The 60,948-nt window shown below is 54.1% G+C and overlaps 1 long non-coding RNA gene, 1 other non-coding gene and 1 pseudogene across 3 annotated transcripts; all 3 read left to right on the forward strand.

Moving 5' to 3' along the window:
* Window positions 1–10,955: 10,955 nt before the first annotated feature.
* On the forward strand, window positions 10,956–54,338 carry LOC140897888 (uncharacterized). Of its 2 annotated transcripts, none has more exons than XR_012154853.1 (3): window positions 10,956–10,976; window positions 12,521–12,670; window positions 54,194–54,338. It is a non-coding gene; the product is annotated as an uncharacterized lncRNA (long non-coding RNA). The 2 variants fall into 2 exon arrangements; XR_012154854.1 differs by lacking the exon at window positions 10,956–10,976 and adding an exon at window positions 10,986–11,178.
* Window positions 12,697–37,594, forward strand: LOC140897979 (C-type lectin domain family 2 member D-like; annotated as a pseudogene).
* On the forward strand, window positions 41,610–41,683 carry TRNAN-GUU (transfer RNA asparagine (anticodon GUU)). Its single transcript has one exon. It is a non-coding gene; the product is annotated as a tRNA-Asn (tRNA).
* Window positions 54,339–60,948: the final 6,610 nt, after the last annotated feature.

Raw genomic sequence — 60,948 nt, forward strand, 5'->3', positions numbered from 1 at the left:
TCAACTCATCTAGATATTGGCCTAGTTTTACAACGGGCTACATAAAAAGCACTAGCGAAGTCAGTGCAAACTAAAATTTCAGACAGACACTGACTTGTTCATACTGTTCTGTACGCCACACACGGACATGTAAGTACAATACTTATTTCCAATGGGTTTATTTTATAATTATTTGGTACAAATGAGTCAGCAATTTTTCAGCAATAGTGGCTGTGGCAACATTTGTATTTTCTTGTCGGATTTTCTAAGCAAGTTCTTTTTAAGTCAGGAGAAACTTGGGGTACGCAAGACAAATCAGACTCCTGAAAGGGGTGCAGTGGTCTGGAAAGGTTGAGAGCCACTGCCCTAACTCACCTCACAGCCTGGGACGTCTTCTCGACTCACGCTCCGCAGGGAAGTTAGAGATGAAGGACAACACCAAAGCCCAGCTTCCCACTATGGGGAGGGGGAAGAAAGACTCACCCCTGGGCCTTTCCTTGTTACAGGGACCCACAGTGACACGGACTCTCTCTCACTCTGCAGCTTCTCAGGCTCTGCTGATGGGAACAGCTGCGGGTTGATAAAAGGCAGCCAGGTTCTGTCTGAGACGTGTGCCGCGGAGCTCAAATGGATCTGCCAGAAAGAAGCGGCCGTGATAGAAACAGTGCAACTGAGGATCCACATTTGTGTAGCTGTAACGTGAAGTACCCCCTGTTTAGTCTCCTGGGTAGAGCCCTACCAAATTCACCCATCCAGTTTGGTAAATGTCATGGTCATGAGATTTTTAAAAGTCCTTTAAATTTCACAGTTTTAGCTATTTCAATCTGAAATATCACCCTGTTGTAACTGTGTGGATCCCATCCCAGAAGAGGGTCAAGGGGGGGGGGGGTCTCAAGGCTATTGGGGGAGGGGTGTCACGGTATTGCGACCCTGACTTCGGCACTGCTCCTGGCAGTGGTGCTACCTTCAGAGCTGGGCTCCCGGCCGGCAGCCACGGTGCTTTCTGCTGCTGGGGGAGGTTCCTGGAGGTGGCTCTGATCTGGCCCTGGGAGCAGTCCATGCAGGGGACGAGGTCCGGTTCCTCCCCAGCCCAGCCCGAACTTGCAGCTAGAGCCTGGCACACGGTAGGAGCCCCTGCCCAGGACGCTCCCAGCCCTGCCCCTCCCCCGTTCCAGGGTCCAGCACTCAGAGGTTAAAAGGGCCTGGAGCTGGCGGGTGGCGGGGTTCTCTCCTGACCACTGCGCTCGGGGCAGTTGCCCACATCACCCACCCGTAAGATCCGCCCTTCCCCTCCACCTCCCCCACCATGCCACCCTCAATTCTGCACTGTTGCTGGCAGCAGCGCTGCCTTCAGAGCTGGGCACCAGACCAGCAGCTGCTGCTCTCTGGCCGCCCAGCTCTGAAGGCAGCGTAGACGTAAGGGGGGCAGTACTGGGACATATCTCTCCCTCCCCCCGCAGCCAGATTTCACGGGGGAGACCAGATTTCACAGGCTGTGATGCATTTTTCATGGTCATGAATTTGGTAAAGCCCTACTCACGGGGCGGGACTGGGGCTTTAGGCAGAGCAGAACTCTGGGCGGTGCTGGGACTCAGGTGCCCCACGCAGTCACAGTTCCTCTCCTCGGTCCTCCTCACTGGGCTGGGGCCTTGGGGTGTAATTTTTAACTGCCCCAAACCTGCAGTAAGTTAATACCCTGCAATTCTTCCCAGGGTACCCAGGGCTGGGAGGCACCTCGCCACCACCTGCCCTTTGCCTGAGGGAGCCTTGTCTGTGCCTGTCAGGGGTCAGCTCCCCAACTCCACTGGCCACACGCACTCGCTGCTGGGCCTGCCGTCACTGCAGGGTAGCAATAGGCCCACTCTGCCCTCAAGCCCTATGAGCATCTGTCTGGAGCGTCCAGTCCCTGGTCCCCTGGCAGGATTCACAGATTCACTATTTCCAAAGGAACAGTAACATCCTCGGCCCCAGCTTACCAGGTCCAGCTCAGATCACTGCTCCACTTAACACACAGCGCTGCCATAGGCTCACAGCGAAATCACACCTCAGTTCAACAAAGCCAAGAGTCAAGTGGAAGTGTTGGAAACAAATGGTTACATATAACAAAGTCATAACATGCGTTCTAGAGCCTAGAGCAAACTAACAAGGTATTCTCCTGTCTAACCAAGTACAGCTCACCCGAAATCCTTGCAGCACTTCATAGCCAGGCAGCCTCGGACCCTTCTTTCTTGAGACATGCGTACTGTCAGTTCGTCTCCGAGGGGACGGATCCAGTAGGTCTCTGCACACCGAGAGAGATCAGGCCGATCCTTTGTCTTTATGCTTAAACACCACAGACAGACACACACACAGCCCCCTGCTGTTAGTTTCTTCCTGTAGATTTCCCTTTTTTGTGGATTTTGCAATCTAATTTTGCACCTGGCTCAGTGCGCAAAGAGACATCCAACATCAGGCACACAATACACAGAGGGCCAGACAGGGAGGTAACTTCAGTTGTCTCCTGTCTGAAAGGAGCATCTGGGGTACATCACCTCCCGTGACCTGCCTTGACTCCAAGACCTTAAGGGCACCATTGTCCGTCTGGAGACACAGCTCCTTACATAGTATCCGTAAAGAGGTCTTGCTCCGATTATGGTGACCATTGGGCTACTGGCCCTTGATACAGACCTCACATGCCCCCTTTGGTGAACTATTCTGTAGACCACTGGTTCTCAACCAGGGGAACATGGGGAACACAAAACCAGGGGAACCAGGGGAACACAAAAAGCATGAGCGAAGTCAGTAGAAACTAAAATTTCAGATTGTGACTTATTTACACTGCTCCTGAAAGAGGTACAGTCATCTGGAAAGGTTTAAAACGACTGATGTAAAGATCACGCCCAGGGGATTCCTGGAAAACCTTCCGTGCTGCCTGCCACTTGGCACCAAGGGGTCCCTGGGTCACATACATCGGTCCCCCAAACTCCATCTCTGGGCAGGCTCAGCTCCTCTCTCCTGCAAGGAGGGAACTGGAGCCAAGGCCGTGCAATAGCACTGTCTGCAGTGTCCTGAGAGAGTGCGCGCCAACCTCAGGGCAGACTGCTGGGAACCAGGGCACAAATCCAAACTGGCTGAGAATTCTAGACCTAGATTTCACCAACCAAACATGCAGGGTTACCTCCCCCGGCATCCTAACAGCCTAGCCATGCAGTCCCCTTGGGTTCTCCGATCTGTCTCGCAACCCAGGTGAGCCTGCCTTTGAGAGACAGATGGTCTCTCACACTCAGAATCACAACAGTATTCAGGTTACTCCCAGTCCCACAGGCCCAGGCACCGCAGGTGAACTGCACCTTAGACATCACACCAAAGACCACGCACGTAGCCAGTCTTATTATAGGACAATTTATTAAAAAGGAAATAAGATTTCTTTACAAGGCTAAAGCGGGTGAACATACATACACAACGAAGCTACAAAGTTTCAAAAGGTAACAGAAGCATCTATAGCAGTGATGCTCTGAGCTCGGTGGTTCAGGAGCGAAATTAGTGATCAGCCTTACCCAAAAGAGCCACAGTAGCAGGAATTCATTGTTTCATTTACTATAGTATTACTCATATTTAAACAGAAGGGCAGGGGAAATATTTAGGTTTTTATATAAATGATCGCAGCAAATAACTTAGTGGCTAATAACATAGTAAAAGCATCCTGACTGGTTAACAATGAAATCACAGTGTTTTAATATCAGGTGCTAAAAAGAGCGACAGGAGACTCATTAAAGAGTCACTTGCAGCTCATGAGCCGCAGTCTGTGTATCACTGGTCCATTATAAACTCTGTCCTTTAGGGCTAACCCAGGCTAAGCAGCTGGGGATCTCTTGCTTATGCCTAGAAAACCCTGCCCCCAGCATCAACAAGCTAGATGCAGTTCCTTCTTGTATCCCACCTCCTCCCCTGTGCTCTGAGCTGCTGGAGATCAGCACTTCACACTCCTGAATGCCTTAATTCACTCTCCTGTCTGCTGATTTACACAGTCACAGAGGCTCCCAAAACAAACGCTCCAATATTACCTCACAAGGTGGGATACAGAGGTCAGAAGAAATGAGATTAATGCTGCAGCAGCTCACAAGCGTTCAATAAAGGCTCAACACACATTCTTATAACGCTAATACCTATCTTAACACACAGATGAGCCAGCCTGATCCCAGCTGTGTATTTCTCAGGGTCCCCTTGAGACATGGGGACTTTAGCATGACCTGGCACCTGGTCTGTCTGTGTCACACTGATCACCTCCCTGCCCTTTTCAAACCCACTGGGCTCCAGGAAGGGAGAGAACAGACATTTCTCCTCTTACGCGTACGTTCCAGGCCCTAGGTGTCACACGAGGAGTGTAACGGGGGGTCTACTCCCTTGGCAGGTGCAGCGCTCTTAAAACTAAAAATGGAAAATTAAAACCAGTTTAAAACATTCATGCTTTTATCCAAAGCAATATCTGGCAACAACAACAAAATAAAGGAACTGGAGGTGTAAACCTGTAAACTTCAAAATCAATTGGGTTTCCAAAAGACCCCAAAAACTGACCCATAAAAAAACTTTGTTAAAAAGTTCCTGGGGGGGGGGGAGGCACGCAGGAATGTAGAACATCCCCCCTCAGCTCTATTCCAGACCACCAAATGGGAATGATGAATATTTTTCAAAGATTCCATAGATAATTTTCTGTAGTGAAAAGCTTCTGTGGGGGAATGTCAGGGCAGTGAAAGCTGAGGCTGGTGCCTTGCCTCAGTTAGGCAGAGCTCCTGGTCCAGCTGAGGGAAGTTGGAAAGGCTGGATTTGAGCCATTCCACTGGCGGAAAAAGAGACGGCACGGGTGGGGGGACAAGATGTGCAAATAGCATCTCTGGTTTTCACCTGAGTCCACACTGCTCTGCCCAGTGATGCGCAGAGCATTCCCCGATATTCTGGGAGTGCCCAGATGTGATCTTGTAAAGAGATCAGTCCAGCTTTTCTGGGACTAATTCCACAGTACTCTCCTTACGAGCCCCCTACCACGGCAGCCTCCTGTGCCTGTGTAAATGCATCGGGTTTGGTGCAGATACAGGGTCTCTCACTGGTGCATCGCAAGCTGCTGTCCCCATGCACATCATTCAGATACACACAGTCTCCTCCTCCTCCTATCGGAAACCTGCAAGACAGAAGCCAGTGAGCTGGTGTCAGGTCGGAGTTGGACATTTCCCTTCAGTCACAGGCAGGGAGAGACGCTCTTGCACAGTGCAGGGAGCTGCTGCACTCACAGCCCCTCACGATTCCCCTTCCTGCACCTGCCACAGGCCCCAACTAGAAAGCGGGCAGTGGGGCAGCAAGGCCAGGAAAGGTTCGAAGATCAACAGATCTCCATAGAGCATTTATGCCGGATGGGTATTAACCCAATTCCTACTCCGTCCCCTCCCACCCCCGCACACCCAGCTGGGTCTGGATGGGCCCCTGCAGGCCCAACCCACCCAAACTGCCCCGGGCGCAGGTTCCAGGTGACTCTCAGCGTGGCAAGGAGCAGCAGTAACGCCACACAGAAGAGCTGGGTCCAGAGCTCCCTGGACAGTTTACATCAGCTCTCGGGCCAGAAGACTGTCAGGACAGGCTGTATTGCAGGGGGTGGCTGGGGTGAAATGCCAGCAGCACAAACCCAGCGGCCATGGGGTGACCCCAGCCACTCACACAGAGCTTCCCGTGAGAGCTGGAGGCCAGCGCTAACCACCTGGGAACAGGGTGGGATCAAGGCCCACAGGCAAATCCTCCCCCATGGTCCCATCCTGGCTACTCACAGTAGTCATGTGCTGGGCTGGGAGGAGGCCCAGCACTACTCTTTGGGCAGGCCGGGATCTCCCTGCCCTCAGGCCACCAGCCTCTGGCTCGGGGTGAGATCTGTCCCAGAGAAGGGAGAACCCAGCTCACAGCCACCTGAGCAGATGGCTGTGGGTGGCTCCCCAACCAGCATCACCCCAGACGAGCTCTGAGGGGATCTCCCTCACATGCTCTGTGTGTATATCAATTTACTCACTGTTATTTTCCACTGAATGCATCCGATGAAGTGAGCTGTAGCTCACGAAAGCTTCTGCTCACCTAAATTGGTTAGTCTCTAAGGTGCCACAAGTCCTCCTTTTCTCTTTGCGAATACAGACTAACAGGGCTGCTGCTCTGAAACCTGTCACAATTAAATGAATAGGCAGCAGGTCTGACACAAACAAAAGGAAGTATTTCTTCACACAACATACAGTCAACCTGTGGAGCTTGTTGCCAGGGGATATTGTGAAGGCCAATAGTATAACTCTGTTCAAACAAGAAGTAGATAAGTTCACAGAGGATAGCTGGACCAGTTCCTATCAGCCAGGATGGTCAGGGATGCAACCCCATGCTCTGAGTGTCCATAAACATCTGACTGCCAGAAGCTGGGTGTGAATGGGATGGATCACTCGATACTGACCCTGTTCTGTTCATTCCCTCTGAAGCACCTACCGCTGGCCAGTATCGGAGGAAAGGACACTGGGCTAGATGGGCCATTGGTCTGACCCAGTCTTAGGTACTTACAGCTGAATGGCATTTTTAAAAAAGCCCTTTGCGATTGATGGGAAGCTGGAAAATGTGCCCAGAGGAGGCTTAGAAAACAAGTCAGTTGATGACCTGTTGTTTGATCCCAGTCAGATATTTTCACATATTCCAGCAAGGATGCCCTGATGTCAGCAGCAGTCTGTCTTTGTGATTGCCTCATGAGCCCATCTGTTAGCAGGCCTGTTTGGGGTCTGTCCACACCGCAGCTGGCACCATGCCATTGCAGAGAAACTAAATGAATTCTTTGCAGCAGTCTTCACGGCTGAGCATGTGAGGGAGATTCCCAAACCTGAGCCGTCCTTTTTAGGTGACAAATCTGAGGAACTGTCCCAGATGGAGGTGTCATTAGAGGAGGTTTTGGAACAAATTGAGAAACTAAACAGTAACAAGTCACCAGGACCAGGAACTCAAATGTGAAATGGCAGGACTGTGAACTGTAGTCTGTAACCTATCATTTAAATCCGCTTCTGTACCCGATGACTGGAGGATAGCTAATGTGACGCCAATTTACCAAACTGCATAAACAGGCATCTCAGTGGGGTGTTAACCCTGAAATCTGCCACCCTGTGGGCGCCCACCCCAGCAGAAGGCTCTGGGTGCATCATTGCCATCCCCTCAGAGCTCGTCTGGGGTGATGCTGGTGGGGGAGCCACCCACAGCCATCTGCTCAGGTGGCTGTGAGCTGGGTTCTCCCTTCTCTGGGACAGATCTCACCCCGAGCCAGAGGCTGGTGGCCTGAGGGCAGGGAGATCCCGGCCTGCCCAAAGAGTAGTGCTGGGCCTCCTCCCAGCCCAGCACATGACTACTGTGAGTAGCCAGGATGGGACCATGGGGGAGGATTTGCCTGTGGGCCTTGATCCCACCCTGTTCCCAGGTGGGAAACGCTGGCCTCCAGCTCTCACGGGAAGCTCTGTGTGAGTGGCTGGGGTCACCCCATGGCCGCTGGGTTTGTGCTGCTGGCATTTCACCCCAGCCACCCCCTGCAATGCAGCCTGTCCTGACAGTCTTCTGGCCCGAGAGCTGATGTAAACTGTCCAGGGAGCTCTGGACCCAGCTCTTCTGTGCGGCGTTACTGCTGCTCCTCGCCACGCTGAGAGTCACCTGGAACCTGCGCCCGGGGCAGTTTGGGTGGGTTGGGCCTGCAGGGGCCCATCCAGACCCAGCTGGGTGTGCGGGGGTGGGAGGGGACGGAGTAGGAACCGGGTTAATACCCATCCGGCATAAATGCTCTATGGAGATCTGTTGATCTTCGAACCTTTCCTGGCCTTGCTGCCCCACTGCCCGCTTTCTAGTTGGGGCCTGTGGCAGGTGCAGGAAGGGGAATCGTGAGGGGCTGTGAGTGCAGCAGCTCCCTGCACTGTGCGAGAGCGTCTCTCCCTGCCTGTGACTGAAGGGAAATGTCCAACTCCGACCTGACACCAGCTCCCTGGCTTCTGTCTTGCAGGTTTCCGATAGGAGGAGGAGGAGACTGTGCGTATCTGAATGATGTGCATGGGGACAGCAGCTTGCGATGCACCAGTGAGAGACCCTGTATCTGCACCAAACCCGATGCATTTACACAGGCACAGGAGGCTGCCGTGGTAGGGGGCTCGTAAGGAGAGTACTGTGGAATTAGTCCCAGAAAAGCTGGACTGATCTCTTTACAAGATCACATCTGGGCACTCCCAGAATATCGGGGAATGCTCTGCGCATCACTGGGCAGAGCAGTGTGGACTCAGGTGAAAACCAGAGATGCTATTTGCACATCTTGTCCCCCCACCCGTGCCGTCTCTTTTTCCGCCAGTGGAATGGCTCAAATCCAGCCTTTCCAACTTCCCTCAGCTGGACCAGGAGCTCTGCCTAACTGAGGCAAGGCACCAGCCTCAGCTTTCACTGCCCTGACATTCCCCCACAGAAGCTTTTCACTACAGAAAATTATCTATGGAATCTTTGAAAAATATTCATCATTCCCATTTGGTGGTCTGGAATAGAGCTGAGGGGGGATGTTCTACATTCCCGCGTGCCTCCCCCCCCCCCCAGGAACTCTTTAACAAAGTTTTTTTATGGGTCAGTTTTTGGGGTCTTTTGGAAACCCAATTGATTTTGAAGTTTACAGGTTTACACCTCCAGTTCCTTTTTTTTGTTGTTGTTGCCAGATATTGCTTTGGATAAAAGCATGAATGTTTTAAACTGGTTTTAATTTTCCATTTTTAGTTTTAAGAGCGCTGCACCTGCCAAGGGAGTAGACCCCCGTTACACTCCTCGTGTGACACCTAGGGCCTGGAACGTACGCGTAAGAGGAGAAATGTCTGTTCTCTCCCTTCCTGGAGCCCAGTGGGTTTGAAAAGGGCAGGGAGGTGATCAGTGTGACACAGACAGACCAGGTGCCAGGTCATGCTAAAGTCCCCATGTCTCAAGGGGACCCTGAGAAATACACAGCTGGGATCAGGCTGGCTCATCTGTGTGTTAAGATAGGTATTAGCGTTATAAGAATGTGTGTTGAGCCTTTATTGAACGCTTGTGAGCTGCTGCAGCATTAATCTCATTTCTTCTGACCTCTGTATCCCACCTTGTGAGGTAATATTGGAGCGTTTGTTTTGGGAGCCTCTGTGACTGTGTAAATCAGCAGACAGGAGAGCGAATTAAGGCATTCAGGAGTGTGAAGTGCTGATCTCCAGCAGCTCAGAGCACAGGGGAGGAGGTGGGATACAAGAAGGAACTGCATCTAGCTTGTTGATGCTGGGGGCAGGGTTTTCTAGGCATAAGCAAGAGATCCCCAGCTGCTTAGCCTGGGTTAGCCCTAAAGGACAGAGTTTATAATGGACCAGTGATACACAGACTGCGGCTCATGAGCTGCAAGTGACTCTTTAATGAGTCTCCTGTCGCTCTTTTTAGCACCTGATATTAAAACACTGTGATTTCATTGTTAACCAGTCAGGATGCTTTTACTATGTTATTAGCCACTAAGTTATTTGCTGCGATCATTTATATAAAAACCTAAATATTTCCCCTGCCCTTCTGTTTAAATATGAGTAATACTATAGTAAATGAAACAATGAATTCCTGCTACTGTGGCTCTTTTGGGTAAGGCTGATCACTAATTTCGCTCCTGAACCACCGAGCTCAGAGCATCACTGCTATAGATGCTTCTGTTACCTTTTGAAACTTTGTAGCTTCGTTGCGTATGTATGTTCACCCGCTTTAGCCTTGTAAAGAAATCTTATTTCCTTTTTAATAAATTGTCCTATAATAAGACTGGCTACGTGCGTGGTCTTTGGTGTGATGTCTAAGGTGCAGTTCACCTGCGGTGCCTGGGCCTGTGGGACTGGGAGTAACCTGAATACTGTTGTGATTCTGAGTGTGAGAGACCATCTGTCTCTCAAAGGCAGGCTCACCTGGGTTGCGAGACAGATCGGAGAACCCAAGGGGACTGCATGGCTAGGCTGTTAGGATGCCGGGGGAAGTTACCCTGCAAGTTTGGTTGGTGAAATCTAGGTCTAGAATTCTCAGCCAGTTTGGATTTGTGCCCTGGTTCCCAGCAGTCTGCCCTGAGGTTGGCGCGCACTCTCTCAGGACACTGCAGACAGTGCTATTGCACGGCCTTGGCTCCAGTTCCCTCCTTGCAGGAGAGAGGAGCTGAGCCTGCCCAGAGATGGAGTTTGGGGGACCGATGTATGTGACCCAGGGACCCCTTGGTGCCAAGTGGCAGGCAGCACGGAAGGTTTTACAGGAATCCCCTGGGCGTGATCTTTACATCAGTCATTTTAAACCTTTCCAGATGACTGTACCTCTTTCAGGAGCAGTGTAAATAAGTCACAATCTGAAATTTTAGTTTCTACTGACTTCGCTCGTGCTTTTTGTGTTCCCCTGGTTCCCCTGGTTTTGTGTTCCCCATGTTCCCCTGGTTGAGAACCAGTGGTCTACAGAATAGTTCACCAAAGGGGGCATGTGAGGTCTGTATCAAGGGCCAGTAGCCCAATGGTCACCATAATCGGAGCAAGACCTCTTTACGGATACTATGTAAGGAGCTGTGTCTCCAGACGGACAATGGTGCCCTTAAGGTCTTGGAGTCAAGGCAGGTCACGGGAGGTGATGTACCCCAGATGCTCCTTTCAGACAGGAGACAACTGAAGTTACCTCCCTGTCTGGCCCTCTGTGTATTGTGTGCCTGATGTTGGATGTCTCTTTGCGCACTGAGCCAGGTGCAAAATTAGATTGCAAAATCCACAAAAAAGGGAAATCTACAGGAAGAAACTAACAGCAGGGGGCTGTGTGTGTGTCTGTCTGTGGTGTTTAAGCATAAAGACAAAGGATCGGCCTGATCTCTCTCGGTGTGCAAAGACCTACTGGATCCGTCCCCTCGGAGACAAACTGACAGTACGCATGTCTCAAGAAAGAAGGGTCCGAGGCTGCCTGGCTATGAAGTGCTGCAAGGATTTCGGGTGAGCTGTACTTGGTTAGACAGGAGAATACCTTGTTAGTTTGCTCTAGGCTCTAGAACGCATGTTATGACTTTGTTATATGTAACCATTTGTTTCCAACACTTCCACTTGACTCTTGGCTTTGTTGAACTGAGGTGTGATTTCGCTGTGAGCCTATGGCAGCGCTGTGTGTTAAGTGGAGCAGTGATCTGAGCTGGACCTGGTAAGCTGGGGCCGAGGATGTTACTGTTCCTTTGGAAATAGTGAATCTGTGAATCCTGCCAGGGGACCAGGGACTGGACGCTCCAGACAGATGCTCATAGGGCTTGAGGGCAGAGTGGGCCTATTGCTACCCTGCAGTGACGGCAGGCCCAGCAGCGAGTGCGTGTGGCCAGTGGAGTTGGGGAGCTGACCCCTGACAGGCACAGACAAGGCTCCCTCAGGCAAAGGGCAGGTGGTGGCGAGGTGCCTCCCAGCCCTGGGTACCCTGGGAAGCATTGCAGGGTATTAACTTACTGCAGGTTTGGGGCAGTTAAAAATTACACCCCAAGGCCCCAGCCCAGTGAGGAGGACCGAGGAGAGGAACTGTGACTGCGTGGGGCACCTGAGTCCCAGCACCGCCCAGAGTTCTGCTCTGCCTAAAGCCCAGTCCCGCCCCGTGAGTAGGGCTTTACCAAATTCATGACCATGAAAAATGCATCACAGACTGTGAAATCTGGTCTCCCCCGTGAAATCTGGCTGCGGGGGGAGGGAGAGATATGTCCCAGTACTGCCCCCCTTACGTCTACGCTGCCTTCAGAGCTGGGCGGCCAGAGAGCAGCAGCTGCTGGTCTGGTGCCCAGCTCTGAAGGCAGCGCTGCTGCCAGCAACAGTGCAGAATTGAGGGTGGCATGGTGGGGGAGGGGGAGGGGAAGGGCCGATCTTACGGGTGGGTGATGTGGGCAACTGCCCCGAGCGCGGTGGTCAGGAGAGAACCCCGCCACCCGCCAGCTCCAGGCCCTTTTAACCTCTGAGTGCTGGACCCTGGAATGGGGGAGGGGCAGGGCTGGGAGCGTCCTGGGCAGGTGCTCCTACCCTGTGCCAGGCTCTAGCTGCAAGTTCGGGCTGGGCTGGGGAGGAACCGGACCTCGTCCCCTGCATGGACTGCTCCCAGGGCCAGATCAGAGCCACCTCCAGGAACCTCCCCCAGCAGCAGAAAGCACCGTGGCTGCCGGCCGGGAGCCCAGCTCTGAAGGTAGCACCACTGCCAGGAGCAGTGCCGAATCAGGGTCACAATACCGTGACACCCCTCCCCCAATAGCCTTGAGACCCCCCCCCCCCCTTGACCCTCTTCTGGGATGGGATCCACACAGTTAGAACAGGGTGATATTTCAGATTGAAATAGCTAAAACTGTGAAATTTAAAGGACTTTTAAAAATCTCATGACCATGACATTTACCAAACTGGATGGGTGAATTTGGTAGGGTCCTACCCAGAAGACTAAACAGGGGGTACTTCACATTACAGCTACACAAATGTGGATCCTCAGTTGCACTGTTTCTATCACGGCCGCTTCTTTCTGGCAGATCCATTTGAGCTCCGCGGCACACGTCTCAGACAGAACCTGGCTGCCTTTTATCCACCCGCAGCTGTTCCCATCAGCAGAGCCTGAGAAGCTGCAGAGTGAGAGAGAGTCCGTGTCACTGTGGGTCCCTGTAACAAGGAAAGGCCCAGGGGTGAGTCTTTCTTCCCCCTCCCCGTAATGGGAAGCTGGGCTCTGGTGTTGTCCTTCATCTCTAACTTCCCTGTGGAGCGTGAGTCGAGAAGACATCCCAGGCTGTGAGGTGAGTTAGGGCAGTGGCTCTCAACCTTTCCAGACCACTGCACCCCTTTCAGGAGTCTGATTTGTCTTGCGTACCCCAAGTTTCTCCTGACTTAAAAAGGACTTGCTTAGAAAATCCGACATGAAAATACAAATGTTGCCACAGCCACTATTGCTGAAAAATTGCTGACTCATTTGTACCAAATAATTATAAAATAAACCCATTGGAAATAAGTATTGTACTTACATGTCCGTGTGTGGCGTACAGAACAGTATGAACAAGTCAGTGTCTGTCTGAAATTTTAGTTTGCACTGACTTCGCTAGTGCTTTTTATGTAGCCCGTTGTAAAACTAGGCCAATATCTAGATGAGTTGACCTACTCCTCGGAAGAGCTCTGTGTGCCCCAGGCATACATGTACCCCTGCTTGAGACCCACAGAGTTGGGGGTCTGGAGCAAGGACCATACGAGGCTGAATCCCATGGGGTGGGTGACCTGGTACTTGTTCATTGGAAGCACCACCTTGATCTCCTGCATCTCAGCTTTCCTTTAAAAACGAAGTCTGATGGGTGAGAGGAAACCTGCACCGTGCGGCCTGGGTAACGGAAGAGTTGCAGGGAGCTGAGGACTTGTCCTGATTAGGGCTGGATTCCCAAAGGGACTTAAGAGGCTAATGGCCACTTCAGGCACCTCTGTCTCTTGGAGTGCGAAGTTCCTTGGAGAATTCCACTGGGTGGGAGACTCAGCTGTGAAGGGATGGGGCGGGCAGGAGCATCTCATAAACCCAAGATTGGAATAACTGAAGTAATGTTCCTTTTGCACAGAGCCTCAGCTCTTTGGAACCTCTGCAAACGCTTTAGCCACGTGTTTAATTCCATCCGCAGGAGTAGCCTTGGATGGCAGTGGGAGGGCTCAGTTGCGTATGTGTTTGCAGGATGGGCGCTCAGGGCAGTCCCTGATGCCAGGGGAAAGGGGATATGAAGTGCCACTGTCTGGATTTGGGAGCCTGCCTGCACACCAAAGTCACTAGGCGCAGGGTGCATGACTTCAAGGTGCTGGGATGGGGAAAATCAGCCCTGGGTGGTTATTTTGAGTAGAAAACCAGAGCCACTTCTGGGGTCTTTCAGCTTCTAATGCCCTTTCCCTTCTGCAGCTGGATTTCAGCATATGATATAATCCCTCTCAATGCCAAGTCAGTGCCATAAATCACTGGACTGGGTGCAGAAATCAGTAGGCGATGTTCTCTTGCCTGGGTTATGCCAGGGCTCAGACTAAATTATTCTTCCCAAAACTTTTAAAAGCTGAGCCCCCTCCTCAAGGCAAAGAAACCAATCGTGCCCCTCACCCGTCAGCAATGTGTTAGCGACCCCACCCCCCATTTTCTTGTATACATCTTCAAACCCCACCCTTCCCACCATGGCAAGCCCTTCTCCACGCTTCAGGAGACGCTGGAGTAAATGATCCTAACCGTCCCCTCTAACCTTAAGACCTGAGGGACCCCGTCCTGGAGCATCTTAAAAATCACAGTTCCCAGACTCTGGAACAGGGGCTGCTTTGCCGGGCTCACCTTTCTCCCTCCGTCACGTTGGCCGTTGAGGATAATGAGCCTGGAGATCTCATTCCCGCTGCTCTGAGTGGTGACCATGTGCACACGACCCAACTCAGCTCTTACTGTGTCCCAGGAACGTCTTCATCTTCTGGGAGAATCATGGCAGCAGTGGGATGATTTAACGGAGTCCCTTAGTCATGGGGCCTTTCTCTCTCTCTTTAGTTTCAGAGCCAGCATCCTGGAATCGTCTCACGGTGCGTGGAGTGGTGGCAGTGGTGGGGGTGCTGGTCTCACTATACGAATGTGGGCTTTGGAAAGGTAGAGGGAAAGTGTTTGCCTACTCGCGACTCGTCTTCAGGAAGCTGCTGACTCATCAGTCCCAGCAGCCTAGAAGTCCGCAGGATTCACAGGAATCTGAGCTCCCCGCAGTGCGTGACAGGGACGGGGACCAGGCCCAGGGAACCAGAAACAGGAATCGAGACCCAGCCCTGGAGAATGGGGAGGGAGACCTGCTAATGGAGGACAGACGCTTGACCCAGGAACCCAGAGAAAGGGATCCATTAGGTGGGGACACGGGTGTGGCCCAGGAAACTGGAGTAGCATTGCCAATCCTCCAGGATGACCGGGAGACTGCAGGAATTAAAGATTAATTGTCATGTGATAAAATCTTCAGGAATATGTCCAATTAAAATTGGCAACCCTAAACCGGAGTGGGGGGAGGGACCCATTAAATGGAGACAGACTTGGGCTGGGGAACCAGCTAGAAGAGCTGATCCCTCTTACGATGCCCCTCAACAGTGGGGACTAGACTAGGCGAAACTTTTCATCTAAATCTATTTTAGATTCAGCAGTTTGCGAATTCATATCCGGTCTGCTGAATTGTTCATGTCCAGACCCTCCCCCGAGTTCTTAAAAAGTCGAAGCATTTAGTTTAGACACTTTCCAAACAATCCATTTTGATTTTTCAGTTTGAAACAATTTTTTGTTAAAAAATGTCCTTCAGTTTTATTTTAAAAATTCAAAAAGTTACAACCCTTGAAATGTTCCTGTGGTTTTTTTTTTTTGTTTGTTTTTGTTTTTTTTTAAAGCTTTTTGGTTCATCAAAAATTTGGAAAAAAATTAGTTTTGTTCAACCTGAAACCAGTTTTTTTCCATCTCTTTTTTTGGAATTGTCAGCGACCAAAACATTCTGTTTGCCCAGCTCTTGGGGCGGGTGAGTATTTTTGTGGTTATATTGTGGGTCTCTGAGTCTCCTTGTTGCTCAAAGTTTTCTTACTGTAACAAATTGATTTGAGATGAGGGCAAGATAGACAAAAGCTTCCTAAAAGTGTGGGAGGGCTGCTGGCACCCAAACTGTGGCCCAGCCCCTGTGCCACCCCTTCTCCTCGAAGTCCGGCCCCTTCAAAACGTCCCTTTCCGAGGCCCCCCTTCATGCCGCCTTTCTCCCTGAGCTCCCACTTCACACTGCCCCTTGCCCCCAAAACACTGCCCCCCTCCCACTCCTTCTCTCCCCCCTCATCCAGTCGCTCACACTTATGGCCAGTAAAAACTGGTGGGCCCTGGTCTCCCCTGTTCCAGCACCCATGGATGAGAGTGGGAGAGGATGAAGAACTCATTTCAAATATAACTCCCCCCCACCTCAAAAAAGCACAATTTGCCAGCAACAACAAAACGGGCCAGTCACGCTGTGTTGTGTGTTACATTCCCGTCCTGGGGCGGTTTATGTCTTTGAGAATGTGAACCCTGCAGGTCTGGGTGTTTTTCTGCGTAATGTGACCTCAGTGCTCCTCAGGAGAGCCATTGTTTGTAAATGTTTCAGGAGCAGACATATTTATCATTCATGGACAGACGGACATTTATTCATAATTAGAACTGGTCAAAAATAGCAGGGGTGGGGAGGGTCATGAAAATTGAAGAAGAAACCAGTTCCCCCCCGCCCCATATTCTTCAAACTTATTTGCAAATGTTTTTAATGATCACATTTCTGTTTAGTTTTGGTGGGAAAACCTCCACGTTCTCTCTCAAGTGGGCAGGGAAATCCAAAATGTTTTTTTTAAAAAGGGAACTCTTTTCAAATGATCAATGTAATCCAAAGTGGCATTTTTAATTCAAAGGTTGCATTGTGAGTGTTAAACCGTTTTGAACCAGCTCTACTACTATATAACAAGATGAGTTTATTTTTCATGATGCATTGTTTGGGCCACGTTCCACGTGGTATTTCAGTTTTTGCACCGCTCTTCTCTTCTTGCGTCTGCCCCTCTCATAAGCTGTGGCCTTACTCTCAGCCCTGGAAACACTTTAACCTGCATGTTTAACTTTAATGACTGCTGTGAATAATTCCATTTCAATGGGACAACTCGGAGGTCGGGTTTGCGCTACGGCTCTATATCAGTGTCACTACGTCATTTATTTAATTTTCTTTCTTTTATTTGTGAAAGTTATTGGGAGGTGAAAGCAGGTAAAATACATGAACAGGTTCGGACAGTCCAAGTTTATCAGTGCAAAGTGACAGCAGAGATGAGGTATCTGCTAGTTTTCCATAAGTCTCTCAGGGTTACCCAGGATAACTTTGGGGATCTCTGTCTTGCATCTGGAATGTTCCCTGGAAGTGTCCAAACAGCTCAGAGATGCAGAACCATTTCCTGGATCCATTCTTACAGCTGTCTTCCCCGGAAAGCAGTCTGGCAAGAGTTCCTGTCAGCTCTTTGCTAAGTTATCTGCCAAAACACTAGAGTTTTCAGGTGCCGAAGTAGCCCTTTGAATCATGGTGAAATTATCCTCCCAGCCACCACCAAAATTTGAAATGGTGCCCCTGCGTACACGGTACCCTACCGTGCTCCCCCAAGAGGAGCTGCATAAACAGGCAACTCTGCAAGTTCTCTGCATGCCTCTGCAAGAGACCCCCACGCCCCTCCATTTCCTTGGCCACATGTATCCTGTCCCCATGTTGGTGGCTAATCCAGAAAAAGGGGGAAAGAGCTCATCACTGCAACCACCTGAGGGATGTGTTGGGCTGAGCTCAGCTGGTCAAAGCAGGCAATAGGGACAGAATCGGAGACTTGAAGCTCCTCGAGTGACCTCTGACCTTTCCAGATCTGTCCTTCAATCAGACACAGCCATTGTAAAGTTTAATGTGATAGTAACTAGACCCATTTTAAACCCTTCACCACACAAGACAAAGCCTGTAGGATTCATCATGAGCTATTTATTTCTCCTCCCCTGGATTCCTGCAGACACCTTGGAGCTTTCCCTCCTCTCTCCCAGGCTGGGCTCACTTGATTGCAAGAGCTCAGCGGAGGCTCCAGCTTTGCTCTTTCGCTTCCATTCTTCACGCCTTTGGATGGCTGCATTTGCAACTGAGCAGCCTGATGGAAACACTGAGTCCTCTGTCCAAAGACTCCCTGAGAACAGGGGGAGGTTCGCCTGAACTCTCAGGAGTGGAGGCTTGGCCCATAGGGCAGGGTTACCATGTTTGAACTTTCAAAAAAGAGGACACTCTGGGGGCGGGGGGGGAGTTGTAGCCCTGCCCCCTATCTACTCCCTCCCACTTCCTGCCCCCTGACTGCCCCCCACAGAACTGCCAACCCATCCAACCCCCGCAGCTCCTTGTCCCCTGATCGCCCCCCCCAGGACCCCCTCTCCATCTAAGCCTTCCTTCTCCCTGTCTCCAACTGCCCCCTCCTTAGACCCCCCCCACCCTAAATGCCCCCCTAGAACTTCCCCCCCAACTGGCCCCTTACTGCTCCAACCCCTATCCGCACCCCCGCCCCCTGACAGACCCCTGGGTCTCCCACACCTATCCAACCACTCCCTGTCCCCTGACTGCCCCCACAGAACCCCCGACCCATCTAACCCCTCTGCTCCCTGTCCCTTGTCTCCCCGACCCCTCTCCATATGCCCAGCCCTGACAGGCTCCCCCCAGAACCCCTGACCCATCCAACCCCTCCTGCTCCCTGTCCCCTGACTGCCCCTTGGGACCCCATGCCCTTCTCCAGCCCCCCGGCCCCCTTACCCTGCTGCTCAGAGCAGTGTGTTTGGGGTGCGGAGCCAGACACAGTGCCGTGCTCCCCCGCAGAGCGCACAGCTCCCCAACCCCTGCCCCCAGAGTGCTGCATTGGGAGGGAAATCCCGGCCCTCTGGAGAGTTTTACAAATTCCTCCCGGAGGGCGATTTAAAACCCAAAAAGCCGGACATGTCCGGGAAAATCCGGACGCATGGTAACCCGACCACAGGGACTCCAGGATTTGCAGCTGCTGCCAACTCTATGGTGAATCCTCCAACTCATCACCAACCATCTCTTCCCCATTCTGCCACCCGGCCCCACGGTCTGACCGTGCAGAAGACCAGAAACCCTTTGGGACAGCAGGAGAGTCTCCTCAATGCCGCACTCTTTGCATGGCTTCCCGCGGTCACCGGGAAACACGACTACCCTGCCCCCAGGAGTCTCTCAAGGAGCTGCCGGCGCAGTCACTGGGCACCCACTCGTAATGGTCTCAGGCAGTGGCATTGCAGAGGGAGCTGAGCAGACCGTCTCTTCCGTGACTTCCTGAATTGCGGCCAGGACGGATTCTCCTCTGCGCTAGAGAGAGTCCCAGAGGAAAAGTAGCTGTGGTGGGGGAGGGGGCAAGACAAGCTCTCCCCCTGAGCCCTTGATTAGCAGGTAAGCAGGACTCTGGGAGCCAAGGAATCAGTGTGTCTTGCTGGGAGAGCAGAGCTGGAGAGCAGAAAAGGGTACTGGAGGAATTGTAGAAAAGTCAGTGTCATGGCCGAGTCATGGGCAGCCAGATCTAGTGGGCAGAGGCAGAGTCCACACTCACGAGACAGGAGTCGAGAGTCAGCTGGGTCAGGACACTGGAAGAGCAGAAGCAAAAGACCAAATTGTGTTCAGCACCTCAAGTCAGATGAGTCACCCCGAGTCCGGATGCCAGGAATTCAAGCCTGGGGAGTGGGAGCAGGAACAGCCAACACACGGTCCAGAGGGGGCGGGGAGGAGCTCGGGTGTTCAGACAGCTTCTTGTTCCTGCTGCTGGTTTAAGGAGGTCCTGGGGGCCGATTAGCTGCTCTGGGACTCTGCCAATAGGAGCCTCAAACTGGGTCTGGACTTCGTCAGTCCTAGGTAAGCAGTTTTTCGTAGGCTTCCAGGTGGCGTGCTGGAGGGTGGCTGCTCCCAGGAACCCTGCAGACCCGGGTTAATGAGCCATGGGTCATGACAGTGACTGATCTCTCCCCGCTCAAACCTCCTGCATGAAACAGTCTCCAGGGTCCCGGACGCATCCTCTGAGAATAAAAAAACACAGTCATGAGGACAAATAGGCTATGGAACAGGAGCCCGCTCTTTGTTGCAACAACCCCAAGTGCCCAAAAGAGTGGACGGTTCTTACCTCCAGGACATGCCTGGGATCTTCCATCTAAGCCTCAGTGGGACCCCTGTTTCTTGGTCTGACATGATGAGATCATCTGTCCCCACTGCTCCCTGCGCCGGGCTGGCTGCAGCACACATCTGTGTAAGAGGCTGGGCCAGAGAGATGTTACAGTCAGGGTCCAGGCAGCCCAGAAGGAGAACAGAGGGTCTGAAACCAGAAGACGAAGCAATCAAAACAGCGGATTCGAGAGAGTGGTTTTGTACCCTACAGGGACATCAAAGAAGGTCTGTAAGGAAAGCTGAGATGTTAGTCTGGAAACTGCTAAGGCAAAGATTGTGACTTGTTAAGGTTCAGTTTAAGTCACTACAAAGTATGTTTTGTTTTCTTTGTCTGTTTGAAATTTGTCTCTTTCTCTTGCTTAGTTTCACTTAAATCTCTTCTTTGTTACTGTGCTTCCCAAAGCACCTCAGCGTTGGGTGTTCGAGTGAAGTGTGAGTCTCCAGCCTACCCAACAGGCTGAGCTGTGCCCTGTCTCTCTGAAGGTAGCAAAAAATTTCTGAGTGGTGCTGGGCCCAGAGTCCAAGGGCAGTTCACCAGACATCTCCTGTGAAGCCCAAAGAGACCAAAGGAGCAGGAGAGATTCAGGCCCCACTGATCCATGGGAACTTCCCACAGAAGAGGCTACACAGGGCTCCAGACACAGCCAGCAGGATCCCTCCCACAAGCTGGGCCGTGTCCTTCCCCTGCCAGCCCCACAGCTGCCTCCCCACCCCAGCCTCAGGAAGCCCTCCCACCTCCCTGCTCTCCCCACCCACTCTCCAATACCAGGCTGTTTCCAGAATGGAAGCAGGTGCGTACCAGAGTTCACTCACCGCTAGATGCTGGCCAGGCCTCGTGTCACCGCTTTCTAGCTGGGCTAGCAACCCCGCTGATACTCACTCTTGCAGTTTGTTGGCTGAGAACTCAGCCCTCCAACCAGATGACTGGCCTTTACTCCACTCCTTCCTGGGTCGTGCTCCTTCCAAACAAAGTCCAAAAATGTCTTGAACAGAAACAAGGTCTTCCACCCTCGTGGGGAGTTCTGCCTCAGCCTGATTTCGGCTCGGCCTGCCCTTCTTGGGTTTCCATAGTCTTCTGTGTCCCCTTCCTTAGGGACGGTGAGAGAACCCAGTCCTACCCTGGACTCCAAATCCGGTCCAGCCCGCTGACAGGTTTGCTGAGGGGATGGTGAAACCCTATTGCTGATCAGAAGGAGGTCAGAGTCTGTTCTTTAGGAGCTGAAGGTCCGTTTGTCCTGCTGCAGGAAGTGGAGCTGGAGAGCGGAGATGTTAGGTGAAAGAGACTGCATGATTGAGTTGGAGACTGAGGGAAGGGAGTCTCCTCCCAGAAACGGTCCCAGAGAACAGCTTTGAGGAGTTCTCTGGGGAGCCTCCTGCTAGGAAAAAAACAAGGGTGGCACATTGATGGAGATGTCTCTGTCCCAGGGATGGGGGAAGCTCCCAGCCAGGCTATGCAGCAGGGATCCCATTTCTCCCCCAAGAAACCCAGATGCCCAAAGAAGTCAATGGCTCTTACCTCCATGAGGGAATGGGGTCTTCCCTCTCAGCCTCTTTGAGAACTACCACTGCTTGGTTTCCTCGGACAAGGGACCTGCCCCCACTGCTCCCTGAGGTGGTTCAGCTTCTGACTGCACCCATCTGGGAGGCTGTCACACACCCCAGGGCCTAGGAGACACGGGGGGAGGAGGCTCCTCTTCATGTCAGACTCTGAGAGCCCATAGAGGGGCCAAAGGAAGAATAAAGGGCAGGAGATGAAGCTAGCCCTGAGCCTCTGTCCCATCCTCACCTCCGCAAATGTGGAGCTTCCTGAGCTTCAGTTGGGCAGACAGTCTGTCGCCCTGACCCAAAGGTCCTTCTGCGCCATATGGGGCAGGAAGATCTCTGCCTGGGAGCACGGGCAATGGGATTGGGGTGAGATCAAGGAAAGAGGGGAGGGGTATGGGTGGGAGGGAAAGAGCTCCTGCCCCAGATGAAGGAATTTCGGGGGCCGAGGGAAGGACCAGCTCCACAGAGAGGGCAGAGAATTTCTGTGAGTGCCAGGGGCCTCCATATCCGCTTCGACTAGCCCCGCATTTACAATGAGACAGAACAGTACCTGCAGCAGGGAGCGGGACTTGCTGAACAGGGAGGGGAACCTTTAAGAGCATCAGATGAGCCACAGCCCTTGCAGCGCCTCGGGCATCTGGTGCAAGTGCCTGATGATGTGAAGCTGGCCCATGACCTTGGCTGTGACATCCTCGTGCTGCAGGGGAACGAGAACATGTCAGAGACAGAGACACTCCCCAGGAATCAGGGAAAATTAAGGGCACCTGGAACCAGCACCATCATTTCCACCCAGCAACTGCTCATGTCTGAGTGGTGGATTCACCCTCCTGACGCCCAGGATGGAGGCTTGCTGTCCTCTCTAGTGACCTCCAGTACCAACCCCCCTCCTTGTCGGGTGGGCTCCTGCCACCGCCCCATCGGTGTCCCTGACAGCTGTTCCACCTCCAACCCACCTCGGGAGACTGCTCAAGTTCCTAGAACCCTCTTCTCCACCCCTACCTCCATCCCCACCCAGGTAGGGCAGGGAGGGGGCTCTAGCAGGGTGGCGGGGGGCAGAAGGGATTCTGGCAGCAGTGAAGTGGGATGGGGAGAGGTTGAGACCTTTCCCCAAGTAACCCCAGGGACAAAAGCTAAAGCCACAGGATGGCAGCCCTGCTGAACGGGCCAGCGAATGGCAATAGGATGGGAATGAGGCCCTGGCCCCCACCCCAAGCTCCTGAGTCGATTGCAGTTGCTTACCGTGACCCCCATCAGTTGCTGCGCTTCCCCCAGGAGGGAGTAGACGAGCATCAGCCCAGCCTGGCTGACACGCAACAGGGGGTCGTGGATGGACAGCACTGCTGTCTGCAGGAAGGATCTCTTCTGACCAATGGAGAAGAATTTTCCAAAGACCTAAAACCAAGAGGACACGGGACTCGAGCAGATTGCCCAGAGCCAGCCTCCAAGTCCTGGCGGTACAATGGCATCTAGTGCCCCAAAGGGCGGGGAAGAGAGCTGCTGTGGCCAAGGCAGTTCATTCCCCAGGAGGCTTTCAGGGTCCCAGGGCTCAGGGAAGCCCCTTTATTAAAAGGTCGCAGATGCTGAGGGACCAAAGCCTCCAGTGGCTCTTTCGGAAGGGCAATTTCTGGCAGGGGCCAGGATAGGCTGGAAATGGATCTCTAATGTGTGTGAGCAGGCCCACTCTGCTGTGCAGGGCACAGAGACGACAGGGGACCCTGTGTTGCTTCCAGCAGAGAGATCTCCTGCATCTCAGCGGCTAGAGGAGTGTATATGGGGGGAGATAGGGAGGGAGTTGGAGCTGAGAGACCAAAGGTCTCTTCCCCGCAGCTTAGTGATTTCTCTCGTTGCTGGGAATGGCCTCTGCATCTCCTTGGTTTCTTCACAGGGAATCCAACCTGCAGCCTGACAAGGACAAGGAAACTCATGGCCCAGTCCCCATCCCAGACACTCCTCGGAGACTTTTCTTCCGCGACAGCAATTCAGCTTGTGGGAGGCGGGACAAGCTCACACAGTCTCTCTCACGGGGCGTCTGTGGAGCAGCGTTCTGTCGATGCCCTTGTCGATCCAGGAGCCGCTCCAGGGCCTCCTCTGTGATGTTGTGGCAATCACCCATTTCACCTTTGACTCCAGGCTGGGGGCACTGTGTTACGGTGTGTTGGAAGGTTTGGATATTCTCACCACAGTTGTGAGACGGGGGCGGGGGGGTGTCTTTGATTTTCTACTTGTGCAGCAAGTAGCCGCAACTTGGGTCAGTGACAATGTGCTTCTTTGGAACAGTGGCTGAGGTCCAGATACTCTGCCATTCCCTGGCCGGGTCTGGAGACATGAGGGGCGCGCATGTGGTCCATATTAGCTCTGGAGCTCACTATGTCCCCTACCCAGTTCCCAGGTTGGGGCATTCGGCTTCCTGACCGGCAATGGAATTGGGCAAAGCCCACCTCCTTTCTCTGCTTCTACAGGGTGCAGGGAATTAAACAAGGGTCTGATCAAGCAGTCGTGACTGACTGACACAGTGCTCTCCTCTCAGACACTTGGGGATCAGCCAGCGGGACAAGGAGCAGAGAGACACCCAAAGCCATAATCTTATATTAACTCACCCACCCGGGGATCCTCCTTATGCCACGGAGCAATGCAGCCATGTAAGACACTCAAATCACGGCAACTAGCGAGGTTCCAATGTGGGACCTTTAGCACCAGCCTGTCCCACTGGTTGCTGGATGAGGAACTCTGAGCTGGAAATAAGGAGTGGGCTCTTTTCCTGTCTCCAGGAGGCATCCACTGCAGGGAACCCAGCCAGCCACACTCCCTGAGCTGTGTCATGCCCTGGCACAGTGCCCTTACCTCCCCCACTCTGGCTGTATTCTTGTAGCCTAAGAGCCTTCTGTCCTGGTGCCAGTCATAGCACCAGAGATCTTCTGCATCATGTATGGTCAGGCCTGGAAGAGAGAGACAGAGAGAGAGACTTTTCTCCTCATTCTGGTTGCAGTTTCTGTGTCCTTCCAATCCCACTGGTGGCTCCACAGTGGAGTGGAGAAGAACAGAGGCAGAGAGAGACTTGTCCTTCAGCCTGGGTCAGTCTGAGAGAAATGGTCTGGGGTCCCATTATCCACCTGTGGTCACTCTCAGTCCCCTATTGGGTTCTGTGTCCCAGCTGGGTTCCTTACCCCTCTGTTGGAGCAGCAGCTGGTAGAGCCGATAAGTCCCCTCCCTGGCCTGCCGGCTGATGTCCTTGTCTGGATCGCTGACAAACAGAGCCAGCTGGGCCACATGGTGACCCATCCTGGGGAACTCGGCAGAGATCTAATGGAAGGGAGAGGAGAGGGGACTCCATCAGCATTTTCCTGTCAGCTCCCCTGGGCCAGAGGGCTCCTTCCCCTTAGCTCCTCTGCAGGAGATGCTATGGGAGAGGAGCTTGAGATCGACCCTTCATTTGCTCTGCTGCCAAGGGAGCCCGGAGCTGCTTGGGATGCCAAGCAGGGGCTGGAGCATGGGCCCCTTAAAGGCCCAGGGGCAACACTGAACCAGGACAAGAAGAACTTGAGTCAAGCCTAGCTCAGTCCCTGCTCTGACTCTGCCTCCCCATGAAGAACCCTCCTAACCCACAGCCCCGGCAGCAGCAGATCCTGCAGCCCTCTGGAGCCAGCCCGCCACCAGCTGGAGCCAGCAAGCTGGGGTCGGAGCTCACTTACGTCAAACTCAGGGAGGGTGACTGTGTATCTCAGCAGGGCTGTGCTGCTCCTGATGGCCCTGGCTCGCTCCTGCGACACCCTGGACACGACCCACAAGTTGATATTCTGCGGGGAAAGGAGGCAGGTCAGACTCAGTGGCCAGGTGCACCTGCTTTGAAAATGAGCTCCCCACGCCCCCAGCCCCAGGGGCCTGAGACATTCTGCGCAGGGGGGAATATCTGAGGCCTTGGTGGCAGAGCTTGAGAAGGGGATTATTTCACCCAGGATGCAGCTTGTACCCTGCAGGTCACAACTTGTCAGCGTCTCTCTAGATTCAGACAATGTTCGGGGTCGGGGCTGGTCCCCTCCTCCCAGAACTCCTGATTCCTGAACAGTTCACCAGAAAGGAGACTGAACCCTCGGCCCTTCCCTGCTTCGAAAATCCTTGCGGGGATGTAGGGAGTGACTGAGAACACAATCCCCCCAGGAATTTCAGAGCAGATCAGAGGGAAGGGCTGATTCCCTGGGATCCTCCTGTTTCTCTAGGAAGGAGCGTGTGCCTCTTCTCTGAGAACCATCTCCCAAATCTCATGGGGTGTGTGTGTTGCAGGGGTGAGGGAAATGTGGGTTTTCAGACTCTCACTCCCCAAGACAACCAGGAGCCCTGTGGTTAGTGCTCAGCAGAACCAGGCAGTGCTCTGGCTTTAAGTCCCAGCTCCTTCCTTTGTCCCTCAAGAAGGAAGGACCTGATACTGCTTGCACTGACCTCCCCAACCAAGGACGGCCCACTGGGGACCCAGCTAGGAGGACACAGTAGAAAATGGATCTTCCAGTCTCTCCTTACCAGTCCTCCAAAGAGTTCAGGTGAAATGGGGCTCACCTCCAAGATGAAGTGGAGCCTGTCTGTGCCTGGGGACTCTGCCAGCAGGTTCCCCAGCATGGCATCCAGGACCTCTGGGATGACTTTGTGCAGAGCCTGCAAAGCATGGGTCAGAGTTAGGGAACCTGGGCCTACACGTGCCACAGGATGGGAAGAGGGGTCTCTGGGAAACAATGGGGAGACTCCCAAACACATCTCCTGGACTCTCTCCTTCACATCCCACTGCAGGCAATTCGCAAGAATTGATGACCCCTGGACCTTTGATCCATGAGCTTAGCAGGTCTCTGCAGAGTGCCTTGTAGGCAGAAGAGTATGAAACCGCCAAGTTGCTATGGATGGAAGCTGGGCTTCTGGATAAAACAGGGCTTATGAAAGAAAGAAAGAAAGAAAGAAAGAAAGAAAGAAAGAAAGAAAGAAAGAAAGAAAGAAAGAAAGAAAGAAAGAAAGAAAGAAATCCCCCAGGGAGGGGCAATCTCTAACCTGCTGGAGGCAAGGATCCAACCCTGCAGTTTCTTCCATCTCTGCTACCCCACCCCTAAATCTGGAGCTCCAGTGAATCAAGGGAGCAGGGACCAAGGACCACTCTGGAAAAGTAAGAGGATGGAGGAGGAGGAGGTACCTGGATGTCGGTGGAGTCCTTCTCCGTGCCCAGGGTGAAGACGGAGTGAAGGGCAGCTCGCAAGAGGTGGGTCTCTAGGGCTGGCTCCAGGGCAGGTTTCATGGTGCTGGCAAGAGAGAGGAGCTGGTATTAGACTGTGCAGTACGGGGGTGGGACTGTCGCCAACACAGACACCAACCCACAGGGATAGAGGCACAGGCTGGCGAGAATGGGAACTGAGACACTGAGCTTGGGAATGACAAGGCCAAGGCGTCCCAGACAGACAGTGGCAGGACAGGAATAGCTCCTGTTCCCTGGAGCCTGCTGCCCCTCCTCTATCTGAGCCCGGGAGTGAGCCCCTCCCCAAGGCCCCTGTCATGTTATGGGAGTGAAAAGAAGAGCCCACCAGGAGAGAGTGACCCTCCCCACCCCACCATCTCTGCCAGAGGCGCCACTCTTGGGAGGTGACCTGGGAGGGACAGTGACGGTGACTCCCAGCCTTGGGCCTGAGCAGCACTGGGGTGAGGGGAGCCGGCGGGGTGGGGGGGTGGGGCTGTTTCGGTACCAGAGGTTGCCCACTGCAGCCAGGGAGTGGGCGAGGACGGCGCTGGGTGACGAGTCATCGGGAAGCTCCTCGATGAGCTCCTGACACAGCCAGTGCCCCACATGGCCAGAAGGATCCCCCACCACCTCCCACTCCCCCGATTCCTTCCTGCCCATCCGACTTGCCCCCTTCCCGGATTCCTGCCCAGCTCACTCCCAATCCCCTTCTCTCCTCCTCCCTGTCAAAACTGCCCCCATTCAGCCCCATCCCGACGACCAAGGTGGGACCATGTGATTCCTTGTCCCCCACTCTCAGCTGTCCCTCAGCCCCACAATTCCCCCCCTCCCTCCAGTTGCCGTATGGAGTGTCTCACTCACCACGATCCTCTTCACCACAGCCGCCTTGCAGCAGCGCGGCTCCAGCGTGTCCTCCCCTCTCTCCCGTGCAGCCAGACATGCGGGGTAGATGGCCTGAAGGAACAGGAGCTGCTGCCCCTCATCCTGGACCCACCAGGAGTGGGGTATAGCGAGAGAGAACCTGTTAGCGAGGGACCTTCCTGCCCCACCCACACCAGCTCCAGGGCTCAGGCCTCAATGGGGGATTGTGGGGACCCGCCGATTGTCCAAATCCCCCACCACTCCTACACAAGCAGGATCAGGAACTGGGACAGTGCCTGTCGGGGGAGACGACCTCGGCTGTTGTGGGATAAACACCCCCATCTTGGGGGTCCCACATAATGGATGTAAAAGGGCTCCATTAGGGGTGTTGGATCAGGAGGGACAAGACCCTCGGTAGGGGGTGGGGATGCTGGGAAGGAACAGGGCAATCTTGGTTGCAGCCCAGGTGGGGAACATTTGTACCTTATCTCTGCACTGGAGCTGCTCTCGGATGACCTTGAGAGCAGCTTCATCTTTGGACATGTCCACCCCTTCCTCCTGCTCCGAATCCAGGGGGGTCCCTGCACCAGGGAGGGAAGGACAGGGGTGTGGTGGGCAGAGCAGGATTCAAGACCCCCCTTCCCACCTCAGGCCCCCAGGGCAGATCAGGCCCCAAACCCCCCTCTCAGGGATGCCTTCAGCCCCCAACAGTTGCAGAAGCCCAGAGCAGAGCCCCCCTCCCCTGCCCAGGACTCCAGGGGAGGTGCCTGTTCCCCCCGCCCGGAGCAGCAAGGACCAGAGTGGCAGCAGCTCTTCACGCCCCCACCCCCAGGTCCCCGTGCGGAAGGGGCAGCTGTGTGACGGCTGCTGCTGTCCGTGGGGTTCGCAGGGCTCAGGCCAGACATCTGGGCTGGGGACCCCCCGTATCCCTGGGAGAGCGTCTGGGCCCAGGGTGTTCACATCCCGTCCTCAGCCCTCCCGGAGCTCAGCCCGGCTCCTCACCTGGAACAAAGCAGTGGCGCCCGTCGGCCTGGCTGCTGCCAGAGGCCCAGGTGCTGCCGCTGTCCCAGGCTGAGCTGCCGGTGCTGGGACAGGGACCTTCCCCCTCCTGGCCGGCGGGGGCTGGAAGGGCCTCAGAGACCGGGCAGGGCGAGGCCTCCTGATGGGAAGGAGGGCTGGGCTCCTGGGGCCGCTGCTGCCCACACAACAAGCCCCAGAGCCACCCTGCCCGGCGCCCCTCCTGGGCTGGGTCCTGCCTGCAAAACCGCAGCCTGGGCCAGCTCCACTGGGGCCTGGTCGGGGCCTCTCCCAGCTCGGCGCCTGCGCCGGGAGCCGGGGTCCTTTTCCAGAAGGCCGGGCACTTCCGCCGTCTGGCCTGGACGGGACCTGCTTCCCCGCCAGCGGGGATGCAGGGGTTGCTCTGCCCCTTGGGAAGACGGCAGCTGCTTCCATCAGGCTCTGGGGCCACCTGCAGAGCCTTCCTCCGCAACATCCGCAGGAGCCTGGCCATCCTGGAACCGAGCGGGGAGCAGGGGTGAGTCTGGGCTCAAGGCAGCCTTTCACTCCTGGGCCTTTTCCGTCCCTCCTCCTCCCTGCTCCAACCACAGCCGCACCCTCTGCCCCCACAGGAGTGCAGGGAGTGCCATCTACACACACGGGCAGGAGTTAATTGCATGATCTGCTCCCAACCTTTCCCCTCATAATCCCTGCTGCTGCAATAGCCAGGAAGTGTCATCCTTTTCCAGCAATGGCGTAAGTCCCAAAGACCATCGGTTACTCTGGACAAGCAGCCCCCTCCTGTCGTCCCAGGCCACTCTCCCGCCCAGGCTAGAGAAGGAACAGAACCCAGGAGCCCGGACTTCTCCTGGGAAACCATTCCCCATGTCAAAGTCACAGAGACCCTAAGCACAGGAAGACCAGGGCCCTCCTCGTTCCCCATTGATTTCCAGGCTCAGCAGCTCACAGGGTCTGGCCCAGCTCAGAGACCCTCAGCCTGGGGAACAGTGTCCCACAAGGGAAGGGCTGGGAGCCCCTTTGCTGGAACCTTTCCAAACACACTGGAGACGGCTCTGAAGAAGCCCCTGCCTGGCCTAAGAGTGAGGGGCTCTTGGGGGCTGTTTGCAAATGAAATCCCCCTTTGGAGATAGTCTCTCCCCCTGTTTCTGCCTCTCCCCAGACAGACAGGGGAAGACACCGAGGAACCTGAATGCCACTCACTTGCTCTCAGTGATGGTATGATGGATGGCGGATGTTCAGGGTCAGCAGACGTCCGTCGCCCTCCTCCTCACTCTCCAAGCCCAAGGCAGGCTGGAGAGGGTGGTGACCTCAGGAGTTTCCCTGCCCAGCCAGCAGGCAGGGTGATGACACGAGGGCGATCGACTGGCTATAAAAACAAGAGTCTGTCTGATTGCCAAGGGACGGAGAAACTCAGCCAGCAGCAGGGGGGTGCCGAACACTGCCCTAGGGCGGAGGTGACAGCGCCTCCAGGATCCTGACATCCCAGCACTTTACCCACCTTCCTGGAGCCTCCCAACCCTGCTGGTCTGTAGCGATGGGACCTCAACCCGACTGATAGCAAACGGGCATCACCTACCAGCTCAGGGTCACATTGAGTGTCAGAGCCATGGATGGACCCCTTCACTAACCACTGCCGCACACTCCCTCCCACAGCTGGCAATTGCAACCAGGCCCTAATGGCTGGTCCCCCTGACTTTGAGAGGGAGGGTCACTCCTGCTTCCATTGCTGCCTCTTGATCTGTGGGACTTTGGGCAAGTTGCTCCCCCTCTCTATGGCTCTCTGGGACTCACATCCCTGAATGGGCTTTAAAAAAGACAATGGTTAAAGTTTGGCCCCAACTAGTTCTTGTTTCTCGAGACTAGCCATTTTAGCAAAGTTTAGAGTTCTTGACATTCAGCACCTGGAAACATTCCTTTCTCCTTCGCAGATGGCCTTAACATCCCTTATCTCACCCAGGCTCCCTGCTGCCTGGAGTTAGAGAATTGACCCTGTTCCCATTGGACCTACCCAAGGTGTCACACAGCAAAGCGGTCACGGAGCCAGAAAGAGATCACAACAGTCTTGACTCCTGTTCTAACAGACAACAACCCCCCCGGAGGCAGTGATAAAGTCCAGGAAATAAGGTGTGAACATTTGCATGGAAACCGTTTTCTGTCAGAAAATCCATTCAGACGAAACCACTTTGTTTCTTGAAAGCATAACAAGTAGGATGAAAATTCTCTGCAAAAATATTTGTTTGCAAAACAAGAGCATCTCCTCTCCGTCACAGTGCATTAAACTGTCTCGTCGTACACAAAGGGGAGACACTATGCTCTAGAAAATTAGATGAGATGCTTCAGTCTGAGCTAAGTAGTTGCTGCTCTTCACAATTTCAAAACAATAAAATAGAAATGAGATTGAATATTAGGTCATAATCTGCTATGGCTCAGTATGATAGGACACCCCCTAGTCTGCACTGCTCCAAGTGACACTCTTCAGTGCATCCCCAGCATCCACCCATGGTGAGGTAGGTGGGAGAGGATTGTTATTTGTACTTGACAGAAGGAGAAACGAAGGCTGAGAAAGGAGCGGGGACTTGTCTTAGCTGATGCAACCAGTCAGTAGCAGAGTTGCTCTCAAATGAGCTACAGACCAACAATTGTTCCTAGTAATTATTCAGCAATTATTTCAGAAGAATTGGAATGTTCGAGAGGATCATGAACTGCTCCGAGACAATGAATGGAGAGCAGTGTCAACATTGGTCAGACATCTAACTGGTTGTGACTTATTTGCTTGGTCATAAAAGAGAACAACAAAGACCAGAGTTTCCTCCCTGTCAATAGCCCCCTCCTCAGCCAATCAAGGTTGATACTTTGAGGAGTGGGAGGCTAAGGGTTCTCATCAAATAGCCCAAAGAATGGCCCTGGTCACCACCGAGGGGATCACTCTCGGAGCACTAGTCCAGTCTCACCTCTCTGTGAGGGCCTCCCACAACCCCCCCCCCTCCCCCAGCCTCCTCTCCACACACAGAGCTCCTGGTGGTGGGAGGAGAACAGAGGAAAAGGACAAAGGAAGCAAGAAGAGAAAGGTAGGAGGGACAGAGGAAAAGGGAAAACAAAAAGGAGTAACCCCAATGTCCCCAGTAATTCTAAGGGACAAAGTCCTAGGTCGGAAATAAAATACTGCCCCCACAAGCTAATGTTTTCCTTTCCTAAAAATCAGCCGGCACCTGATGGATCAGACTGAACAGGTTCCAAACCTCTCCGAGTCTCTTACCTTCTCTACAGGGAGGTCTGTTTTCGAGCAAAACCACAAAAAGAAAAGGAGAAAACTCCGAAGAGGGTCCTCCTTGTGCTCACGTACGTGCAAGTGAATTCTCTCTCAGTCCTCCAGGAGAGACCTCGAGAAGGAGACGTGCTGAAGCAAAGCCACAGGGATCTCCGAGGTTGCCCCTGTCCTGCTCCCCTGTCCTGCCTGGCTGATGTCAAGATCTCTCTGTGAGGTCATCGCCTCCCCACCACCTTTGTCCAATAGGCTGAGGTCCTGCCAAAGGCCCTTGTGATGTCACTGCCACACCCACCCCGCTGCTGCAGTGCTGATGTCCTGCCCCTGTCCAGCCACATTGGATGTTTGAGCTGCTTCCCCTGGATCACCCCTCTCAATGAGCGTTCATTGTGGGCTCAAGCCGAACACAGTAAAACATCAGAGGCTTCTCCCCATGCTACACTCAGTTTTTCATCAATTAGCAGACTTTATGGACAGAAGAGACAATTAGAGCATGTCTTCTGACCACCTGCATATCACATGCCTTCTGTAGAGCATAGGAGCTAGTTTTTGACTACACACCTTCCAGAAAGGCATCTAGTCTTCATTAGAAGACATCAAGAGCTGGTGAATTCCCACCACTTCCCTTTCTAGTTTGTTCTTTTGGTGATTCATCCTCACGGTTGAATATGTGTGCCCTCTTTCTCATATGAATTGGTCTCTTTTGAGTTTTCAGCCACTGGGTCTTGTTATGCTTTTCTCTGCTAGATTAATCAGCCCTTTAATACCCGATATTTTCTCTCCATGAAGTCACTTCAACACTTCAATGATGTCACCTCCCAATCTTTTTTATCATCTAAACAGGCTGAGCTCTTTCAATAGCTCACTAGCGTCTGCCAGGAAGGGAGTCCCCACAGAGGGACACCGTAATCTCCCAGGGCGGGAAAAGGCTCTCACTGCCATTTCTTAACCTCATGGGGTATTCTCCTGTTCTGCCAACCCCACCCCTATTTAAGCATCTCCAGGTGCCTGAGGGAGCAGGAACCAAAGGCCATCCTGCATCTGGGACAGAGATGGAGGTTGATGACCTACCTGCCCATGGTGACCATGGTGCAGGACAGCCCTCAGCACATGCGAATGCAGCTCCAGATCTGGGAGCAGCTTCCCTTTGCTGGCACGAGACCTTGCAAGTTGAGGGGGTGAGACAGGCACTAACTTTTGGAAACCCTCAGTGGGATCAGAGGGTAATGGTTTGTAGAAAGTGGTGTTGGACAGCTTTACAAAAACTAGACAAGAACGGTGCATGTTCCAGGGCAGCTCCAGCCCTGGTGCTGTCAGTGAGACGTGTCCTCCCAGCCCTGCCTGACGGGTCTTTCTGTTTCAGAACCTCATTGTAACTGCCAGAAAAGCCCAACCTGTGGAGTTGTGGTTGCACTGAGAGTTGTATCGTCTGCTTTGATCGCTGCCATCATTGCTCTGGCAGGTGAGTTCCCAGCTTCCGCCCTGCTCCCTTCCCCTCCATCTACAATCTCCGTGCATCCCATTCCCCGTGACCTGCCACAGTCCCTCTCTCCTCCTGGCCTGTCTGGCTTCTGCCCCTGGGACAGAGGATTCCTGGGGGATGTTCCTCCCCGACCCTCCTCCTGCTCCCTCCCAGACCCCTGCACCTGGGCACTCTCTGTGTCGGGACGATCTGACTGACATTAGCCCCCCCCCCCCAGCCCATCTCTGAGCACTTTGGGTCCAAGTCACCTTTGCCACGCGCCGTGAAGCAGTCCCTGACCAGGGTGTCCAGTGGGACAGGGTGCAGTGCAACCCTGAGCCCTTTGCCTTCCCTGTGTTGCTCTGAGGTTACCAGCCTGGCCTTCCTGGATCTTCAGGTCACGCCTGTGGCCGGGCGGCAGGTGCTGCCGTGTTATTGAAAGGAGCCCTAGAGCTCAGTCTAGACCCCTCCACCAGCGCAGTGTGAAAACCCACCAATCGCTGAGCTTGGCCATGAAGGGTCCCTTAGCACCATTCACTCCCCCGGGCTGCCCAGACAGCGTGTGCTCGTGCAGAGGGCTTCTGTTTGCCGTGAACATGAACCCTGCTGTATCCCCCCGTCGTCTGGGGCAGGGCGTGCTGGAGACTGTCGGGGGTGGGATTTCTCTACTGCCCTGGGATCCGATCACTGGGCCCCAGGAGGGTTTAGCAGCTGGCAGAGGGGATTGAATCCAGGTCTGTCTGCATTAGGAATCCTCTGTGCCGATGTCATGACATCCGTGCCGTTGAATTAGGGCAAACCGCTAAAGGAGACGCACCGCACTGGTGCACAAAGCAGCTTGCCTTGGTGGAGTTCGCTGCAGGAAGTTACCAGAGCGAGCCGCAGTGCTCCAGCGCATCTCCAGGAGGTGTTTGCCCTGATGTCACTGCGTCACTGTGATTATACGGGTGCAGATTGCTCGGATACAGAGGTGAATTAAGTTCCATCATTCCTGGCCCACAGTGCAACAGGTCACTTCCCGTGGCTGTGGTGTCTGGCGCCCCACTTGTGGCTTTCATGTCCCTGAGTGAAAGTTCCCACCTTCTTCTCAGTTGTTCACCTGCTGTTTGTTGCGAGGTTGAACATCCAGCTGTTGATCTTGTGCCTGGGGTGAAATGCTCTGAGCTGTGTCAGTCCCTCCCAGGCTGGGAGTGTCCCTGGAAGCCTTCTTGCCAGGCAAATTTACTGTGACAAACATCTCCCTCACCCTGCGTCTGATTGCCGTGGACCAGCCCCAGCTGGGGGTCCCAGTAGGCTTGGCAGGCCGGTGAATTGACTGCCTGTTTGACCTCAGTCAAATAGTGTCAAATACTCCAGCAAGAGCCCTGGGGGTAGGAGGCAGCGTGATTTTTGATTGCGTCTTGCAGCCTCACTTGTGTTTTTCAGAACTTGGTTTCAATGTTTCACTTTTTAATCTGAGTTAAAATAACTCAGTTCAATAATTTTTTTAAAAATTAGGCATAAGTATCTACCTTAAGCTAAACCTACTGGAGACAATGACGTCTTGCTCTTTTTTTGTTACTGTTCTGATAAATTGGTATTTTAAAATATTTGACCATTGGTTTTTTTTATGACACATTTGAGGTACCAGTCAAATGCCCAATTCTAGGTGCAACTCTTACCCTCCATGTGACTGTCTCATTCTCAGTGCTGGCGTCTAAGCTTTCATCAGCTGATCTGTGCCCCCCTGCTGGACCCTCGTGCCCAGACAGCTGGGTGGGATACCGAGGGAAACGCTACTATTTCTCCGAGAGGGAAGGGAGCTGGACCGACAGCCAGAGCCCTGCTCTGCACCGGGTGCCTCCCTGGCTGGGATCGACAGTGAGCAGGAAATGGTGAGAGACTCTCGAATTGCCAGACACTGGCCTTGGCTCAGCGGCGGCTGCTACAGTAGGACCTGGGCTCTGCCCCCTCCCGTGCTGGGAGGCCGGAGTGAATGAACTTCCAGCGGCTGAACGCCAGCCCTGGCTGGGCCCAGGGCCCTATTGTCTGTGTGTGATCACGAGGATTGGCCATTCTCAGCTTCCCCCTCCCCAAATAGGGAGACAGCCCCTCTCTAGGGCAGGGCTGGCTCAGGCATCTACTGGCTGCGGGAGTGGGACTGAGAACCCAGCCAGTACTCCTGTTTGGGGGAAGGGAAAAGAGCAGCCAGGTGAGGCTGTGGGGGGTGGGGTGGGGTGGGGGTGGGAACCTGTCACATTGACCCCTCCCACTTTAGCTTGACTTGCTCCCTCCTCCTACCCTGCTGTGGTGAGTGGGGGCTGCTCTGTGAGAAGAGACGTCTCTGCAGAGAGTTCAGACCCAGCAGCAGCCCCCAGACCAGGGGGACTTGGGGTGTGGGTGACTGGGAGCACTGGGGCCGGGCTGCTGTGTGCGGTGGGAGCGTTAAGACTGCCCGGGTGGTCTTGTGCTTTGCAAGAGGGAGGGGAAAATCCCACCCCCCCCGAAAATAAACTGAGCACCCTTCAATATGCGACTGGGATTCTCTGCAGCACAGAGCCCTGGAGGGGCGGTGGGGGGAGCACGGGAGCTGGGGCTGATACCTGCTGTCCCTCGGCTTTCTTTAAGGCGTTCCTGCTGCGCCATAAGGGTGTCTATGACCATTGGATCGGACTCCGGAGGGAGCAGGGTCAGCCCTGGACATGGGCCAACAGCACCAAATTCAGGGACCTGTGAGTCTCTCTCACCCCTCTGGACTAATTCCCTGGGCTTGGGGATTCTGGTGTCTGAGCGGTTTGAGCTCAGGTAGATCCACCATTCAGTGCTAGTGAAACCACCAGACACGACCCTGGTCCGTTCGCGTCCTGTGTGTATCGGAGACCGATGGGAGCCGGCGTGTCCCTGAACTCTCGGCTCCTCCCCGCAGCACGGTGCTGGGCCGGAGACAGAGCCCGCCATAGCCAGAGGTGCCCTCGCAGCGTGCTGGGATTTCAGCTGGGACACTCGCTGTTCTCCCCCAGCCCTCTTCAGCAAGGTCCCTGGGGTGTCTGACCCCCCCCGGGGAAAGGAGGTAGCAGGGAGCTCAGGTTAACAGTGGCTGCTAGAGAGGGCAGCATGCCGAGCAGTGCATGGCAGGTGCAGGTCCCGCTGGGGATTGCAGCCGGCAGGTTTGAGTGACTTGGCTGATGAGGCCTCTGAATCCGCAGCAGGGCACCGATGTTAAAGGAGCCTGCGGTTCACAGGTGCTGGACGCCTGGGGCTCCCACTGGAATGGGGTACAGTAGTGATGGCTGCCCAGCCAACACCCCGCAATGGGTTTCAGTGGGCTCCAAGTGTGATCACAAAACCTTGAGCCTGGAGCAGGGTTTGAACCCCGGAATTCAGCACTAGAAGCATGAGCCTCTGCCATAGGAGCGAAAGAATCCACTTCTTTAACTGAAACCCCCCCTGATTGATAAAGCTCTTATGCAGGCCAGCCATTAGAGGGGGATGGAGACCCCCCACTTCCCTGGTCTGGTTTACTTCAGTACTTTGAAAACTCAGGCTGTTATGGCGCTGGGTCAGGGCTCCCCAATGGACAGTCCCCATTCTGCTGTATTGGACCCAACCTTTGGATCCCACCTGCTTCCAGCCTCACTGGGTCTGAATAGCCACCAGACACTGTCCTGAGTTCGGGCCTCTGTGGCCCTCTCCTGGGGTACAGACTCCCTGTCTGGTTCCCTCCTTAGGAGGTGGGACCCTGCAGATCAGCTGCTGTAGGACCCAAAACCAGGTCTGAACCCTCCCAAACCTCCCAAGAGGCATGTTGTCCCTAGAGCTCCACCCTCTACTCCAGAGGAACTCTGGGAGGGTCACGGGAGGGTTACAAACAGGGCACACATGCTTTCACAAAGGAACTTCTTCAACACTCTCTTTTTCCCCCATCCCCAATGGAAAGCTCAGGAGTTATAGATCAATGGAAAAGGAAACCCCTGAATGCAATTTCCTCTTTCAGTGTCATCTTGGTTCTGCTCCGTGTGTTTCAAGGAGGGGAGATTCCTCCTGCCCCCCGCTTTTCCTGCTCGGTCGTCTGATTCTGGTGATGGTCTACCCCTCTTGTTAGAGGACCGGTCCCTTTTGACAATCAGTCTAAGAAATTCTCTCCATCCTGCTGGGGACTTTCCATTCTCCAGCACCCCTGTGGGCTGCTCAGCATAGAGGGTCACAAACAGTCAGTGGTTCTGCAAAGCCCCCGCTGTCCTGAGCTCTGCTCCTGAGGGGCTGGGAGAGTAGCTGCTCTGCACTCAGGCCTGCACTGTGGAGAATGGCTCCCCTGGCTGGGACTGGTGTGAAATGCCTGGCCTCTGCCTGACTGCAGCTCCCTGGCTTCTGTGTTGCAGGTTTCAGATAAGAGGAGGAGGTGACTGCGCGTATCTGAATGAGGAGAAAGGGGTCAGCAGCTCACGGTGCTACATGGAAAGACGGTGGATCTGTAGCAAACCTGAGGTGTATGTGATGGGAAAAGAGACTGCACTGGAAGGGGGCTCGAAATGAGACTCCTAGAAGTGACACTGATCCAACTCACACCTACTTGAACGAGCCAAGTCCCCATTCGTCAGCCTGGCCAGGATCTCAAAATCAGGCAGCGGGGCCCTCAAGCATTAAGTGTGTCTCGTTTAAACTGTGGATTCTTCGTATGTGCCTTCTGCTTTTGAACCTTTAAACTCAGGGTCACATTGTCAAGCTTTTCTCTGCAGCTGAGAGGGAGTGATCTCATGAGAAGGAGTCTCAGCCACACGCTGGGGAAATGAGAGAAGGGAAGGCCTTGTTCGTTTAGACTCCAGAACAGCATTTCTCAAATGCAGCCACCAGCTGATTGTTTTGCAGCCACAAGAGCCTCCAAAGTGCCCCAACAATCGCTGAGATGTTAGGTATTAAAGGTGCCTTCTAAATGCCATAAATCCTAATGCGCGCTCCCTTTTACATAGTACCATGTCGGCAGAGCTGAGCTACATCGGTGTGGTTTTCTTTGAAGTCGCAAAGTGTATTCTTTGGCTAAGAACATAAGAAGGGCCAGACTGGGTCAGAGCAAAGGTCCATCCAGCCCAGTATCCTGTCTGCCGACAGCGGCCAACGCCAGGTGCCCCAGAGGGAGTGAACCTAACAGGCAATGATCAAGTGATCTCTCTCCTGCCATCCATCTCCACCCTCTGACAAACAGAGGCTAGGGGCACCATTCCTTACCCATCCTGGCTAATGGCCATTCATGGACTTAACTTCCATGAGTTTATCCAGTTCTCTTTTAAACCCTGTTATAGTCCTAGCCTTCACAACCTCCTCAGGCAAGGAGTTCCACAGGTTGGCTGTGCGCTGTGTAAAGAAGAACTTCCTTTTATTTGTTTTAAACCTGGTGCCCATTAATTTCATTTGGTGGCCCCTAGTTCTTGTGTTATGGAAACAAGTAAATAGCTTTTCCTTAGTCACTTTCTCCTCACCACTCATGATTTTATAGACCTCTAACCACTGTGTTTACATCTCATGTTACTGTAGCTCTGCAAGTGGCTATGGGCCATCTCACTGTGTGGTGTTTGGGTAGGTTGCGATTGTTCATGGAGGGGGGGGGAGGTGAAAGAGTTAAAAATGTGACTGGGTATCAGAAAGTATTTCAAATAATCTAGTGCCAGAACATGACCTTGAATGTGACAGCAGGTGGCTCCTCTGGGACCTTCTGCGAAGAAAAACAAAACATAGAAAGAAAAAGGAACACTTCAGCACCAGGGGGAAAGGCAGTTTCCTGTGTTTCTGAAGCCACCCGATTCCGTTTCTGAGCAAGTTGCAGTGTGCGAGAGAAATTAATCAAATTGAAACGTATGTCGTGCAACGTCCCTACAGCACTCGTGCAAGGGAAGTTGAACCAAATTACCACGGTGAGTTTCAGAGGCGCAAGCTGTTAAATGATGCAAAAACCAAGCTGAAAAGACAACAGCAACGGCTCAGATTTTGTTGTTCCTATTATCATTATTATTATTACTGGGCTAGGTGGATTGGGTTTTTTTGTCTGTGAAAGAAATTTTGGACATATTGGCAGATACATTCTCTCATTATTATTTGGACTTCTCTTATGTAAAGGATTTTTAAATTTAGTTCAGAATTGTTGTACAGCCCTCCACCTTTGACCAAAAAAGCAAAAGAACAACAAAAAAGACAAGACTGCGCAAAGCACTGGTTTGTTCTGTGTTTAGGTCCAGTAAAGATAGGACACAACTGTACCTTATATTTATTATTGAGTCTGCAAAAAATCCCTATGTAAATATGCACATGTAATTTATTTGTTTGTTTTTCCTACAGTTAGTTAAGTATTGTCAGAGCCGCATGCTGAGGCTGCCAAAAATTTGTGAGAACCCCGGCTCTAGAAAGTGTGAGGATTTGGTTTTCTATGTAACCATTACTTTCCAGTATTTATTCACTCTCGCTTGCATCTCTGTTCTTTGATGATAAACTCGTTCCTGTTTTCTGTATATCTAAGTGCTGGGTTCTCAATAGAGTGGTTGGCCTGAATTGAATCTTACAAGCTGCTGTGGACCGCGCCTGAGGGAATAGAGTCACAGTTCTGCGTGTGCTCAGTGGAACGGGCTGAGCACTCCCGAGGGATGCTCAGAGGCTTTGGGGGTGTCGATCGCAAACCTGTACACAAAGAGTGAGGCCTGCAGGGGGCTGGAAGGTCAGGCCTGCGCTGCTAGGGGTGGTGGTTTGAGAGAGCTGACCCATGGCAGGCCTGGACAAGGCTCCCCCAAAGGTGCCTCGTTTGCCTGCTATGAATCGCTCAAACGGGCACACGTCCCTGCCTCATTCCACCCCTGCACCCCCCAGGTACAACCCGCACAAGGCATTCTGCCAGGGGCGAGGAGAACTCGTGAGCTTCTGCCCTTCTGTCCCATTCCTGCTGCTTGCCCGGAGCTAGGCTGCCTGCGATGGGTTTTCAGTGTTTGCTACTTTCAGGGGGTTTAGCGTGTGAGTGGCTGCGGGAGGGGAAAAGAGAGTCGGAAAGTTGTATCCCGAGGGTTTAGGGAAGCATCAACCTCCACCGTCCCATGAAAGCCGTGGCAAATCAAGTATGTGAGGCGGTGCAGGGCGGTAGTTCACACTCCACCGCGTATGTCAGCCTGCAATGCAAGGAGGGGGGTGCACCAGACGTCTCTCTTTTCCTTGCTCGCCTGGACCCAACCCCAGTGATGATAGGGGGCATTTCTGGTTGGCTGTACCGGGCCTGCTACCCAGCAGTGTCTTGAGCCCACTCCCGGTGAAAATTCTCACCCTTCGTCTCACAAATAGGGTGCAGGCCGTATCAGGCCATACTGGGGTTGGCATTAGCTCCGCTCACCCCAGGGCCCTGGGCAGCAGATGGTTCAGATTCTCAGTTGGTTTTAAGAGCCATGGCAGGAGAGGGGAGGTAGGAGCCCCTTAAGACTATATTGGGCACAGACAGGCTCCTGAGAAGTTTGATTTGTCCCATGGCCCCGTCCCCACTCTGCCCCTTCCCCCAAGGCCTCACCCTCGCGCCCCCTCTTCCTGCGCCCAGGGAGTCAGCGCCCACAGCAGGTGTGTAAGACTAAGTGACGCGTGTGTGTGTGACAGAGAGAGGGGGGGGGTTAGATAATTTCTGTATTGATAAACGCAAGAGTTCAAAATGAGTCAGGCCTCAAAACCGTGAGACCCACTTAAAAATCATGAGACTTAAAATACTAAATGCAGAGTTTTTTATCTGCTGGTTTGTGAGCCTTTGGCGGTCATGGTGTGGAACCAGGAAGAGTAGTGTCGTCCCCAGGGGGAGCCAGCGGGGCCAGGGCAGAGAAGGGTGTACAGTTCTGGGGGGCGGGCATGGCAGAGGGGCCCAGGCCCAGGCGAGTTCAATTTCAACAGCTGGAGGTGGTGGTGCAGGGTACGGGGAGACTGAGGCACATGTGCCGGGCTGGGCTACCTACACTCAGAGCCCTGGGTATAAACAGAGAGACTCAGCCTAAGCAATTGCTTGGGGCCCCCAGCAGTTCAAGGGGGGGGCCCTAGTCCCTTTTTTTATTATAAGAACTTGTCTGTTTTAGTATTGGGGGAGGGGCCAAAAGGCAACTTGGGGGGAGGGAGAGGACGGGATGGGGCGGGTCAGAGCCTCTCCGCAAGCTGGAGAGAGAGAGAGAGACACACACACCCCCCCAGCGCCTGTCTTCCCACTTCCACATTGTAAGGTGGGGGGGAGGAGCGAGGGGGCGGGGCCTCAGGGGAAAGGGTGGTGCAGGGGGCAGTGCCCCGGTTCGGGCGCCAGTGGTCCCGTCCCCCCCCCAGCACACACACTTTTAGGTACTTCCACTGCCCCGGAAAGCCGAGTGTGGGGGGACTGGGCTGTCGCCCCTCTGCAGCCAGCTGCTGCACACAGGGCCTGCCGGGGAGGGGCTGCGGCTCGCCGGGAAGCCGAGCCTGGGCAGGGATCGGGCTGCTGCTGCCGCCCCTCCCCAGCCAGGCTCTGCCCAGCAGCTGGCTATGGCCACTTGCTCCCTGCCTGGGGCCTGGCTGCCCAGTCTCTGTGGCGCAATCGGTTAGCGCATTCGGCTGTTAACCGAAAGGTTGGTGGTTCGAGCCCACCCAGGGATGCAGATCTGCTTTGGGGGGGTAGGGATAGCTCAGTGGTTTGAGCATTGGCCTGCTAAACCCAAGGTTGAGAGTTCAATCCTTGAGGGGGCCATTTGGGATCTGGGGCAAAAAGTGGGGATTGGTCTTGCTTTGAGCAGGGGGTTGGACAAGATGACCGGCTGAAGTCCCTTCCAACCCTGATAGTCTATGAACAGGGGGAGGGGCGGAGCAGCAGGAGGACACAGCCCCGCCTCTCCCACCCACATGTCTGGAAGACGCGCCTAATATGGTATCATACATCACTGGCCGACAGTCTATAGCGGGGGTGGTCAAACTACAGCCCGTGGGCCAGGGGACCCTCCTACCCGGCCCCTGAGCTGCTGGCCCGGGAGACTCGCCAACTTCCCCGCAGCCTCAGGCCAGGCGCTCTCCCCGGCAGCTGGCTACGCTGCACTGAGCCGCATCGGAGGGGGGGGGGGGCTCTATCCCGCTCCCCGATGCGCTTCATATGAATCATTCCATGTCGGTGTCCCCGGATCTCGCGGCACGGCGTATTTAAGGAGGACACCCACGCCCAGCCCGAGCCATAAGCCCGGGAGGCAGCCACACAAGAGCGGGGAGCACTGCGGGATCCTGACCAGCTGGAGCCTCTGTTCTTCGCCTGCTCCCCGGGGACAGACAGCTGGGTGCGTTTCCCTTCGGTGTTGCTGACCTGCCCAGCTGAGCGGGGCTGCAGCCGCGGGACCCTCTCCCCGAGCCTGGCGGCTCCCGGCGGGGCAGCCCGTCCCCTCGCTGCTCCCTCTGCCTGCCAGCCGGGTTCACTCTGAGCCCGCTCCAGGGGACACGAGCCTGGGCGAGCTGCGAGCCAGGATCCAGGCGCCGGCTGCCCACGGAGCGATCAGGGGCTGGGGGTCTCCACCAGCAGGTGAGGAGGGGCTGGTGTTGTGCATGGATAGGGGAGGGGATGAGCAGGGAGGTGCCGGCTTGTGGGGGGAGGAGAAGACCTGGGCGGGTGCATCGATCACACTGGGGAACCCCGGGTCTATTGGGGAGGGGGCTGTGCGCTGACCAGATGGGGGAGGGGTCGGGAGGAGTCCATTGTGGAGGGGGCTGTGCTCTGATCGGGGGGGGGGGGGCGGTATTGGGGAGGGGGCTGTGCGCTGACCAGATGGGGATGGGGGCGGGCGGGGTCTATTGGGGAGGGGGCTGTGCGCTGATCGGGCAGGGTCTATTGGGGAGGGGGCTGTGCGCTGACCAGATGGAAGGAGGGTTAAGGGGGGCAAAATAGGCGGGTAACCTGCAGGAGCTGAAGTTGCCTCCCGAGACAAGAACTCCGCTGCTGGGCAGCAAATCACGAGCGTGGATCGTTTTGGGGTGGAAGGGGAAATGATTTTTCTCTGCAGTGAGAGAAGATGTCTCCGTTGGTCCCCAGGGCAGACTTTGTTTCTTTGTCTTTTAACTGATGGGCCAAAGTGTCCTAACACCCCCTCTGAACTGCCGTCCTGGCAGCGTCGCCTGTCTCAGCCCGCCGTGTGGGGGGGGTCTGGGGCTGACCCTCACTTGGGGTCCCAAGCGCTGGGGACGAGGCGCTGAAGGACGGGATCTTAGTGGAGGGCAGCTAAAGAGATTTTATTCTAGCAAAGCGCCAGCTCCCTGCCTAAAGCACCGATCTCCTGCCTGCTCTGAAATCCATCCACTGACCTGGAGCCTTGACAGTTTGTGTGCCTCGGGGGGGGGGGCCCACAGGGCCATTTGGACAAGGGATTTCTGAGATCCCTTCCTCCCCCAAACAAAGCCCCCAACCAGCTAAAGTTGACCTGCTTTCCTTACAGCCAGGGCTGAGATCAGTGCACCAGGGTTTTAAATGCATCCGATGCAGTGAGCTGTAGCTCCTGAAAGCTTGTGCTCAGATAAATGTGTTCGTCTCTAGGTGCCACAAGTCCTCCTGTTCTGTTTTTAGATGGCTGAAAGTTCTCCCAGCAGAGTGCAGGGCATCCCCCAGCCCTTTCGGGGAGATCAAATGACCATGTTATGAACCACTTTGATTCTAGGTTGGCCGGCTGCTGAGCCGGTGTGAGACTCACACGCCAAGCAGATCACGCTGTGCCCGTGCAGGGAGAGAGGGGAAGGAGCTTGAAAGCTAGTATGACCCAAGGGGGAATGGTCCAGCCATTGAACCGCAGCGGGCACCATGAATTCATGCAGAACAGGTCCATCCATGGCTATGAGCCAAGATGGGCAGGGATGGTGTCCCTAGCCTCTGCCAGACGCTGGGAATGGGCAAGAGGGGATGGATCACTTGATGATTCCCTGTTCTGTTCATTCCCTCTGGGGCACCTGGCCCTGGCCACTGTTGGAAGACAGGACACTGGGCTGGATGGACCTTTGGGCTGACCCAGTGTGGGAGGTCTTATGCTCTTAGGAGTTCAAATCCAAGCCTTGGTAGGAAATCTGTATCTTAAAAAAAGGAGGCATCTTGCTCTAATCTGCCTCTCTCCAAGGGTTTTTATTATTATTATTATTTATTTTGGGGAAACTTAATCCAAATACAGCAGAATACTCAGAAGGTGCTAACCCTGTCTTTGAAATGACAATGAATTCCACATGCAAATGCTTGCTGGGAGCGGAGGGTGAGAAGGACGAAAGAGTGGCTGGGAATAGGGGCAGAGAGGGGTTGAGGTTGGGGGCTAGGTGGGGTGGGGCACTGAGAAGGGAGGAGTGGGGGAGAGGGATGGGGACTGGGGGAGAATAGGAGCAGAGGTGTGTGGGCCATGATCTGGCACCTCCCAGCCCATATATGGCTGACACCCCCATGGGACCTGGGAGCTGGAAGGCCTTGGCCTGTTCTTGTGGAGTCTGAGCCTGTTTCCCTAAAACTTCCCATGTGTGCCTGTCCCTTGTGCAAGTGTCAGGATCTGGGGGAGGGGGGAGGGCCCTGGCCAACTCTGTAGTTCTGACCCCACCCTCTGTGCCCTCCATCCTCATGTGAGCATGGTTCTGGGGGGCCACTGCTTTTGAGGGAGGGTCCTGAGCCCCCTCCCTCCCAATGATCCTCGACCCCCTCATGTGAGCTGGGCTCTGTGGGTCCCTGCCCCTCTGAGGGTGTCTGAGCACCTCTTCCTGCACCCCCTGTGAGCCAGTATGTGGGGAAGCCCTACCACTGTGGGTGTGGAGCGGAGAACAGGCATACTGGGAGCATGCACCAAGAACACACCGCTGACACCAGGGTGAGGAGCTGAGTCCGGGCACGCTTGGTGCATATCCCAGGCTCTCCAGCAGTGGGGATGAGAATATCCACGGCCATGAATGGAGCAGTTCCAGAATATTGAGTTCAGCAAATCTCAACCACCTAAAAGCCAGGAAGTACAGGTACGTGCCCAGGTAGCCGTAACTCCGCCCTCTAAGTGATGTCCCAACAGGTCCATCATACGCTCACACTCGGCCTTTTCACTGTCATGGGCAGGAGCTGCCTCCGCTTGCCGAGTGCTCAAACACTAAGCATAATCCCTGCACAATACTGCACATGTGAAATGTACCAACCACTTCCCACTCACTCACTGGATACCATCTAACCTTAGACTTTCCCTTACCCACCATTCAACCCACAGCCTGCTCTGGCATCCCACCTCACTGCTGCCAATCCCCATGGCAAGACCCCCCAGTGCCTTGCTACTGAGACAACATACACAAGTTTGCAACAAAATGAGGCAGACTGGAGCCTCAAGGTACAAGGCTTCCTGCGCTTTGATGGGGTGGGGGCAACCCCTGGTTTCCTCGTAGCCCAGTCACAGCTCGGACACTCCTCAAACTAACGCCTATAACCTCTCTCGACCTGCCCCACCCTTCAGTACAGCTACAGGTCCCACAGTGAGTGCAGCCGCTGTACATGCCGATAATCCCAGTGCCTATTGCCTGCTCCAGGGAGCAGAGTTGAGGTTGCCTGGGCATGGACCGTAACTCTGTAATTCCCAGGTTTCTGATGCTTGAGTTTTGCTGATGCCCACGTCCTGGAAGGGAAGGAGCTGTCCCTGCCTGGCAAGCCGGACCTCTGCCTGCATGAAGTCTCTGCTGTTTAACTGATTTCAGATTCCTGCCCCTGGTTGGAGCTGAATTCACACTGCTGCGGGGTGGCGGGGGGGGGACAGTCTCTTGGAGCCCCACAAGACTTGTCCATCCCAGCAGCCTTTCAACCCTCTGGCTCTCTTTCTGTGCATGCTCAGTGTAGTGCAGGGGTCCTCAAACTGGGGGTCGTGAGGTTATTATGTGGGGGTCACGAGCTGTCAGCCTCCACCCCCAAACCCTGCTTCATCCCCAGCCATTATAACAGTGTTAAATATATTAAAGTGGTTTTCAATTTATAACGGGGGGGTGCACTCAGAGGCTTGCTGTGTGGAAGGGGTCACCAGGACAAAAGTTGGAGAACCACTGGATAATCCATTTGGTTCTTGGGCTGGAGGCACAACCCGAAAAGGAGACGCACGCGCTTTTGCTTCTCGTGTTCTCCGTTTTGCTCCGGCTGGTGGGGCTGCAGGGGTAGCTGCTGCCCCTGTCCCAGGCTGGCTAGGGGGAAGGGAGGGACAAGGACCCTGGGCTGGAAGCACTGGGAATGAATTCTCAGCCAATCAGATTGTGGGGCGTGACACCAGGAGCATGGGCGAGGGTATGAAGCCAGAGAACTGGGTGGGGAATGGAGCGGCAACAGCTCCGGAGCCCATTGGGGTGGCATTGGGACAGGGGTGCTTGGGAGAGATACCACTGGTCACAATCCTGTAAGTGGGGAGTGGATGAACACGAGTAAATGTCACCACGTGCCTGAGGGATCCCAGCAGGCCAATGCCAAGGACTGAAGTGAGATCCCTCCACCTGGTCCCTCCAGGGCATGGTGAGGGGATATAAGGGGGGAATCCTGATATGGGGACCCCACAACCGGTTCTAAACAATAGAGGCAATGTCTTGACTGACAGGTCTGGGAGGAACTGTCCGAGCTCCCCTTAGAGAGAAGCTTGCCACGTTCAGACAATCTGCATGGGGCCAGGAGGTGACCAGCCCTGCAAACCAGCTGCCCAGCCACTCCAGAGGGGCCTGATCCCAACCCAGCGCTCGCCCGGAGCCCAGATGGATCCAGCAGCTTCTCCCTCTGCCGGGGCACCGCAGCCCACAGGGCATCTTCATGGCAGGGATGGGCCTGGCACAGCCCCAGGTACCGCGCTTCTCTGCCCGGGACAGGGACAGGGAGAGGCTAAACACGACCCTGCAGGGCTGAGCAGCAACAGGTGCAGCTGGCTGGTCCCTGTGCGGATCCCCCCATTGGGATCTGCTGCAGCTGCTCTTTGGGGGCAGGGAAGGGGCCCTATGGCCAGGCAGGGGGCGCAGCTGTGTGTGCAATGGGTGAAGGGGATGGAGTTGCGGGGGAGGTTGTGGGAACTGGGGTGGGTGGGATGAGGGATTTCACAACAGCTGTAACGAGTGGACTGAAATGGTTCCATTGACTTTTTTTTTAGGAAAAATTGGGTGTTTGATTAAAGGCAAGTTTTTGTGGAAAGTGTCGGCTTTAATAGAAAACATTCACTGTCTTCCTGGAAAATTCAAAAACCAAAAATTGTTCTGTTTTCAATCATTCTGGACTAATTTTTTCTGATTCTGGTTGAAGATTTTGGCGGGGTTGACCATTTTTGTCGGACCTTTTTCTTGTTCTAGCCCTCCTGGCTGTGGAGAAAAGCTTGAAAAGGTGACCCCTAAAGGCTCCACCACCAGAAGATCAAGAACAGAACCCAAAGTTGTTTTCAAAATCTCATCTTGTTTCAGCCAATCTGATGGTTTTGGGGGGCTCTGACTTGTGATTTTTGTTCACTGGGGGTTGGCCACATGGGCTAGAACCAGCTTGGCCAGGATCCAGATGTTAACCCCAGTGTAGAGGGCCCTGGCAGTGGCCCATACCCAGCAGCTGTGGGGGACAGGAGAGAGATTTGATGTGTTCCCTGAAGTACAAATTAGCAAGAGAAGCGGCCGGGAAGATGCATTATAAACTGGGGGATCAGTGACATTCAGGACGAGGCAACATTGAAAATACTCAGCAGTGTTACAGTTACTTTGCTCTGACGCTCTCAGCCCTGGTGGAGCAAAGGCCCTGGCCCTTCCCTGAACACACCCACAGATACCCCTGCAATGGGGGTCCAGAGCTAGGAGAGGGGGCAGGGGGACCCCTGGGCACCAACTCCTCACCGCACTGTCCTCTCCCTGTTCTCTCTCTCTCTCTCCAGATCCAGCCAGCCGGAGCGGAGTGGAAGCTCCTCCCGCCCCACAGGGACCCCTTGCTGCAGCTGTCGTGAGTCAGTGTTGGGGAGCGAACCCCTCTGCCAGGCCGGGATCTCGGTGTCTGGGGGTGGGGGGATTTGCTGGGGGGTGTCTCTGTTCTGCGCTCTCACAGCCCCGCTTTCCTCTCTCTGTTAAATCTCCTGGGGTGGGATCCACCTTCCACCCCTCCGCTGACCTGCCTGTGCCCCTCTCCTCTCTCTGCCAGGCCCCTGCCTTCGCTTGGAGCTCTCGCCGGGGAGGGGCTGCTGCTGCTGACTCTGCTCTGAGCTCTGCCTGAGGCTGGGGGAGATGCACTCGGCTCCTGGAGGGGTCAGGAACCGAAGGTAGAGAGCATCTTGCAGGGGTTCCTGTTTCAAACGGATCGCTGCACCCAGGGCCTGTTGCACTGGGAGAGCCATCAAGGGCCTGATTCTGGGAGCTGCCTCCTCTGAGAATCCACCCAGAGACGCCTGGGAACTAGTTCATGGTTTGAGATGGTCTAGCTCGGCATTTGTCCAACTGGGAGTCGTGACCCAAAAGGGGGTTGCAAGGCTTTGGTGGGGGGAGGGAGGGGTCAAGAGATCACAAAAATATTCTCAGGGGAGGGGGGCAGGAGGGGAAGAGGGCTGCAACAGCTGCCCCTCTCCAGCTGCCCAGCTCTGAGGGCAGTGCCCCGCCCGTAGCAGCCCAGAAGTAAGGGTGGCAATACCATGCGTATGTTTCTATGAGTCCGTACAGTAACTTGCTATGACTGTTTGGGGGTCGGGGGTTGTCATACCCTGAAATACTTTCAAAGTGAGGCCAGCAAAACCAAAAGTTTGAGAAGCCCGGGTCCAGCTTATTCTGATACCTGTTGCTCCCAGCCTTCCCCCAGCTGGTTTTATAGAGCTGGTGAGGCTCTTCCTCCTCATCTAGTGTCCGATGATAGTAAAGCAAGAGGGAAAAAAGTGATCCAGGCAACTACAGACCCATTCATCTAAGCAAAAAGAAAAGGAGGACTTGTGGCACCTTAGAGACTAACCAATTTAGTTGAGCATAAGCTTTCGTGAGCTACAGCTCACTTCATTGGATGCATTCAGTGGAAAATACAGCGAGGAGATTTATATACACACAGAACGTGAAAAAATGGGTGTTATCATACACACTCACTTCAGATGAGCTATTACCAGCTATTATCAAGGTGGGCCATTTCACTCTCACAAATCTTGGGAGACAGGCCAGTACTTGACTACAGACAGCCCCCCAACCTGAAGCAAATACTCACCAGCAACCACACACCACACAACAGAACCACTAACCCAGGAACCTATCCTTGCAACAAAGCCCGTTGCCAACTGTGTCCACATATCTATTCAGGGGACACCATCATAGGGCCTAATCACATCAGCCACACTATCAGAGGCTCGTTCACCTCCACATCTACCAATGTGATATATGCCATCATGTGCCAGCAATGCCCCCTGCCATGTACATTGGCCAAACCGGACAGTGTCTACGTAAAAGAATAAATGGACACAAATCAGATGTCAAGAATTATAACGTTCATAAACCAGTCGGAGAACACTTCAATCTCTCTGGTCACTCGATCTCTGACCTAAAAGTTGCTATATTACAACAAAATGACTTCAAAAACAGACTCCAACGAGAGACTGCTGAATTGGAGCTAATTTGCAAACTGCATACAATTAATTTAGGCTTGAATGAAGACTGGGAATGGATGAGTCATTACACAAAGTAAAACTATTTCCCCATGTTTATTCCCCCACCCCCACCCCCCACTATTCCTCAGACGTTCTTGTTAACTGCTGGAAATAGCCCACCTTGATTATCACTACAAAAGGATTTCTTCTCCCCTTCCCCCCTCCCCCCCCCCCGCTGGTAATAGCTCATCTGAAGTGAGTGTGTATGATAACACCCATTTTTTCACGTTCTGTGTGTATATAAATCTCCTCACTGTATTTTCCACTGAATGCATCCGATGAAGTGAAGTGAAGTGCATCCAACTATACTCTTAGCCCAGCAGAAGAATCTGTCCTAACTCGGGGCCTCTCTTCTGCCCCTGCACTTAGTCCCTTCACCTGGGGATAGGTTCAGTTGCGCTACTACCCCTTTCATGGCCATCTCACCCTGGGACAGCCTGAAACTGGAAACCTGTGCTCGAACAGGAACTCTTTGCTAGGAAAGGTGCTGAAGACACAATGGAAGAGGAAATCCTTTGGATTGGATTGAAATTATTCCAAAGGAAAGTGAATGAGAGAAAATGTCCAGGATTACCCTCCTAGCGAAAGAAAAGAATTTAAGGTCAGAAAGGACCATTCTGTCCGTCTTCAGTGTAACCCAGGCCCTAGAACGTCACCGAGCGCTTCCTCCAGAAAACCTACGACATGGGACTGAGCCAGAGCACGTCTTCTGGAAAGACATCTCCATGCATTAGAGCCAGCTGGTCAGAAACAATCTTTCTTCTGCAGTGACGTGAAGTTAAAGGACATGGAGACGAAGAAAACCTCGACTTGGGTTGTTGCTGGAGCTGAAGCAGAGAGGCCAGGACAAACATGGCTAGGGCCCAGGACTGACTATCAGCAGATCTGCCGTTTTCTATTCCTGGCTTTTTGACCATGAGCGAATCTCTTTGCTTCTCTGTGCCTCAGTTTCCATGACTATAAAATAAAGCTAATCAAGGTTCTGTTTTTTTCTCTCCTCTTTTTCAAGGCGGGACACTTAGATACATTTGGGGCCTGTCTACGCTACCAGTCTAGAATGTATTTGTAAGCTGATGACCCCCATATGTTGTTCAGAAGCTATGGATGACACAAGCTCCTAAGGTTGTTCTGTGCTTAGCCCCTATGGCACAGCTGGGCCGGGCGGCCTTTTCTCACTGTGCTGTGTGGAGCAGGTTCTAGGCACTAGGGATATGAAGAGGCTCTCAAGGACTAATTCTTGAAAATCAATATCAATGAACTGCAACCCAAATAAAAAATCACTGCTGCTAACATTGGTGGGTGATAAAATAGTAGCAGAGTGGTAACTAATGATGAGGACAGGGCAGTGACACAGAGAAATCAGATCCCTTGATAAGCTGGACCCATTCAAAGAAAACAAGTTTGAAAATAACCAAAGGAAGGGTCCTATAGCTAGCAACAAAGCATGCAGGCCACACCTACAGAGTGGGGAAGTGTATCCAGGAAAGCACTGACTGTGAAGAGGATTTCGGGGCCATGCTGGGCAAGCCATTCAACATGAGCACCCAGGGTGATGCTGTGGTGAACGGGGCTAAAGCCATCATTAGATGTATGAAAAGAGCAGTGAGGCGCAGAGGGAGGTGACACACCATGAGGAAGACTGATCACGGAATCCTGCATCCAGTTTTGGCGTCCACCTTTGAAAAAAGATTTTGAAATATTAGAGATGGGGCAGCAAAAAGCAACGAAACGTTTTGAGGGCTGGAGAAAAATGCCTGCGAATGAGCTATTGAAAGAGCTCAGCCTGTTTAGATGATAAAAAAGATCGGGAGGTGATGTCATCGAAGTGTTGAAGTGACTTCATGGAGAGAAAATATCGGGTATTAAAGGGCTCATTAATCTAGCAGAGAAGAGCATAACAAGACCCAGCGGCTGGAAACTCAAAAGAGACCAATTCGTATTCGAAAGAGGGCACACATATTCAACCGTGAGGATGAATCACCAAAGGAACAAAGTAGAAAGGGAAATGGTGGGAATTCCCCACTTCTTGATGTCTTCTAATGAAGACTAGATGCCTTTCTGGAAGGTGTGTAGTCAAAAACTAGCTCCTATGCTCTACAGAAAGCATGTGATATGCAGGGGGTCGGATGACATGCTCTAATTGTCTCTTCTGTCCATAAAGTCTGCTAATTGATGAAAAACTGAGTGTAGCATGGGGAGAAGCCTCTGATGTTTTACTGTGTTCGGCTTGAGCCCACAATGAACGCTCATTGAGAGGGGTGATCAAGGGGAAGCAGCTCAAACATCCAATGTAGCTGGACAGGGGCAGGACATCAGCACTGCAGGGGAGGGGTGGGTGTGGCAGTGACATCACAAGGGCCTTTGGCAGGACCTCAGCCTATTGGACAAAGGTGGTGGGGAGGCGATGACCTCACAGAGAGATCTTGACATCAGCCAGGCAGGACAGGGGTGCAGGACAGGGGCAAGCTCGGAGATCCCTGTGGCTTTGCTTCAGCACGTCTCCTTCTCGAGGTCTCTCCTGGAGGACTGAGAGAGCATTCACTTTCACATTCGTGAGCGCAAGGAGGATTCTCTTCGGAGTTTTCTCCTTTTCTTTTAGTGGTTTTGCTTGAAAAGAGACGTCCCTGTAGAGAAGGTAAGAGCCTCGGAGAGATTTGGAACCTGTTCAGTCTGATCCATGAGGTGCCGGCTGATTTTTAGGAATGGAAAACACTAGATATGGGGGCAGCATTTTATTTCCGACCTAGGACTTTGTCCCTTAGAATTACTGGGGACATTGGGGTTTCTCCTTTTTGTTTTCCCTTTTCCTCTGTCCCTCCTACCTTTCTCTTCTTGCTTCCTTTGTCCTTTTCCTCTGCTCTCCTCCCACCACCAGGAGCTCTGTGGGTGGAGCGGGGGCCGGGGGGGGCGGGTTGTGGGAGGCCCTCACAGAGAGGTGAGACTGGACTAGTGCTCCGAGAGTGATCCCCTCGGTGGTGACCAGGGCCATTCTTTGGGCTATTTGATGAGAACTCTTAGCCTCCCACTCCTCAAAGTATCAACCTTGATTGGCTGAGGAGGGGGCTATTGACAGGGAGGAAACTCTGGTCTTTGTTGTTCTCTTTTATGATCAAGCAAATAAGTCACAACCAGTTATCTGTTTGACCAATGTTGATGCTGCTCTCCATTCATTGTCTCGGAGCAGTTCATGATCCTCTCGAACATTCCAATTCTTCTGAAATAATTGCTGAATAATTACTAGGAACAATGGTTGGTCTGTAGCTCATTTGAGAGCAACTCTGCTACTGACTGGCTGCATCAACTAAGACAAGTCACTGTTCCTTTCTCAGCCTTCGTTTCTCCTTCTGTTAAGTACGAATAACAATCCTCTCCCACCTGCCTCGCCATGGGTGGATGCTGGGGATCCACTGAAGAGTGTCACTCGGAGCAGTGCAGACTAGGGGGTGTCCTATCACACCGAGCCATAGCAGATTATGACCTAATATTCAATCTCATTTGTATTTTATTGTTTTGAAATTGTGAAGAGCAGCAACTACTTAGCTCAGACTGAAGCATCTCATCTAATTTTCTAGAGCATAGTGTCTCCCCTTTGTGTACGATGAGACAGTTTAATGCACTGTGACGGACAGGAGATGCTCTTGTTTTGCAAACAAATATTTTTGCAAAGAATTTTCATCCTACTTGTTACGATTTCAAGAAACAAAGTGGTTTCGTCTGAATGGATTTTCTGACAGAAAACGGTTTCCATGCAAATGTTCACACCTGATTTCCTGGGCTTTATCCCTGCCTCCGGGTGGGGGTGGGGGGTGGGGTTGTTGTCTGTTAGTTAAAACAGGAGTTAGGACTGTTGTCTTCTCTTTCTGGCTCCGTCCCCATTTTGCTGTGTGACACCTTGGGTAGGTCCAATGGGAACAGGGTCAGTTCTCTAACTCCAGGCAGCAGGGAGCCTGGGTGAGATAAGGAATGTTAAGGCCGTCTGCGAAGGAGAAAGGGATGTTTCCAGGTGTTGAATGTCAAGAATTCTAAACTTTGCTAAAATGGCTAGTCAAGAGAAACAAGAACTAGTTGGGGCCAAACTTTAACCATTGTCTTTTTTAAAGCCCATTCAGGGATGTGAGTCCCAGAGAGCCTAGAGAGGGGGAGCAACTTGCCCAAAGTCCCACAGATCAATAGGCAGCAGTGGAAGCAGGAGTGACACCCCCTCTCAAAGGCAGGGGGACCAGACATTAGGGCCTGGTTCCAATTGCCAGCTGTGGGAGGGAGTGTGCGGCAGTGGTTAGTGAAGGGGTCCATCCATGGCTCTGACACTCAGTGTGACCCTGAGCTGGTAGCTGAGGCCCGTTTGCCTAGAGTAGGGTTGGGGTCCCATCGCTACAGCCCAGCGGGGTTGGGAGGCTCCAGGAAGATGTGTAAAGTGCTGGGATGTCAGGATCCTGGAGGCGCTGTCACCTCTGCCCTAGGGCCGTGTTCTGCACCCCCCTGCTGCTGGCTGAGTTTCTCCGTCCCTTGGCAATAAGACAAATTCTTGTTTTTACAGCCAGTCGATCGCCCTCGTGTCATCACCCTGCCTGCTGGCTGGGCAGGGTAACTCCTGAGGTCACCACCCTCTCCAGCCTGCCTTGGGCTTGGAGAGTGAGGAGGAGGGCGAGGGACGTCTGCTGACCCTGAACATCCGCCATCCATCATCCCATCACTGAGAGCAAGTGAGTGGCATTCGGATTCCTCGGTGTCTTCCCGTCTGTGTGGGGAGAGGCAGAAAGAAGGGAAGAGAATATCTCCAAAGGGGGATTTCATTTGCAAACAGCCCCCAAGAGCTCCTCTCTCTTAGGCCAGGCAGGGGCTTCTCCAGAGCCGTCTCCAGTGTGTTTGGAAAGGTTCCAGCAATGGGGCTCCCAGCCCTTCTCTTGTGGGACACTGGTCCCCAGGCTGAGAGTCTCTGAGCTGGGCCAGACTCTGTGAGCTGCTGAGCCTGGAAATCAATGGGGAACGAGGAGGGCCCTGGTCTTCCTGTGCTTTGGGTCTCTGTGACTTTGACATGGGGAATGGTTTCCCAGGAGAAGTCCGGGCTCCTGGGTTCTGTTCCTTCTCTAGCCTGGGCGGGAGAGTGGCCTGGGACGTCAGGAGGGGGCTGCTTGTCCAGAGTAACCGATGGTCTTTGGGACTTACGCCATTGCTGGAAAAGGATGACACTTCCTGGCTATTGCAGCAGCAGGGATTATGAGGGGAAAGGTTGGGAGCAGATCATGCAATGAACTCCTGCCCGTGTGTGTAGATGGCACTCCCTGCACTCCTGTGGGGGCAGAGGGTGCGGCTGTGGTTGGAGCAGGGAGGAGGAGGGACGGAAAAGGCCCAGGAGTGAAAGGATGCCTTGAGCCCAGACTCACACCTGCTCCCCGCTTGGTTCCAGGATGGCCAGGCTCCTGCGGATGTTGCGGAGGAAGGCTCTGCAGGTGGCCCCAGAGCCTGAGGGAAGCAGCTGCCGTCTTCCCAAGGGGCAGAGCAAGCCCTGCGTCCCCGCTGGCGGGGAAGCAGGTCCCGTCCAGGCCAGACGGCGGAAGTGCCCGGCCTTCTGGAAAAGGACCCCGGCTCCCGGCGCAGGCGCCGAGCTGGGAGAGGCCCCGACCAGGCCCCAGTGGAGCTGGCCCAGGCTGCGGTTTGGCAGACAGGACCCAGCCCAGGAGGGGCGCCGGGCAGGGTGGCTCTGGGGCTGGTTGTGTGGGCAGCAGCGGCCCCAGGAGCCCAGCCCTCCTTCCCATCAGGAGGCCTCGCCCTGCCCGGTCTCTGAGGCCCTTCCAGCCCCCGCCGGCCAGGAGGGGGAAGGTCCCTGTCCCAGCACCGGCAGCTCAGCCTGGGACAGCGGCAGCACCTGGGCCTCTGGCAGCAGCCAGGCCGACGGGCGCCACTGCTTTGTTCCAGGTGAGGAGCCGGGCTGGGCTCCGGCAGGGCTGAGGACGGGATGTGAACACCCTGGGCCCAGACACTCTCCCAGGGATACGGGGGGTCCCCAGCCCAGATGTCTGACCTGAGCCCTGCGAACCCCACGGACAGCAGCAGCCGTCACACAGCTGCCCCTTCCGCACGGGGACCTGGGGGTGGGGGCGTGAAGAGCTGCTGCCACTCTGGTCCTTGCTGCTCCGGGCGGGGGGAACAGGCACCTCCCCTGGAGTCCTGGGCAGGGGAGGGGGGCTCTGCTCTGGGCTTCTGCAACTGTTCGGGGCTGAAGGCATCCCTGAGAGGGGGGTTTGGGGCCCGATCTGCCCTGGGGGCCTGAGGTGGGAAGGGGGGTCTTGAATCCTGCTCTGCCCACCACACCCCTGTCCTTCCCTCCCTGGTGCAGGGACCCCCCTGGATTCGGAGCAGGAGGAAGGGGTGGACATGTCCAAAGATGAAGCTGCTCTCAAGGTCATCCGAGAGCAGCTCCAGTGCAGAGATAAGGTACAAATGTTCCCCACCTGGGCTGGAACCAAGATTGCCCTGTCCCTTCCCAGCATCCCCACCCCCTGCCGAGGGTCTTGTCCCTCCTGATCCACCACCCCTAATGGGGCCCTTTTACATCCATAGTGTGGGACCCCCAGATGGGGGTGTTTGTCCCACAAGAGCCGAGGTCATCTCCCCCGACAGGCACTGTCCCAGTTCCTGATCCTGCTTGCGTAGGAGTGGTGGGGGATTTGGAGAATAGGTGGGTCCCCACAATCTCCCATTGAGGCCTGAGCCCTGGAGCTGGTGTGGGTAGGGCAGGAAGGTCCCTCGCTAACAGGTTCTCTCTCGCTATACCCCACTCCTGGTGGGTCCAGGATGAGGGGCAGCAGCTCCTGTTCCTTCAGGCCATCTACCCCGCATGTCTGGCTGCACGGGAGAGAGGGGAGGACACGCTGGAGCCGCGCTGCTGCAAGGCGGCTGTGGTGAAGAGGATCGTGGTGAGTGAGACACTCTAAACGGCAACTCGAGGGAGGGCGGGAATTGTGGGGCTGCGGGGCAGCTGAGAGTGGGGGACAAGGAATCACATGGTCCCAGCTTGGTCGTCGGGATGGGGCTGAATGGGGGCAGTTTTGACAGGGAGGAGGAGAGAAGGGGATTGGGAGTGAGCTGGGCAGGAATCCGGGAAGGGGGCAAGTCGGATGGGCAGGAAGGAATCGTAGGAGCGGGAGGTGGTGGGGGATCCTTCTGGCCATGTGGGGCACTGGCTGTGTCATCTCCTCCCTGGGAGGTGTCAGTCGGGCCTGAATCTCACATGCTCCTTTGTGTCCTTCGCGTCTCACAGGAGCTCATTGAGGAGCTACCCGATGACTCGTCACCCAGCGCCGTCCTCGCCCACTCCCTGGCTGCAGTGGGCAACCTCTGGTACCAAGACAGCCCCACCCCCCCACTCCGCCGGCTCCCCTCACCCCAGTGCTGCTCAGGCCCAAGGCTGGGAGTCACCGTCACTGTCCCTCCCAGAAAGAAAAGGAGTACTTGTGGCACCTTAGAGACTAACCAATTTATTTGAGCATAAGCTTTCGTGAGCTACAGCTCACTTCATCGGATGCATGCCGTGGAAACTGTAGCAGACTTTATTTATACACAGAGAATATGAAACAATACCTCCTCCCACCCCACTGTTCTGCTGGTAATAGCTTATCTAAAGTGATCATCAGGTGGGCCATTTCCAGCACAAATCCAGGTTTTCTCACCCTCCACCCCCTCACACAAATTCACTCTCCTGCTGGTGATAGCCCATCCAAAGTGACAACTCTTTACACAATAGGCATGATAATAAAGTTGGGCCATTTCCTGCACAAATCCAGGTTCTCTCACCCCCTCACCCCCCTCCCAAAAACCACACACACAAACTCTGGTGCCTGGTGCCTCTGGCAGAGATGGTGGGGTGGGAAGGGTCACTCTCTCCTGGTGGGGCTCTTCTTTTCACTCCCATAACATGACAGGGGCCTTGGGAAGGGGCTCACTCCCGGGCTCAGATACAGGAGGGGCAGCAGGCTCCAGAGAACAGGAGCTATTCCTGTCCTGCCACTGTTTGTCTGGGACGCCTTGGCCTTGTCATTCTCAAGCTCAGTGCCTCAGTTCCCATTCTCGCCAGCCTGTGCCTCTATCCCTGTGGGTTGGTGTCCTTGTTGGAGACAGTCCCACCCCCATACTGCACAGTCTAATACCAGCTCCTCTCTCTTGCCAGCACCATGAAACCTGCCCTGGAGCCAGCCCTAGAGACCCACCTCTTGCGAGCTGCCCTTCACTCTGTCTTCACCCTGGGCACAGAGAAGGACACCACCGACATCCAGGTACCTCCTCCTCCTCCATCCTCTTACTTTTCCAGAGTGGTCCTTGGTCCCTGCTCCCTTGATTAGCTGGAGCTCCAGATTTAGGGGTGGGGTAGCGGAGATGGAACAAGCTGCAGGGTTGAATCCTTGCCTCCAGCAGGGAAGAGATTGCCCCTCCCTGGGGGATTTCTTTTTCTTTCTTTCTTTCTTTCTTTCTTTCTTTCTTTCTTTCTTTCTTTCTTTCTTTCTTTCTTTCTTTCTTTCTTTCATAAGCCCTGTTTTGCCCAGAAGCCCAGCTTCCATCCATAGCAACTTGGCTGTTTCATACTCTTCTGCCTACAAGGCCCTCTGCAAAGACCTGCTAAGCTCATGGATCAAAGGTCCAGGGGTCATCAATTCTTGCGAATTGCCTGCAGTGGGATGTGAAGGAGAGAGTCCAGGAGATGTGTTTGGGAGTCTCCCCAGTGCTTCCCAGAGACCCCTCTTCCCATCCTGTGTCAGGTGTAGGCCCAGGTTTCCTAACTCTGACCCATGCTTTGCAGGCTCTGCACAAAGTCATCCCAGAGGTCCTGGATGCCATGCTGGGGAACCTGCTGGCAGAGTCCCCAGGCACAGACAGGCTCCACTTCATCTTGGAGGTGAGCCCCATTTCACCTGAACTCTTTGGAGGACTGGTAAGGAGAGACTGGAAGATCCATTTTCTACTGTGTCCTCCTAGCTGGGTCCCCAGTGGGCCGTCCTTGGTTGGGGAGGTCAGTGCAAGCAGTATCAGGTCCTTCTTTCTTGAGGGACAAAGGAAGGAGCTGGGACTTCAAGCCAGAGCTCTGCCTGGTTCTGCTGAGCACTAACCACAGGGCTCCTGGCTGTCTTGGGGAGTGAGAGTCTGAAAACCCACCTTTCCCCCACCCCTCCAACACACACACCCCATGAGATTTGGGAGATGGTTCTCAGAGAAGAGGCACACGCTCCTTCCTAGAGAAACAGGAGGATCCCAGGGAATCAGCCCTTCCCTCTGATCTGCTCTGAAATTCCTGGGGGGATTGTGTTCTCAGTCACTCCCTCCATCCGCCCAAAGATTTTCGTAGCAGGGAAGGGCCGAGGGTTCAGTCTCCTTTCTGGTGAACTGTTCAGGAATCAGGAGTTGTGGGAGGAGGGGACCAGCCCCGACCTTGAACATTGTCCCAATCTAGAGAGACGCTGACAAGTTGTGACCTGCAGGGTACAAGCTGCGTCCTGGGGGAAAGAATCCCTTTCTAAAGCTATGCCATCAAGGCCTCAGATATTGCCCCCTGTGCAGAATGTCTCAGGCCCCTGGGGCTGGGGGCGTGGGGGGCTCATTTTCAAAGCAGGTGCACCTGGCCACTGAGTCTGACCTGCCTCCTTTCCCCACAGGATATCAACTTGTGGGTTGTGTCCAGGGTGTCGCAGGAGCGAGCCAGGGCCATCAGGAGCAGCACAGCCCTGCTGAGATACACAGTCACCCTCCCTGAGTTTGATGTAAGTGACCTCCAACCCCAGCTTGCTGGCTCCAGGCGGAGGCGGGCTGGCTCCAGCGGGCTGCAGGATCTGCTGCTGCCGGGGCTGTGGGTTAGGAGGGTTCTTCATGGGGAGGCAGAGTCAGAGCAGGGACTGAGCTAGGCTTGAGTCAAGTTTTTCTTGTCCTGGTTCAGTGTTGCCCCTGGGCCTTTAAGGGGCCCATGCTCCAGCCCCTGCTTGGCATCCCAAAGCAGCTCCGTGCTCCCTTGGCAGCAGAGCAAATGAAGGGTCGATCTCAAGCTCCTCTCCCCCAGCATCTCCTGCAGAGGAGCTAAGGGGAAGGAGCCCTCTGGCCCAGGGGAGCTGACAGGAAAATGCTGATGGAGTCCCCTCTCCTCTCCCTTCCATTAGATCTCTGCCGAGTTCCCCAGGATGGGTCACCATGTGGCCCAGCTGGCTCTGTTTGTCAGCGATCCAGACAAGGACATCAGCCGGCAGGCCAGGGAGGGGACTTATCGGCTCTACCAGCTGCTGCTCCAACAGAGGGGTAAGGAACCCAGCTGGGACACAGAACCCAATAGGGGACTGAGAGTGACCACAGGTGGATAATGGGACCCCAGACCATTTCTCTCAGACTGACCCTAGCTGGAGGACAAGTCTCTCTCTGCCTCTGTTCTTCTCCACTCCACTGTGGAGCCACCAATGGGATTGGAAGGACACAGAAACTGCAACCAGAATGAGGAGAAAAGTCTCTCTCTCTGTCTCTCTCTTCCAGGCCTGACCATACATGATGCAGAAGATCTCTGGTGCTATGACTGGCACCAGGACAGAAGGCTCTTAGGCTACAAGAATACAGCCAGAGTGGGGGAGGTAAGGGCACTGTGCCAGGGCATGACACAGCTCAGGGAGTGTGGCTGGCCGGGTTCCCTGCAGTGGATGTCTCCTGGAGACAGGAAAAGAGCCCACTCCTTATTTCCAGCTCAGAGTTCCTCATCCAGCAACCAGTGGGACAGGCTGGTGCTAAAGGTCCCACATTGGAATCTCGCTAGTTGCCGTGATTTGAGTGTCTTACATGGCTGCATTGCTCCGTGGCATAAGGAGGATCCCCGGGTGGGTGAGTTAATATAGGATTATGGCTCTGGGTGTCTCTCTGTTCCTTGTCCCCCTGGCTGATCCCCAAGTGTCTGAGAGGAGAGCCCTGAGTCAGTCAGTCACGATTGCTTGATCAGACCCTTGTTTAATTCCCTGCACCCTGTAGAAGCAGAGAAAGGAGGTGGGCTTTGCCCAATTCCATTGCCGGTCAGGAAGCCGAATGCCCCAACCTGGGAACTGGGTAGGGGACATAGTGAGCTCCAGAGCTAATATGGACCACATGCGCGCCCCTCATGTCTCCAGACCCGGCCAGGGAATGGCAGAGTATCTGGACCTCAGCCACTGTTCCAAAGAAGCACATTGTCACTGACCCAAGTTGCGGCTACTTGCTGCACAAGTAGAAAATCAAAGACACGCCCCTCCCGCCCCTGTCTCACAACTGTGGCGAGAATATCCAATCCTTCGAACACAC

This window comes from Lepidochelys kempii, chromosome 14 (genome assembly GCF_965140265.1).
Source record: "Lepidochelys kempii isolate rLepKem1 chromosome 14, rLepKem1.hap2, whole genome shotgun sequence".
Taxonomy (NCBI): Eukaryota; Metazoa; Chordata; order Testudines; family Cheloniidae; genus Lepidochelys; species Lepidochelys kempii.